Source organism: Spinacia oleracea, chromosome 3, assembly GCF_020520425.1.
Source record: "Spinacia oleracea cultivar Varoflay chromosome 3, BTI_SOV_V1, whole genome shotgun sequence".
Lineage (NCBI taxonomy): Eukaryota > Viridiplantae > Streptophyta > Magnoliopsida > Caryophyllales > Amaranthaceae > Spinacia > Spinacia oleracea.
Genome location: NC_079489.1, coordinates 127,450,497 through 127,522,585, shown reverse-complemented (window position 1 = coordinate 127,522,585; position 72,089 = coordinate 127,450,497). Strand labels below are relative to the sequence as shown.

The window sequence follows — 72,089 nt, the reverse complement described above, 5'->3', positions numbered from 1 at the left end:
GGTAAAAAAAAATTAGGGTAACAAACCTGAGGGGAAGAAACCGATCCGACATCAGGAAGATTCTTAGAAGAATCCGAAGCAGAAAGCTTAGTAGAAGCTTTGGTAGACTCAGAGAGAGCAGGCCAAGCTTCGGCAGGGCCCATCACAACTGGGCCAGGCTTGCCTTTCTCGACGGGTCCATTAGAAGGCTTCTTATTCCACACGGGCTTTTTACCACCCGCATTGCCCCCGTTCTCGGAGTTTTCAGCCGGAATATCCGGAACCGGAGAACAAATCATCTCTCCTGCAGCCGATGGCGGTGTCGGAGGTCCGGTTGGGTCGGATTCCAGACCTCGAACGATCTGATTCCATGGAGACGGCCCGGTACGAGGCGATGAGAGAGAATGAGGAGTCGCAGCGGCGGCAACGACGGCGGAGGCGGGGGAAAGAGGAGGAGAAGGATTGGTGTTAGCCGTAGCTGCCATCAAAATTTCCAAAATTAGGGTTTTTTTTTGTTTTTGTGTTATGCAAATCACTCCACTCAGGCGATCAAAAATTAGAATCCAGAAATAAAATTGGGATGGAGAAGAGTTAAAAACTAGGGTTTAAAATAAGTTTCCAAAGATTTCCGATTGAATTTAGGGTAAAGGATCCAATCGAAGGTAAGAGATGAGTTTCTCTCTCTAGACCGGGAACAAAGAGGGAGGGATCTTCTCCTTCTTCTTCTCTACTCCCTCTTTTTACTATTTTATTTTGGGAATTGGGTATTTGTGCGTTGATTTGTTTCCTTTTCACGAAAATTACCCCTCGTATTTTATTTTACTAGTTTTGAAGCCCGTGCGATGCACGGGTTTCGTTTTATTTTTTCTTTTTAGTAACGGTTTTGTATTTATCTTTTCCTCTACGTATAATTCCGCCACATTACAATGAAACACTTTCGCTAGCTAGGCTCTAAGATGGGAAATGCAAACACCCACAAAAATGGAAACAAAGTCAACCAAACCCACGTCAATTGCAAGAATAATTAATTAGCTTATTTAGTGTACCATATATATGAACTATACCTCCATATGTCTTTCAATTTACGAACCTCCGGAACATCTAGATTTATATATATCTTGGTTGACGGTGAAGTGGTTAGATTAATTTTTCCTGTATAAAATAAAATAAAAAATATAAATATATGGTTCATAAAACAATTTTTAAGAAATACATGAGACATAATATGTGATACCATTACCTAAAAATTGTTTTACCATGGTAGAGGTAACAACTATAGCAAAAGGCTTAGTGGAATCACCAAGTTGGGTTTTTTGTTGCGAATTAGTTAACTCTTTAGAATAAGAAAAAAAAAACTAAATTATAATAACACCATAAATAATATATTTAATTAACTCTTTAGAATAAGAAAAAAATGTGTACCACTGGTCTTCTATTTCGATAGAATCTTCAACTTCATTCACAACCATACCAACGACATCTAAAAAGAGAAAAAAAACAACCAAGGAAAAAAAAGACAAAGTATTTAGAAAAATTGTTACGCAATAACTCAAATAAACTTTACTACAGAATAAATAACAGAATTATACATATCAGGGAGTGAATAGTTTTTAACAAACTGATCCAAGTGTTGTAACTGTACACAATCAAATCGATGCATTGGTATCTTATCTATATTTCCAACGGCATTTTGAAAAAATTGTATCATATCGATGCATTGGTATCTTATCTATACGATATTGTTCCTTATTAGGTTGGACCGAAAAATATCTGTTTGTGTAGATTTTCCCCTCAATTAATTTTGGACGAAAGTGTTGGACAAAATTTGCTTTAATTGAGGCATGCGTATAATCATCCTGCAGTTAAATAATAGCATTATAAGTTAATTAAGAAGTTTATTTTAAAATCACAAAGTACATATTAGAAAAATTATATACCTCTTCGTCGATGAGGACCATGTCCAAACTAATTAAACTATTTTGTTTGCGAAAGTTCACCACATCAATCAAGCGCGAAACACGAATGAATTGAACAATACGATCAATTTATAGGACTTAATCAATTATAAATTTGAAGATGATTAGAACTTCCAATTCTTATAAATTTATCTAATAGGATTATCAATCTGACTATTGTGTTATAATAGGACTATAAGTAGGTAAGCAATAGTAATTAATTTGTTAATATCTAATAGGAGTTTACGTAGGAAAATTGTGTTATAATAGGAGTATACGTAGGAAGCAATACTAATTAGTAATTAATTTGTTAATGAATAGGAGTATACGGCCTAATTCATTAGATCTAAGTCTTTTTTTTAGTTTCATGTATCTAATAGGAGTACGACTTAATTCATTAGATCTAAGTTTTTTTTTAAAAAAAATCAAAACTTGTGTTATGATTTTAACACGTGAGTCTATAACTTTTTTGATTGCATTAAAATATATCCACGTGTCATCTAATTAATTATCTACGTGGCACTCAATTTTTTTAATTCAAAAATAAATTAGAAATCTTATTTTTAATTGGCCGAGACCATTAGTAATCTTACGTGGCGCTCTAATATTTCGGCAAAAATGACTCCTTTATATATATAATATTAGATTTGTTAAATACCCCTCGTATTGTTATTTTATTTTTATTTTTTTTCAGGTAAATACCCCTCGTATTGTTAGTGCCTGTTATAGTACTACGTATTTCTTGGGCATCGTTGTACGACGTCCACATATGTTATAATTGCCCGCGTTTTTTGCATGAAATACGATTTTTTCCTTATAAAATTTTATCCCATAATAATAATAATACGGAGTAATAATAATAATAGTAATAATAATTTGGCTTGTCTGACTTGTTCCGGGACGGGTTGTGACTGATGCGACTAATCGGAAGCGGGTTAAGTACGAAACAAGTTGTCGTGTAATTAGTTATGGTTTTCTTCCTTTCTCTTTTTCTTCTCTGGAGAACTGGATAGGGTTATTGTTGCGTTGCTGAAACGAGTTCAGAAGTTCTCTCAGACTCAAAACTTTGTTAGCATTTATAAAATAAAAAAATAAAAAAAATAAATAATAATAATAATAATAATAATAATAATAATAATAGATGCGATTAGGGGTGATTATGGGCGATTAGGGTTCGTGTTCGGGGGTTGTCCTGCGTTGGTGGTCGGTTGTGCATACGACAGCCTTGAGATAGAGGGTGGCGGTGAAGCGGAGTGTCGCTTGTCATGAGCGTCCGGTGTCTGGAGTGTGTCAGGTGATGCGGTATGTCGATGGTAGGGCGGTTCTGCGGTGTTATTCGGTGGTGGTGCAATGCGTGTTTCTAATTTCGGTAGCATGTTGCCGCCAGCAAATGGCGGCAGGGGGACATGGCGTGCCGCCCTGAAATGGCGGCAGCCACCATGGCTCGGCTGCCATTTGCGGGCGGCCACTGTTTATTAAAAAAATCCTTTTTAATTCCTAATTTTGCACCAATATACAAACCAAAAATGATTTTAATTATTTCGTTTACAATTTCGATATATAGAAAAAAATTCCAATTTTAAAATTTCAAATGATTTCTGAATTTCTTAATAAAAATGGGGGGAAAATCGTAAGATTTTTTTGTTTAAAAATACAAGTCAAAAAAATTGAAATTTATTTATTATTTTCGATTATAAAAAATGTGAATTTAGTTAACAATTTCCTTAGCTTTTAAAAAATAAATTTATTTAAATTTTTATTAATTTAGCTTTTAGTATAATTGTCCATTTACCATTAATATGCGGGTGTTTTTAGAAAAATAGGGCGTCAATTATAAACCCCCTATTTCTCCCGACTTTGGTTTTGGACCGTATACTCACTAATGTGATAAATGGTAATGTCCAATAAGTAGCCCAACAAAACTTAATTCACGGTTAGCGCCTTAGCGTTTCGAGGGAAACTTTTGTTTTAACTAAAGTTCTATCATATTCGATTTATTTTTACTTATTTCGTTCGAGGGAGTAGTTTTGATATATATGTATTTACAATGAATCACCACAAACAATATGCGAGAAAAATTATTCACAAAATTCATCTAAATAAAATTTAGACATTATCGATCTCAACATAAATCTAACATGTAAATAGTGAAACAATGTAATACGCATGTCCTTACCTGATGAAAAAAATCTAAATCGTAGTACCAATATAAAAAAGTAAACATATAATGTGTTTCATTTTTATTATTTTGCTCGCAATATAATGACTAACCATGTGTACTTCTCCGCCCAATCGTTTTGCAGCACATAACTAGCCATATAAGACTATGTTGGATTAAAATATTCTATAGGTGTAGGTAGCACCCATGAAAAAAATTGGTTCGGATATGCAGGTTGAGAATTCTTTTTCCATGAGCCGATTACATCTATTAGGCTACATAAACGCAAATCATTTTCCTTTTAATTTTAAGTTCAATATAACCTAATTAAAATTAGAAGAGTATGAAGTACTTATTTTATTTCAGTAGCTAAGCAGCCTGAAATATGTTGTGCAAGGTCGAAGTAATACCTATAACAACAAATCGGATACTTGTATTTAGTTTCCCTTAAAAAATTATACCACATATTAGTTTTGACCTTCGATCTTGCGTATCTTGATCTTCGTTTTCACCCAACATAGAACTCTAGAACTACTCATTATTTTACCAACATTATTAATCAACCTTATTACTATAGTTTTTTTGTTGGTCATACATCTTTAATTAGTGTTTAGTTATACGGAGTATGATTTTCTGATTTTTAGTACTTTGTATTGAACATTAATATTTGACCGAGTAAATCGTAGTTTTTTTCCTACATATCTTACGTATAATTAATATTCATATTGTTTTCTACTAATCCTGAAAACGGAATACCAAATTTAATTTTAGTGTATAATTTGATGCATTTTAGTACTTTGTATTTATTCTGTTTCTTGAAAAGTGAGTGATATATGTATTATTTTGCATATTTTGCCGAATAATTGTTGTCACTAAATAATCTTATTTTGGTTTTTTTTCCAATTATATAGTTTCCCTTAGGAAAATAGCATGGGTTGAAAATTTGCATTAAACTTTCCATAAATCTTAACATTAATTATATATTTAATACAATTTGACTAATTTAAATTGTGAATAAGGGTACTATGAACTGTCCTATAAAAGGACACCAATAAGTCATTTACTAAAATGACCTCAAGAGTTTCTTTATAGAATAGAGATAAAATAATTTCAAATAAGTTAAGTTAACATAAAATAAGTTTTTCATATATTTTCACACACAAATAACTTTATTTCAGATAAAATGAGTTCATATGAGATAAAATAAGTTATTTTCATAAGTTTTCACACGCAAATAAGTTTATTTCAAAAAAAATATTAAGTTTTTTTTAAAATAAAATAAGTTTAGATAAGTTCTGATACATTCAGATAAGTTCAAATTATATAAGTTCAGACAATAACTCAAATAGAACAGAGCCTAAGTTAAATTCGTAAATTGAAGAAATATGGAAATTTTTTGAAAAAAATTGATTTTAATTGTATAATCTTTTTCCTTCAAGAAAATATTTTTGATCTGATTAAAACGGGTTGATCTTTGGAATTTGGAATAACTAAGCATAATACTGCGTACGATTTGACACCCACTCTCTTTATTCGGTTGGGATAACCAGAAATCGACATTTTCCAAGTTGACCCTATGTCCCTTGGTTGACTCATTTTCCCTCCTTCCCCATCTTTCTCTCTCTTTCTCTTTCCTGATTTTTTGTCATTTTTTCAACCTCTAAATTAAAGCTTAAACCTTCTTTCTTCACCAAATCTCGTAAAAAAAAAAGGTTTTCTTATATACTCATAAATCTTTCTAATTTATAAGCAAAAAAAAATTTGAATTCAAAAAAAAAAAAGGATTTTATTTATAAGGAAAGAAAAATCAAGTTAGCCCCTTTGAAAGCTAATCTTCAACATCCTTACGAATGATAAGGGAGAGGGGAGGATCAAAAGAAGAGAACCAGAGCAACATAGTGTTGCCCCTTAGGTTTCGAACTTTCGATGATGACATGCAAACTTTACTAACAGTTTACCCAGTGAATGGTTTTTTTTTTTTTTCAAATGTAGGATTTAATGCCCGAAATAAAGCAAAAGTACAAGAAACTAAAAATACCAGGAAATCAAACTAACTATGGGGGAACAAGGCGAGGGAAGGCCACACCACTAATATCCTCCATTAAAATCCTATGTAAATTGCAAGGAACTAAGGTTAAAATTTGCGAAGAGACGTTCTGGTTAACGCCTTGGTTTGCCAACCAATCTGCAGCTCGATTTCCCTCACGATACACGTGAATAACTTGCACAACCCATGCTGGACTGTCTATCAACTCAAAGCATCTGTTGAGCATGTGTGTACATTCACCCCTTCCATTGTCTCGGCTTTTCATTACTTGTACAACAGCCATGTTGTCCAATTGAACCACCAGTTTAGGAATTTGCAGTTCCTTAGCTAACTCTAGACCACTAAGTAAAGCCTTCACCTCAGCCATGAAGGAGGAGCACTGACCAAAATTGGCAGATAGTGCAGAGATGAAGGTACCTTGTTGATCACAGATTATAGCCGCGCCCCTCCCCCAGCAGGTTCTGGTGACCCTTTTGCAGCCCCATCCACATTGAGTGCATACCATCCATTGCTAGATTGTTTCCATTGAATAAAAGTTTCTATTTTGTGTCCATTGACTGGCTTTTCTTCATCTCCTTCGATGCTTCTCCTTGCTTCAGTGTATCTCACCTTAAGAAATGCCCCAAATTCGGGTGGATTTTCTTGACTTCGACCAAAAACAACATTATTCCTCCATCTCCATATCCACCATAAGGCGAGACCAAAATAAGTTGCCCAGCAAGGCATATCCTCCTCATTCTGATGGTTGATGTTGTTCGTGATCCATTTCTTTAACGGTGCAGTGTAGAATGATTTGAGATCAGCAGGACCTCCCAATCGATTCCAAACAACTTTGGCCGATGGACAATCACGCATCATGTGTATAGTGGACTCCTCTTCTGCTCCACAAACATAGCATTTTGGATCATCTGTCATGTGCCTTTTGTAACGATTCAAATTGCCCATCAAACGATCATGGCATGTAATCCACAAAAAGGCTCGGTTTCTCTGTTGGACTGGTGCATTCCAAATCAATTTCCAGCATTCATCATCTGTGATGATAAGGCATGCAGAAGAATGTGAAAGGTGTTCATAGTGTCTGGAGTAAGGCATGCAGATGATCCTTCAAAGGAACTTGGAAAACTATTAAACAATCAAGAAGACCTGAATTTCCAGAGAAGGAGTTTGGAGAGTTCCCGAGAAGGAACACCAGATTGGAGGTGCTACACAGAAGCTTCAAGATGGAGAAACTAAATACTAAAATAAGTTTATTTTTAGGATAAATGTGTAAGTTTTTGGAAAGAATGAGTCGCAGGAACTTTGTAGTATCTAATCTGAACAAAGGAACATTAGAGTATTTCCAGTTAGAATATTAATAAATACAAAAATATCATTTTGGTCCGTTTATTTCTTAAAATGTTTTATTAAGAAAACGATGAGTTTTATGGCAAACAAATAAAATAAATGTTTTAATTAATTTCTGGTTTTGTGATAATTTAATGTGTTTTATTCCTTGTTTTTCTCCTTGTTGGTTGCGTACTAATCAGGCTGGAAACCATAGGAACTGAGTTGAAATAAAGCTAAAGGTGAAAAAAAATTTGGTTAGCGCTTTTTTTAAGCATAGAAAGTGGAGAAAATTTAGGAAAACTTGTTTTCCACGCCACCACACTCTCCATGATTTGTCATCCAAGTCGTGCCTTAAGCCTAGGAAAGTTATAGGATTGTGTTAGGTTAGCTTGAATAAAACTCATACCTTGACTATAAATAGTCTACTTTGATTTACCGAAAAACTTACCTGAGTTTATTTGGAAAAATAGTTTAAACTTTCCTAAGTTACTTTGCTCTCATAAGATCAGATCCTCTAAGTATTCCTACTGAGTTACTTTTTTAACATACACTAGAGTATTATTTATCTTGTAATTAATTTCATTCGTTTATAACGGTTGAGTGGGTCCTTAAGGTTTAGACTTGAGTCAAGTCTGAGAGAGGAGGGTATAAAATCTGAGTTGAAGTTGAGCGAGTTCAGTAGCTTGAGGGAGCTATTGTTGGGAACTTGAATTCATAGGGGAATTTGAGTTGTTTGTAGTGAGTTAAATTGTAACAGAGTTGTTGCCATTTTTAGTGAAAGAGTTTTAAGGAAATCCCTAGTGGGTCAAGGTTTTATTTTCAGGATTGGCACTGAAAAATTTCCTCCCTAAATTCTCTTGCACTTGTTTTTGAGTTACTGTGGCTCTTAGTTTCAAATTCCGCAAAAATTAGCTACAAGTTCCTACACTATAATGCATCCCCCCTCTTGTAGTGTTCATCTGAGTAGCACATAGTAATACAAGAGTATCTTATTGAAGCCATGAAATATGCCGCTTGATTAACCTCTAGATAGAAATGCTTAACGGAGAAACCCTCGAGTGTTGATAAGTCTGTCGTTGTATCATCGATGAACCCCGTGTATCACCCAAGGGACCAGTCAAACTTTGTCTATTGAGTTAATAACCAACATATTGTGTCCCTCAACGATCAAACCCCATTGCTAGAGGAAGTATATAATCTATACCTAGTATTTATAAAGGAAAATCACATTTGATTAGCTGACATGTGTCAACACATTTTATTAGATTACACGTGTCGCCTCTTTAGGTTTTTAATTTTATTTTTTCTTTGTTGTTTGATATGTTATACAACTCCAATCGCCTCTTTCACTTCATCTTCCTCATACAACATCAATACACTAATCTATCATTCACCATTTTTCACTCCATCTTCCCGATTAACACTCAATACTAAAATATTTTTTAATTTATGTATTCTTTCAACTTTCAAAATTTACCTCTATTTAAATCATATATTCTCTCTAATATCACAAGCTCAATAAAATTATAACATAAAAAAATAGACTAAATAATAACTATTATACAACCACCCGTTCTTTGAACGGGCTCAAAAGCTAGTAATGTCAAATATAAAAGGGAAAAGGGTTAAGTATTAGAATAACCCGTGCATCGCACGGACATCAAAGCTAGTATATCCTAACGGAAGGACCTAACTTTGACCAATAAAAGGGAAATGAGGTCTCAATTATTGACAAAAAATATGAGGTCCCATTTGATTTATTTGTAAAACTTAGACCCCAATCATGGGGTTAACTTTCCGAAAGCAGGCCTTACACGGTCCGGAGCATCAACTTGGCTAATCACTCGTCATCGAGTATATAGTATGTAAGGTAAACATCTCCGTGTTTTTTTTAATAAGTTGTACTCTCTCTATATTTTATTAAGCGATACATTTTACGTATTCGGCCGTATTTTAATAAGTGATACACTTTCTAATTTTGGCATGTCATCATTGTCCATACTCTCAATTATATTAAATTTTCTCTTCCTCCTATGATCTTCACACTTACTCACATCTACTTTTTACTATAATAAATAATTCACTCATTATCAATTTCATACAATAACTTATAACTCACTAGTCACTACCCCACTTTCATCTTATTTTAATAAAATTAACTAGCTTTTGTACACGGATGATGCATCGGGTTACTACATTAATAACATTTGCATTTACTTATTTTCTTTCGCAATGGTAACAAGAAAAATGTGATGTCTTAGTGGTTAAAGGTTTTATCCTTTTAACTCAAGGTTTAGCGGTCCAAACCTTATGCAAACCATATTTGACAAAAAAAATTATGTATGGAGTGAATGACTCGTGAACAGGACACTAAGTGTCACATAAACTTTCTTAAAAATGTCTTTTAATGGATATGGAGACATGTAGTATAGATTCACCCTGCTAAAATTCCGTATAGATTAAAACAACGGTTTTTTCATGAAATGCCCCTGAGGTTTCACGAAATTCATCAAATACCCCTGCGTGTTTCAAAATACATAATATACCCCTATTTATCAGTACTGTTCATTAAATGCACCTGTATTTAACGGACGTTAGCCTGCCGTTAGCTGTGTTTTACCATTTTACCCTTAATTCGTATTTGGGGCTTTTAAGGATGAAAAAAAAGACTCATCTGCTTCTCTTTCTCTCTCATCTCCCCTGTTCTTCTTCCTTGAATTCTACTCAAACACTACAAAATCAGAGTTTTCTTTGGGTGAATTCGGGACAAAAAGGGATATTTGAGGCGATTTCGATCTCACCCCAATTCATCAATGGCAGATTCACCTCAATTCAGCCTCCACGAGGGTTCGATCTCACCCCCAATTCATCAATAGACATTGATCTTCTTCCAGTGATTTGGTGGTGCAGGTGGTGGGAAGTCTTACGAATCGCCGTCGACGAAGGTTGAAGGCTGGCCAATTCCGCAAACTCCAAGAAGAGGAAGGAACCCGAGAAGTGGCAGAAGGTTGAAGAAGTGGGTCCTGCTGGTGGGTTGAAACCTCCGAGAACATCTCCCTCCATTTCAATTCGATCCAGATGGTCAATTCTCTACTAGTCTCTCTCTTTTCTCTTTCTCTTGGTTTCGCGTTTGTATTGTGGTTGCAAATTTGCAGGAATAAAAAATTTAGGGGTATTTGAGATGCAAATTGCTTTTATTATTTTGTATATTCGTTGAGATTAGTGGGATTATTGGCAATTTGAAGTTTCTAGTTTTTGAGAATGGAGAATTTTGGGTTTTGTTAATTTGAGATGAATTTTTGTGGAAAATTTAATTCAATTTCTGTAAAACATGTAATTTGATTTTGTCTATTTTGCCTTCATTTTAGTGATAGATTCTAGAAGTGAATTTGTTGTCTACAGGTCCCTTGATATTGATATTGTGGATTAAGCCTAATTAGTAATTTACTCGTGACTTATCAGGAGTTCGTTTTAATGATTATTCAGAGTAATAGAAACCTTGAAGCCGAAAAGAAGAAAGTTAATTGTTGCTCAAGAGAGAAAACGTGGTGACCTTGAGATTTCCGAAATTGAAGAACAGAAAAGGCTTGCAGAAGCCAGTACTCAGGGTGCCACAGAGGAGAAGTGTCGCGCTGACAAGTTATTTGAGGAGCAGAGAAATTATAAACATCAACTTTCAGATAGAAAGAAACTCCGTGATATTTTTGGTGCAGTTTTTTTTGTTTGCTAAGATTCTCCATCCCCACCCATCTCCTCAGAGAACGTTTTCTCATCTTAATTTGTCAAATAAGCCAAATAAATGAATGAAGTTGAGATGTAGTAATTGTGTTTCCGCTTCACAGCCACCATTATTATCATATTAAAGAGGAAAGATGCACTTGTAGGTTACAATTGACACACTTATAACTTGTAAGCTTATAATTGACTTTATTACCTCGGATTTGTTCATGTGGTTTAGATGGAAATTTTTGCTATCTCTTCGTTTCCTATATTGTGGAATTATATGTCATGTTGTGTAATGTGAGCAACAGGTATTCCTGTTTAAGGGAGGGGAACAACGAGGTAAAAGCCTTACATGCTCTTCACCTTCATGGATTGCTCAATGTAATTTTTATTAACTGTTTTTCTGTTCGTATATTTTCTTCTTCAACATGCGTCAGAATGTAGTGAATGACATGCTTGAGGCTGAGAGAAATGAGGTGTCCAGAGAGAAAACTCGTGCGGGTATGCAGCAGTTGAAATCAGAAGCACAAGAGAGAATTGCCACAGTAGTTATCCTAGCCGCAAAATTTTGTAGCTGATGATGGAGAAAACTGGAGTGTAGGGTAAAGAATAGTTGGCTTTTGTTTATGGATGAAGCAACTGCTTTTGTAGATTCACAAACTGATGCAGCTGTAAGAGTACAACGAGTCCTCTTTGGCAATAGATACATATCATAAGGGACTGAAGGAAGCTTATGTAATTTGTATTTCTTGTTAAACACTTTTGGTGGGCGAGTGGGAAAAGGCGAGTTCTAGATATATATGCGATGAGGGCTAGGAAAATTAGAAACGCAAAATAGCCGTTAGATTCAAATTCTGCAGTTTAAAAACAGTCTGGGTATTTGGTGCAAACAAGTTTACAAATAGGTGTATTTAGTGAATTATAAACATGACTTAACGGAGGACTAACGGAAAGTCAAAATAGGGGTATTTGGTGAACAATACGAAAAAAATAGGGGTACATTATGTACTTTGAAACACGCAGGGGTATTTGGTGAATTTCGTGAAACCTCAAGGGCATTTCATAAAAAAACCGCTAAAACAATTACTAAAATACAGAGGCAGTAAAAAAAAAATCCCCCCCCCCCATTAATGATGCCCTTGAATTCCCTTCCACTTATGAGAAGATAGAACCGATAGAGATTCTTCTTTTCTGTGATCAATTGGGTTCCTTGTCCCCTCATCTTTCCTATGTGCGGGAGTTGTGCAGATCCGCTTAACCTTTTTTTTTTTTCCCCCTTTTTTTTTCCATTTATGCGGATGCTTTATACAAGAGGCTAGTTATTCTTTTCGATTAGGGAATAAAAACTCCTTTCTTTAGAGATTTGTACTTTAGAGGTGGGGGCTGTGTGGCTGAGGGACTATGTGAAGGAAGAACATGGGTATCAATTATCATTTCTCGATCACAAACTTAACGTACAATAAAAATTGATGGCCGGATATAAAATTACCTTAAAATGTTTAAAAATTATCTATGACACTTATATGTTCATTACCTATGATACAAAAAGCTAGTTCTACGTGTATATGAATATAGCAAGGATGAAGGAAGTGAGATGTTGCACGTATTGAAGAATTGGAGGAGATACAAAACAATTCCAATTATTTTATGAATTTTTTTTTGTATGGAATGAGCGTATATAGGGTATAAATGAGTCGAGACTCTCATAAACTACACGGGCAGCTCGTTCATGTTCGTTTTAATGATGAGTGGTACTTGAACAATTTTTGAAACTTGTTTAATAAACGAGTTTGAACATGAACATACATATGCTCGTTCATTTAAGTTCAAGAACAACTCTTTTATTATGTTGATGAACAAGTTTGTCTATTTGTGTTCATAATCAACTTTGCCCTACATAATTATTTTGTTATAGATAATGGTACTTTGACTTTTTAACATCAAAAACATATATCATGGAATAAAAATATTTTGAATTTAAGTGGCTAAATTAGTGCATATTTAACATTATATTTTCAAATAGTTAAACTCTAAAGCGCAAAGCTCGTTTATGAACTTCGCTCGATTCATGAACCATTCACAAACACAAAATCTCTTAAATAAACCGAGCTTGAACAGATTTCTGAGCTCGATTGAAAGTTTGCTCGGACTCGCCGATGAGAATTCGATCTCACGATCACCTGAAACCGGGAGGGAAGCTCTAACCAACTGAGCTATCCACCACTCTCAGCGAGCTCGCCTTAGTCAAATGAAATAAACATAAACATAAACGTAAAAACTGATTAAGTAATGGAGGCAACGCTAATATACAAAGTGGAGAGTACACTCCACAATATACCTAGGGGTGTAAACGAGCCGAGCCGAGCCGAGCTTTACCCTGTTCATGTTCATGTTCATTTAACTTATGCGAGCTCGAGCCCGAGCCCGAGCTTTTAACCGAGCTCAAAAATCTGTTCAAGCTCGGTTCGTTTAAAAGATTTTGTGTTCGCGAACTGTTCGTGAACGACTCATTTATTAATCGAGCCGAGTTTATAAACGAGCTTTTTTCATGAACGAGCATTCTTAAACGAGCTTTAGTGTATAACCACTTGAAAATATAACAAATTATAATCATATCTAATAATAAAGATTAAAGTACATTACTTTATTTGATAAACAAACTAATAATTTAAAAAGAGTCAAAGAGCACTAATTTAGCAATCAAAATTTTATTTCAAAATATTTTTATTCTATTATAGATTTCAAAAGTCAAAAACATGATTTTTGTTTATATTTGAAAAACGTATATATGGTAAAATATGATACATAACATAACTAGACGAAATTGTTCACGAACATAAATGAACGAGTTGTTCATGAACATAAATGAACGAGTTGTTCATGAACTTAAATGAACGAGCATACCTATGTTCATGTTCAAGCTCGTTTATTAAGCGAGCTTCAAAAGTTATTCAAGCTCGGCTCGTTTAATAAATGAACGAACATGAACGAGCTTTAAACGAGCCCGAGTAGTTTATTGACCGGCTCGGCTCATTTACACCCCTAAATATACCGTACGTAGTCTCATATGAGAGTAAATGAACACCATGCACCGCGCTCTAGCTTTTTTCTTTATCCTTTTTACATACGCTACGAGTACACAAATCGCATATGGTAAAATGGTTAACAGGAGGGCTTAATGAGAAAACAGGGTAGACAGTGGCCCTGTTTGGCAATTGGCTGTTGGCTGTTGGCTGTCGGCTGTTTTACTTGGCTGGTTTGACTGGCTGTTCAAGTTGGCTGCTTTTGTTGGCTGTTTGACTATGGATTGGTTACAAATATGTTTGGTAAAATCAGTTGTTGGCTGTTGGCTGTAGCTATGTAAAATGACATTTAAAGACATTTAATGTCTTTTATTCATTTTTCAATACATACTGTGTATTGTGTACGGAGTAAAACGTAATTACAAATAAATAAAATATAAATTAAACATAAATTACTTTATGCAATATTATTAATAAATTATTATTTTAATTAATAATTACGGAGTAATAATTAATAACTAATAATAAATAATCAATGATTAATGATTAATAATTAATAATTAATAATTAATAATAATTAAATTAATAATAATTAATAATTATTAATTAATCATTAATAATAAATGATTAATTATTAATTAATTATTCACTGTTAGTTAATAGTCATTAATTAATACTCCGTAATTATTAACTTTTAATTATTAATTATTAATTATTAATTATTAATTATTAATTATTAATTATTAATTATTAATTATTAATTATTAATTATTAATTATTAATTATTAATTATTAATTATTAATTATTAATTATTAATTATTAATTACTACCTCCGTTCCTTAATGTTCTTTACGCTTTGGAATATGTGTCAAAAGTATGAAAACTTTGACCGTGGATTCTCACTGTTATATACATCAAAATGTTATCATGTAAGATCTTGTTAGTTTGGTCTCGTTGTGTATTTTTACAATATCAAATTTTTATATTTTTTTCACATATGGAAATGGATATATAAGTCGTTAAATATTGCATTGGAGTCCGTGCAAATAGTAACCGTAAAGAACATTAAGGAACGGAGGTAGTATTAATTATTAATTATTAATTACTAATTACTAATTATTAATTATAAATTATAAATTATTAATTATTAATTATAAATTATTAATTACTAATTACTAATTATTAATTATAAATTATAAATTATTATTAAATATTAATTATTAAATATTATTAATTATTAATTATTAATTATTAATTATTAATTATTAATTATTAATTATTAATTATTAATTATTAATTATTAATTATTAATTATTATTTATGAATTATTAATTATTAATTATTAATTAATTATTGATTATTAATTATTAATTATTGATTAATTAGTAAAAAAACAAGGACAAAAAAGTAATTTAGATAGTGAAAAGCCAAAAGCCAACTCCAAAAAGCTAGTGTTACTAGCTTTTCATTTTTGGCGGAAAAGCTGGCTTTTCTGCAAGCTAAAAAGCCAGTTACCAAACATATTTTTTGGCTGTTTGACCAGATTAAAAAGCCAACAGCCAAAAGCCAACCAAAAAGCCAGCAAAAAGCCATTTGCCAAACAAGGCCAGTAGTTGTGACTTGTGACGAGATAACCTCTCTGAAATTGATGCTACATTACAAGGGAATGTAAAAAATAAGCAGCTTATCCATTACGATTTACGGAGTACTCCGTACTACGAAAATGTACGGAAAATGAGACTGTTCTTTGATGTTCCACGAGAAAGTCGTGTGATAATTAGCTGTAAGCCTGTATACTAACTCATCGACTTTTACCTGGGACTCAAATGTACCTAACCAATTAATTAATGTTTCAAGAACGTTTCATGAAACATGAGCATTGAGTTCCTTCAATATTACCAACCAAAATTATGGGACTCACCTACATTGGCCGGGCCTGGGACCGAGATGTTTCTCTCTACATCAAGGAACCAATTTGAGTACATTTTTTTGTCTCGAACATGGAACACATTTTGCATTTTTATGACTTCACTCCAGTCACTAGCCCTGCCTTCGGCATCCCCCTCCTTGCGGTTAAGGTAACAACTTCGGGCATGGCCAGCTCCCATAGTGTGACGGCGGTGTGTACAAGGACCGGGAACGAATTCACCGCCGTATGCCTGACCGGCGATCTCCGCGGACCGAGGAGAAGGGAGGCTCGTCGGGAAGAGGATTGTACGATGAGAGAAGCAAGGAGGTCAACCTCTTTCAAATATACAACACAGATTCTGGCAATGCAATATAGTTGGACTCTCATGTCTATCCGAATGGAATGAATCATCCTTTCGCATAACGTCCACTAGAACGTCCATGAATTTAATCATCAACTTGATGAATTAATTTCAATATATAAGAATTTCCTATTATAATGGGTTGTTCAAAAGGATCTCCCGTGTTCAATGTAATAAGAGAGACAATTAAACGTAGACAAAAACAATAATCACTAGACTAATCAACTTGCAAAAACACTTGAGAAGAGCACAACTTTCTGTACAACAACAAACTCCCAACTCAATATTCTTAATTCGCCGGGATTCCATAAGAAAAGGCCAAACCAGAAGAAGAAGAAGAAAACAGCAGACTGATCAAACTGATTCAATAAGATCAACAGGCACTTCAAGAGGGGTCAGAGTCGTCAAATTCAGTCATTCTTACAAGGGCAAAAGTAACACGGGGCAGGGGATAAACTCTGCCAGGAGATTTGCATCAACATTCTTGGAATGTATTGCTTCCATGCTTAAAACAACCAAATCTAAACTCATATCATCAGCAACCTCACCAATTATGGCAGTAGGCTTACTTCCTTCCCCAAGTTTCTCTAGCAACCTAAATTCCTGAAACCCACCTGTCATTTGTGTGTTCAAAAGTCCAGTCAGTAACGACAATAAGACGGAAGTGTATATGACACAGATGCCTAACTCATCTCTTGTAAAATATGCACACAGAATCAGAGTGACAGACATCCCGTCTTTTGTAATCTTTGGTTTGAATAAAGATAAAAGAATAATACGAGTAAATAGTTTGTGTCTAGATAGAAATTATGCAAGACACTTGCTGGATCAAATACGCATATTAATTATAGAGTATACCGTAATCGAGCCACCACATAGGCTCAAATATTGAAACAAACTACAATACTTGGACTCTTTATTTCAACTTGAAAGTATTAAGCCATCATCTAGAAAGGAGACGACACTTTGACACCTCAAACAATACCCCCCAAAAACATGGAATGGCTTGAAAAAGAAAATCCAGCATACCAGATTCATATCCCCCTTGTCCTTATCCCCAAGTCCCAGTAACACTCGGATCAAGCATGAACAATATGAACAGTTTCATCCTGACTCTTCTTCAAGTAGAAGGTGTGAATAAAAACCAAAATCTCTATCAAACATTATAACTTTTGCATCCTACAAAGTCCATCACTTCATCTAAAAAACCTTAATTTCAGCAAGCTTGGTAAATAAGACAAACAAAATGGGCAAGGGGAGAGGGAGGGTAGAAATTTAAATACCTTCAGACAAATGCCAGCGAATGCTCGCCAGTTGTGTCTCATGCTCAGGATGCGACTCTTTTGGCTTGTCGTCAATAACTGCAATGAGAACAAAGTTCGGTAGCCTGAAATCTAGCACTGGAAACAGCCCTCGACACACAAAATTATCTCTCTACAGTTCAGTCGTCTATTATTAAGTGTTACATTTGCATTCAAGACTGCCACCACGATTCACTGTCGATTACCCCGCTACAAGTTGTTTCATGTTGCGCCATGATAGCGATATGTTTGGAAAAGCCGAGTCTCACATATTGATTCTGTTGTAAAAAAGACGTCAGGATACATACCTACAACTGTTATATCTGCTCCATACTTCTTTGCCAAAGCAGCAGTAGTCGCAGCAGCCTGACAGAAGAAACAAAGGGATTTAGAAAAATGACAAATTGAATCAAGATTGCCAAGTATGCCATCCAATCAACGGAATAAGCATTACTCTGAGTGTAATTAAACTATGTAAAAGGAATCAACATGGATATAGCTCATGCATCCATGTCATAAAGATGATCATTTTTACATATCAGAAGGGTTGCACCGTCAATAGGGAGGGAGGACTAAGGAGGAACGTTCTAAAATATGGACCATGAAACAAAACATAATAATATCAACAAAGCATTTATCATGAACGTTCATCAATAATACTGCATCAAAAGGCTAGACGAATGACATAGTGGATACACTTACACGTGGCCTAAATCTCTACAGGTCACTGACTTATTATGATACCTGTCTTGTTCCCTCTGAGAGATACGGATTTCGATCAGTAATAGGCAGAAGCAGATGTTTGAAATGAGTAAAGGCGTCCACAGCTACACTGTCAACACTGAATTCAGATCCTTGAGCCTTAATTTTAACTGAGAACATCCATCACAGAGATATTAATTCAAAATCCCTGCACATTCAATATTCATTCTACAACTAAAACTTGAATAGTTGAATGGATAATCAGCAAAGCTAGAAGCCAATAAAGATGCTAGCAGCGTAGCTGGGGAGTCTAGGACTCACAAATTCACAATGCATAAAATGGTCTAATGGTCATTAGACCAAAAGTACCCAAGCCTGAAAAATTAAAGAATACTCCCTCTATTCCACAATTAGTTAGCATCAACTTTTGGCACGGGATAAGAGATCAAAAAGTAAGCGGGCGGGTGAGGGGCCAGACTTCCGAAAAAATGAGAGACGAAAAATTTGTTAAAAAGATGGTAAACTTAATTTTGGGAAATCCCAAAATGAAAGATGTTAAACTCTAGCAGTGGGAAGGTAGGTTCGCCCTCTCCCCTGCACATTCAATATTCATTCTACAACTAAAACTTGAATAGTTGAATGGATAATCAGCAAAGCTAGAAGCCAATAAAGATGCTAGCAGCGTAGCTGGGGAGTCTAGGACTCACAAATTCACAATGCATAAAATGGTCTAATGGTCATTAGACCAAAAGTACCCAAGCCTGAAAAATTAAAGAATACTCCCTCTATTCCACAATTAGTTAGCATCAACTTTTGGCACGGGATAAGAGATCAAAAAGTAAGCGGGCGGGTGAGGGGCCAGACTTCCGAAAAAATGAGAGACGAAAAATTTGTTAAAAAGATGGTAAACTTAATTTTGGGAAATCCCAAAATGAAAGATGTTAAACTCTAGCAGTGGGAAGGTAGGTTCGCCCTCTCCCCCCCCCCCCCCCCCTCTTTCTCTCTCAGTAGCCAAGTCAGACACTTGGACACGTACCCATGACCAACACGAGCTGACTAGTCGAGTCCAAGTAACATTGGAAACAAAATTTAATAGATTAATCATTCTACAAAGTCACGTGATTGAAAATTCAATACAACAAAATGTTATTCTCTTTGTCCATACTCCATAAATAAGTACAACCATTCAACATTTTGAGTACATTTTATAGATATATGTTAAGAATAAGCAAGTTGTTCTCTCTTCTCATTAAGCATGTGATGAATATATAATACAATATTTAGAAAAGAATAGTTAACACTCATAAATAATAGCACGTAAAAGTTGCTACACCTATCGATGACTATTTTCTAAACATAAAGTTTACAAATTCTATTTTTAAATAATATGATAACACTAGATTAGGTCCCGTGCACGCACAAGTATTCTAAAATTATGAAGTATTTAACTGAAACAGTTTCCTTCCTAAATCTAATGCATAATTAATAAATCTTGAACATATTTATCTAATATGCGATTTCCATCTGACTACGCATTACATATTTTATATGCTTAATTTGCTATTTTGACCAAAATTCAATGTGCTTAATATGTTATTTGACCAACACATTGAGTTAATATATTTTTCATTATCGCCAATTTGACTAAAATATTTTTTCCATACATAAATAAACAGTTTATAAAAAAAATTAAAGCATATTTTTTCCAAATAGCTGCAATGCAGCGTTGCTTGTTCACCTTGGTTTATCCATTGCAAGTAGATACATGAGAATTTACATATTTGCCTCCACTTTAAGAAATAATTAACCAAAAAAAGACAAAAAGTGAGGGATATGAGTAGGTTAATGAAAACAAGTGAGGGTATTTTGGTAAAATCAATAGCAAAAGTTAACAAAAATTGAAAGGCTGCAAGAAACGGTCAAAATAGAAACGTTGCAATTAAAAGAGAACGAAAGAAGTATACTTTTTAGGAAAAGAGTTGTAGGCGGGAAATTTTTTTCACCAAAGTCGTGTCATTCATGGTGTCTGATTTATTATAAAGTTATACAAAATACAAATGTTAAAAGCCATCTAACTTTAACTTTTAAAAAAAATACTAATTGTAAGTTTACTTTTATTAGCTATATGTGAATGGCTTTCCAACCTCTACAGGTTAAGAAAATTAAAAGATATTAATGAGTAGCATCCTTGCATTGTAAATAAGAAAAATATAGAAACAAAATAGACAAATAAGGAGTGAAAAGAAAGAGGTATTTAAGGTAGATATGGTAGGCACTAGGCAATTCATGCACCATGTTCTTTGATTGAGAGTTTTAATCCATTGAAAAGCAAATGCCCAAAACATATATGCCGTTTCCATGACTCGTTTAGAACACCATAAAAACATTTATGTACCTCGGTGTGAAAGATGTGATTCTTTGCTAGGGGTGAGCAAAAAAAACGGGTACCCGGTACCGGACCCAGAACCGCTAGGAACCGCCGGGTCCGGATCCGGAACCGGACCCGCTGGGACCGGTTCTGGTTTCTAAATATTGGAACCGGTTGTTCTTAGTTTTTTGGACCCGGTACCCGGTGGGTACCCGTTGGGACCGGTTCCAATACCGGGTACCCATTGGAACCGGTTCCGGGACCGGGTACCCGGTACCAAATTATTTAATGACAGATCCAGTTCACATTTTTGGGCTAAATTCATAAGTCCAGCCCATACAATAAATCCTACCAAACTGACGTTACTTTTCAATATCACTTCTCACATTCTCTCTTACTGTTTATTTTGCCTCCTCTAAAACCCTAAAAACTCTTAGTCTCTCTCCCTCTCATTTTAGATCTAAAACTTACCTTCCAGTGGCTTCCATGGTTCCATCTCTCCTACTGTAAATCTTCAAATCTCAATTTAAGGTATGTTATTTATTATCTCTCCTAGCTTTTTCATTGTTTATATTTGTGCGTTTGTAATATTTCGTTTTAGTTATTTTGTAATTCGTTTTTTGTATTTGATTTTCTTAATTTAACAGAAGGAAATTCTTCAAATTCGTCTCGGGATACTAGGTATCTTTCTCTATTTATCTCTTCAATTTTGTTGTAATTTTTTTTGAATTAAAAATAAAATTCTGGACAAAATGTCGTACTTTGCAGATAATCAATGATATTATCCTAAAACTAATAAATATGATCTTCTAAGAGGTTTTGCATAAGTGTTAATCTTCAGGTACGAAGTTACGGAGTTACGACTAAAGGCATTAAGAAATCTAATTTCTAATTACAAATTAATTCGAAAAATTAAAGAACCCTTTACCGATTAAAGTTGCACATATGTTGGTCACTGATAAAATGAGAAAATTACTTTGTTTGATTATAGCCATATTATCTCCCATAAAGACAAGGCTTGCAATGACACGCCAATTTAATGAATCATGGTGAAATACAAACAATTTGAGAAAAAGGAACTACATTATTTAAATAGCTTTGGGGTTTTTTATATAGTTTCGTATACTTTGGGTTTATTAGTTTTGATAATCTTTTGTCAATTTAGTCAAGTTAGATTGTTAAGTGTTAATTATTTAATTAAAATTTGTTTAGTTAACAACTCATTTAGTAATGTAATATGATTATGTGCTATTGCAATTTGCAAGTTGCCTTGTTTTTAGTTTTTTTTTTCTCCTGAAGTTTTGATTTTATTTTTTTCCCACTTTGTTGTAAATTAGAGTTTAGATACTTATGTATATTGTGTTTAAATGACATACAATTGCTACAATGTCTGAAAATATACCGGATAGGGGTCCTGGAGATGGTGAAAGTGATGTTGATGGAGCAACAAATACAACTAAGAAGCCACCAAAAGTTGGTGACAAGAGGAAGTCGGAGTATTGGGGCCATTTCTGGGATGTTCTAGATCCTACAACTGGTAAACTTGTGAGTGCTAAATGCAAATATTGTCATAAATTAATAACTGCGAATACAAATAATGGCACATCATCTTTAAAAAAACATCTGAATTCATGTATGAAATACCCGGCAAATACTGATAAAAAACAGAAGCTTATCTCTGTTTTTAGACCTTCTCAGTTTTTAGACCTTCTCAAACAGATAGTGCAACAATCTCCAGTTGGGAATTTGACCAAGATTCGTGTAGGTATGCTCTTGCAAGAATGGTTATTGTTGATGAGCAACCATTCTCTATAGTTGAACGTGATGGGTTTAGATATTTTTGTAATGCTGTTGTTCCACAATTTCATATTCCTTCACGTTTTACAGTTGCAAGAGACGTAAAAAAGTTGTATATTTGTGAGAGGGAGAAATTACAAATAATGCTTAAAGGTTTGAAATCAAGAGTTTCTCTCACCACTGATTGTTGGACATCCATTCAAAATTTCAATTACCTTTGTTTGACTGCTCATTTCATTGATGATAGTTGGAAATTGCATAAGAGGATTTTGAATTTTCAGTTAATGGATAGTCATAAAGGTAAAGAAATTGGGAAAGTTGTAGAGGCATGTATTCTTCAATGGGGTATTGAAGATAAATTATCTAGCTTAACAGTCGATAATGCAAGTTCCAACGATGTTGCTGTGCTATACTTGAAAACCATTTTCATGAAAAACTTGTTTTAGGGGGTGATTATTTTCATATGAGATGTGCTGCCCATGTTTTGAATTTGATAGTAAAAGATGGTTTGGCTAAGGTGAAGAGCTCAATAATTAGAATTCGTGGTGCGGTTAGATATGTGAGGAGTTCTCCTTCTAGAGCTAAACTATTTGCTCGTTGTGCTGTGATTGTAAAAGTTTCTTGTAAGAGCTCGGTTTGTCTTGATGTGTCTACAAGATGGAACTCTACTTATCTCATGCTTGAGAGTGCTTTGAAATTTGAAAAGGTTTTTAATCGCTACAAGGAAGATGACAATGATTTTGCAACGGAACTTAAGGAAGGAGTTCCAATAAAATCAGATTGGGATAATGCTAGGGTGTTGGCTTTGTGTTTGAAACAATTTTATGAGGCCACTAAAAGAATGTCTGGTAGCTTGTATGTCACTGCTAACATGCATTTTCATGAGATTTTTAGTGTTCTTACTTCTTTGATGGAATGGGAAAAGTCTACAAATGTTGATCTTTATAATATGGGTAAGCAAATGAGGGAAAAATTTGACAAGTATTATGGAGATCTTAGTAAGACAAATGTCATGATGTTAGTTGCGGTTGTGCTTGATCCTCGTTATAAGTTTAGATTTGTCAAATTTTCACTTAAGAAGCTTTTTCCTCTTGATTATGTGAAGGTAGAGACTATGTGTGATCATTTGCATAATGTGTTGCAAAAGTTGTTTGATTTTTATAATGCTAGTGTGTCTTCCTCTTCAAAAAATAGTAATCATGATACTAGATATTCAAGTGTGAATGTGGATGGCAACATGAATGATAAGGCCATGGAAAGGGAGCAAATGAAAAAATTTATGATGAATTTGATGAGGAGGATGTTGTGGGAGTTATGGGAAAAAGTGAACTAGAGAGTTACCTTGATGAAGCTAGAGAAAAAAGGGAGGAAGGAGAATCATTTGATATATTGGAATGGTGGAAGATGAAAAGTGATAAATACAAGGTACTAGCAAAAATGGATAGAGACATCTTAGCTATACCGGTTTCCACAGTTTCTAGTGAATCCGCTTTTAGTACTTCGGGACGTGTTCTAGATCAATTTCGTAGTAGTTTGGGTCCAAAGACGGTAGAAGCTCTAATTTGTGCCCAAGATTGGTTAAGGGCATCTGATATATGCATTGATATTGAGAGGTTACTTGAAGATGTTGAGAAATACGAAGAAGGTAATTATTTTTATGATATGTTTTACATTTATCTATTTAATTAAAAATATGGCTTAATAAGTTTAACTTGCTTTGTAAATTTTCAGAATTGGACGATGGTGGTATTTCACAAGATGATGAGACTGTCGGAAACAATTGATGCTACTTTTCTTTCCTTTGTTTTCTTGGTAAGACAACTTGTATTTGATAAGCAATTAAGCATTATCTTTAAGTTTTTTCAATTCTATTTTTACGCAAATTTTGTTGATGTAAGAGATCAATTTTATAAGAGAACTCACTTTGTATTTTTTTTGGCATGTTTTGAATTAGAAAGGCAAGGACCTATGGAAGTATGGAGCTATGGAGCTACAAAACTATGGAGCTATGGAGTATCTTATTGCTGTAGTTTATTTGTGAATTTGTGTGGATTTTCTATGTAGACTTCTATGTATGGATCTTCAATTTGTGTAATTTGGTGAATTTGAAGACTCTACAGTCACTTTGTTGACCTTGTTAAGTTGTTCTTTATTGAACTTTCAAGCTTGTATTCAAGTTGAAGACTATGCCAGTAGGTGTTTGTTGTATTATGCTACTTCCTCCGTTACTAAATAGTTGCACCGTTTTGACTTTTGACACTATTCACTTGTCTTGCTTTGACCTCAATTTTCTACTAATAAATAAAATTAAAATTTGTTATACAAAGTATTACTAGATTTTTCTTAATATATATTTTAAATATATCAAATTTTTATAATTTTTGCTAATACATAATTATAAGTATTGATGGTCAAAGTTATGCGTTGGCAAACGTAAAAGTCAAAACGGTGCAACTATTTAGGAGCAGAGGAAGTATTATTTAAGCTTCCCCCATAATTTGGTATTAAAAACAGGTGAAAATGATGTAGAATATTATTGGCAAAAATGGTAAAAAGTATGCGGAAAATGAACCGGGTACCCGGTATTGGAACCGGTACCCACCGGTTCCGGGACCGGTTCCAAAAATACAGGATCCGGTTAGTACCGGTTCCAAGACCAGTTTTGATTTCTCGGACCCGGTTCTAACCGGTTCCGGTTCCGGTTCCGTGACTTTTGACCGAGTACCCGGTCTTGCTCACCCCTATTCTTCGCCATTTTCGATTGAGCAATAAGTCTTCCACCTTTGTCTTTAAGGTGTTTATTGCTCTCAATATGCACAATATATCCTTTTTCAAGAAGTTGTCTAATAGTGCAATACTAAGTATATTACTTCTCATATCAGGCACATATTAAACATTAAAGATGAATTCTTCACTCCCATTCTTTGAGAATAATTCGTATTTTCCCTTTACGTTAAACATTAGAGATGAACTCTTCACTCCCATTCTTGAGAATAATTCGTATTTTCCCTTTATCTTTAACTTGTAGTTTACATGAACCTCCCAAGCTAGCATTACCTTATATCTTCTCATCAAAGACCGATGATTTTTATTCTCCTACACGTGTTTACTAGCTATAGAATCGAAAATCACATATCTTGTTGATTACCAGTTTCTTCATGTGCTAGGAAAAATGTAGGTCTATCCTCAAACTTTGTGATGACTTAGAAAAATTCAATCGATTTCCGTGATCTTTTTATTTGCTCCAACAATCTGATGCATAATGCCCATATTTTTGGCAATTATAACATTGAACGTGTTTGGGTTTTCCGTGTTCATTGAAACTTTTTCCTTCTCTATTTGACCCTCTACCATGGCCAAATTTTTTCTCATTATTATGGTTACGAGGTTGACAATTACCACGAGTCCACGACCCCTACCACGTCCATGAAAACTGCCTCTTTGTTAGTTACCTCTTTGTTCACCTAGAACCAGCTTTGATTGGAGTGTTTGCTCTATTATAAGTCATAACAGGTCCGTCATTCTTTATAATTCTTTGTTCATATATAGCAAAAAATCTTGTTTTTTTTCATGAACGGATAGAGCATATTGAAGCAGTGTCATTCACATTCACATTCACACAACTGGATTAATATTACCTTTGTATGTTCCTACAAAGTATCTGGCGAACATTTTTTACAAAGGCTTTAGAAAAACAACAGTTTGAATTTTTATTGAGCAATTTTGGAGTTCAAGATCTTAATGCTCCAACTTGAATCGAGTATTACAATGTTATGTTATCATATTATTTAGAAATAGAATTTGTTAGAATTCTATGTTTAAAAAAGACCATTGTGTTGATAGGTGTAGCACCTTTTATTTTCTAAATATTGCATTATACATATTCCTTACATGATTAATGAGAAGAGAGAACAACTTGCTTAATCTTGACATATTACAATATTATAAAGTCATATTATTTAGAAGTAGAATTAGTTACCACCTATGTTACTCAGAAATTTGGATGCCATGTCCGATAAGTAATCGGAGGATCCAACACTCAGAATATAATAAATTTTATATAAGACCACTATATATTTGGGTGTTATGTCGTATCGAAGGATCATAGGACCCGACACCCTCCATCAACCGGAGTGTCGAAGTATAATAGATTACCACACTTGAATAATAACATGTAAAGGTTGTTACATCTATCAACACAACTGCATTTTCTAAACATAGAATACTAATTAATTCTGTTCTAAATGATATGATACCATAACGTTGTAATAATATACAATGAGGGGGAAATTTGATCAACAATGTGTTTAAAAAGCGCAAAGCGCACTAAAGCGATATAAGCCCTAGAGCTAAAGCTTAAAGCGCAAGCACAAGCTTTATCGAAGTGAAGCGCACTTTTTAAGAATTCAAGGTTTCTTTACCATTATGGATATATATCTTACTAAAATAACCACAAAAACACATAAACATCAGATTTTCTTCCCTATTGCTTCTTGTTTTAACAAAAACAAGCATATAACATAGTGTTTATCATGTAATATCCACTAGGAAAAAAAATATACTATGCTATTTTCAATAGGATATGTCATCTTCTTTTTTTCTTCTTTTTTCTTATCTATTGGACTCTTGGCCCACTTTCTATTGTTAAGAATTAATAGGATGTGGTCCAATAGACAATAACATGTAAAAAAAAAGCTTTTAACGTGATTTTTTTTTTAAAAGAAGAATCTCAATGAAGCTCATAAAAGCGCGCTTCAGTGCGCTTTTTCATAAACGCTTCGCTCAGACCTAATTAAGCCCTTTGCCCTAGAGCTTTGGGCTTTAGCGCTTAAGCGAGCTTTAAGTGCGCTTTTTTAAACACTGGGGAGACGCAGGGTGAGCCGTGAGCAACGGACATGGCCCAACTTTTAATTTCAAATATAGTTTAAATAACTTCCCAAGTATGCATAAAAACTAAACTAGAGCATGGGTTAAGGTAGTGTGCTACTATACCAAGGGTTTGGGTTCGAATCCCCTTACCATTAAAAATCACATTTTGCTTGATTTTCGGAGTATGACAATTGTGCTTTGCTTTGACTGAGTAATATTTTTATTTTTTTTGGGACGGAGCTTACTATGCGCCTTTACGCTTGGGACTACGAGAAACTGTGAAAGACTGGGAAACACAAATTCATCCATTCTTACTTATTTCTCATCTAACTTTCAAAAAAACCTTTCATCTCCAATTTAATTTCACCCTTTAATTCCTTGTCAAATCTCGTTTTCAACGGATAAATCTTCAATGTCACAATGATAATTAAACTGTCACCCTAATTTTCCTATATATGCAACTTACAGGTTCTTTTCACTTTCACAAATAAAAATACAAGCTTGATTGTTAGAAATTCAATATGTTTTTTTGGTACAATAATTGGGAAAACATACAAGATTCAGTGCTACGAAGTACGTAATAAACATCATCCTTTAATTGTTGGTATGTTTGATAGTCTCATTATTTTCATATCTAATGGAGCCAAAGATTCCTTTGTTCTTTTGGCTTTGGGATGTAATGGACTAAATCAAAATGGCTCTTAAGAGCCTCCTTTCCACGAAGTAGAAGATAGTTGTCCCGTTGTCCCGTTATCGTTTTCGGGCCAATTGCAAACAACTTCTCTGCAATTGCAAGGATAAGGTTCCGTACGTCCAATCCCCCTTACCCCGCTTGTTGCGATAGCCTGTTTGAGGCAATGGAGTAATTATAATGATGATTTGACAGTCTTATTGTACTTTTAATTTAATTTTGCCAATATTTTTCTTAATTAAATTATGGATTTTGATTTTGAAAATAATAATTTTAAATTTTCCTTGAGTATTGTATACATGCGTAATTGCTTTTGATTACACATGTTTGATTGAATGATTGAGTATAAATACATGCGTTGCACAAATATAGTGGAGAAAATTAACGGGTTAGGAAATAGTGATTTTGAAATTTAATTAATTGTTTGAAAAAAATTGTTATGTTTATCATTTCGGTAAATTTATGTAAGGGAACGTTTTCATAGGGCTCATTATCGTGGCGTAATTATAGCCCGGCACGGCGGCAAGGTTAGTCAAGTATGCAACATAGACAATATGATTAGTATCCTCTTAATTCAGAGCTCGAAGTCACGAAATATGATAAAAGAGAAGAGAGTTAAACACTTACTAAAGCCAAGGGGCTACTCCCCTTATTGCCATATGGTTTTAAGGTGGAACCTCCTTTGATCTTGTTAAGTGGGCTCTCTCATAATATCATATTGTAGGTATTTTCAATTTAATTTGTCTTAATTAAATTATGTGAAGGAATATGTTCTTTAATCAAGATGGCAATTACTAAATATAGATTAGGATTAATAATGGAGATTAATAATCCGGTTATTTAGGTGGTCATAATGTTTTGCTAGAAACCAATTATGATCTGTGGGCTAATTATCATTGGGCTACTACTAATATAACCAGGTCCTATAAGGTCGCACACAATAGAGTATTGGATATGATCAATATGACCCAAGGCCCATGATGGTCTTTGGTGTTGGATAGGATTTTGGAGTAGTTAAGGTTTACTAGGATACTAGGTTCCCTAGTTCCAGTAGGATTGGTTATCAAGTTATTATATATAGACGTGATGACCATATGATTAAACACAAGTTGAATAAATCATTAATCTTATTCAATACTCCAAATCCGTCCCTTCCTTGTGAAAGTGAGAGAGAGATTTCCATCTTCTCCATCCGTTCTAACAAACGACGCAAGGAGATCTTGATCCGTGCTCGTGTGGACTAAGTAGAGGAATCACGCTTGGGGTTCTGTCTCCGAATTGGTCCTTGTTCGTATACTCGAGAATCACGCATCAAAGGTATATTTAACTCCTATATTATGATTCATATTAATGTATGCTTGCGATCCTGTTAGATGGAAGAAAAGTGTTTTCTGCAATTCCGCTATTAGCATCTAATCCTACAGTGGTATCAGTTAGCTCTTTGCATACGTTAATTTTAATCATGATTAAAGTTTTAATTTTTGATGCATATTCTTGATTATTTTGATTCAATTACGACAGAATTTGATGTATAGATTAATATGCAAAGTTAAAATATTGATTTTAATTGATTTTGGTTTTATAAAATAATGATTTTATACCCGTATGCTCGTATGAATCAACTGCCGTACCCGAAACTTGAGCTTTACAACAAAATTTTGATTTATACTTAAATTTATGCAACTAATTATGATTAATTGTACAAATTTACAATACATTGAAAATATTTGATTTTATGTAAATATAAATCCGAAAATTTTCCTACATGAATTCGTAATTTATGGCTAAATAATTTGATTATTTAGCTTATTGTTTAGGTTTCGTACCTAATTATGCCCAAAACATTGATTAATTGTGCACAAAATCGTTTTATGCCTAATTTCTTCTATAAACCATAATTTTATGAAAATTACACACCCCAAATTCACACATTGTTGCACGAATCGAGTGGGAGAAATGGGGATTGTGCAAGGCAGGGGTTGTGGGTTGTCGGGGACTGGCGAGTTGTCGAGGCAAGCAGCACCGCCCGAAATCGTTGTGTGGTGGTGGCTGCTGGAGACTGCGACGCGAACAGGGCTGCTCCGGTGCTTGCGCAACTGTTGCGTGGAGCCTTCGCGGGCTGCTTCGGTGGCTGCGACGACCAGCCTTGTGTTTGGTTGTTGCGGTTGCCGGCTAAGCTAGTTTGATGGTTAGTGTAGGTCTTAACTCTTACGTTCCTGATCCTTGCCCCCTCAAATAAACAAATAAGTTCTTGATCCTTGCAGCCTATGAGTATGTTTGTAGACTAGCTTCTATCTTCTGGATTTTCTTGTAAGGTAGAAAATACTTTTTGCACAGATTCATACTTAGGATTTTTTTTCAGAGTATGTTTTAGTGATTGCTTCTATGTTTTTTCTCAGATTACACTGCCTAAAAAAGTTAGTATTGGTTCTTGTGCTTTCACGCTAGCCCAGTAAAGTTCTATTGTTTATGTTCAAAGATACTAGAAATTCAAATATATTCAAACCATCCAAATTCATCTAGGTGACGTATGCATCTCAAAGTGTTCTGGGTATTGCTACTTTGTCAGAATTCCTTAGTATGTGAATTACACGGAAAACAAGAGTCTATGTTTGTTGCAGATTCAGATTTTAGACCATTATTGGTATAGTTATCAAATTTCCATTTCCCCACCCTCTCTTTCAAAATAGTTAAATAAAACAATTAGAGAATGGGAAAGAAACACCTTGAATGATGGACTAGAGATGCTGGGCAGTGGGCACTATTGGATATTTTCCAACGACACACTTGGACTCTTAGTAGAGAATAGGGCAGTAACAATAATAATGTAAGGTAACAACTCTGAGCCTGTGCTTATTGTTTAAGTGCTTTGACTTTATTGGATATTGAATTGGTAATTTTGTATGTGTTGTTTTGTTGGTCCATTGACCCTCACGCTCTCTCCTCTCCCGTTGTTTACAAAGAGATTCAATCATCTTGGTACATTGATTAGTAGTTTTTTGAAGCTGCTGCCTTAGACATGGAATTAAACTATTTGGCCATTTTCTAACCTGAGATGTCGTCTTGGCATTTATTGTTTCATGGTCGTTTAGATTTCTATGACGGTTGATTTTGATTTCTTACTCATACTAAGAACCTTTCCGTTATATTAAGAACATAAGATAGAATATCCTAAAAGTAGCAGCATATTTTAGGTAGTTAAATGCATGATTTTGATTTTAACTACTTAACTAGTTAAGAACCTTTCCGTCATATTAAGAAAATAAGATAGAATATCCTAAAAGTAGCAGCATATTTTAGGTAGTTAAATGCATGTTTAAGAAGAGTTTAGTGGCAGCTTCAAGTCATCCTGGGTACCTCCACTCTCAGTCAGCAGGCTGATCTAAAATTTTATTTGGTATCGTTTCTCTCTTTCATGTCTTTATACTAGGTAATTTGCTTCTTGTATTTTTGGTGATAACTCTGTGATAATATAGTTTTTAATTATATAGCTTGACCATGATACTTGGGGAGATTAACATTTATATATGTCAAATGCATCTGCTTGTTGCATTATTTTTTGCAGAAACATGTAGTGATGTTCCCTTGGAATGAATGCATTGAAATTTCGAGTAGCATAAATGAATAACCAAGTCAAGACCTCTGTTTGCATTTGGATCTTGCACAGTTTATTTTTATCTATTTTTATCTATCGCAGCGGGTCTGTTGCATTATAAGTTTTATGTCCTGTCTCTTTAATTTTATATTCCACTACTTTTCAATGTGATTGTACTCTGGTTTCCACTTTGCGTTCTATCATGTGCAATGCTGTTTTAGTTTTATTATGGTACTATGCTTTATTAGAATTTTGTTTGAGTTGTAGTTTGTACAACATATTTAATGAAATCATACACTGCTAGCTTAAAAGTCTATCTTCCTCTTTTTTAACCTCTTGTTTGTTTTTATCCGTACTAATTACCTTCCTATTTCTATTGAAGGTAATGGAGCTCACAGGAGAACAAAAGGCATTTGAACTTCAAATTAGTGACTATCATCATCTAAGTAGATTGTAATATTTAATTGCCTCAACTGTTAAGAAGTTGTATTAGCTTTTTAGAAATATAATGTATATGGTTGATATGGAGAAAGTCTACACTTAATAGTTTTTCTTTTATGACTTACTCTACTGTACAATTAATATTAATTGAAGTAATACAATATGGATTTTGTTTAGTAACAGGTAGGTACTAGATTTCAAGTACTTGAGTTAATTTTAATGTTGATTGAAGACCAGTTATTCAAAAGGTTTCATTGATATTGTTGCTTTAATTTTAGTTTTATAATCATGATGAATAGTGTAGGTTTATGCATATTTGTGCATGTAAATATAGGTGGGAGAAAAGCTTATACAAACAAATTTGGATTGCTTTTTGATGTTATATTGTGCTCATTAGATTGAAATTTCCCGCCAAGTTCTTTAAGTCGACTTCCAAAAGCGTCGAGAAAATAAAGTAGAATAAATTTGAGCATGGCGGCGTACTGAGTATATTCCACACGGTAGGAAAATATCGACGCCCAGAAGCGTCGAGAATCTCGACGCTAGGTAAAAACTCGCGTCGGGTAAAAGCGTCGAAAGTTAAGACGCCAAAGAGCGTCGAGGAAATCTCGACTCACTTTTTGACGACGCTTTTTAAAAGCGTCGAGGACGATTTTCTCGACGCTTTTAGGCGTCGAAAAAAGGCTGAAAAAGCGTCTCCAAACCACGCGTTTTGTAGTAGTGTATGATGAGTTTTGCTGAACTTCCGATATCTTTCTGGGGACATGCTCTAACAACTGCCGCATTTACACTAAACAGGACTCCGTCTAAGGCTGTTGAAAAGACTCCATACGAGTTATGGACCGGAAAAGTTCCAAAACTTTCTTTTCTAAAAATATGGGGTTGTGAGGCTTATGTAAAACGTTTACTCTCAGACAAGCTCGCACCCAAATCAGATAAATGCTTTTTCGTAGGGTATCCTAAGGAAACAAAAGGATACTATTTCTACAATCCAAATGAGCACAAAGTGTTTGTTGCTCGGGATAGTGTCTTTCTGGAAAAAGATTTTATTTCCAAAATGACAAGTGGGAGAAATATTCATCTCGAAGAAGTTCGAGAAGAGCAACGAATGGACATAGATCAACCTATGTTAGAGACGACGGTTTGGGGCGACGCAACCCTTTATAGGGAAGCTACCCCTACGCCGGAGGAAGAACCATTCAATGATCCTCCTCCTAACGTCCCACTCGAATCTAATTCGTGCGGAGTACCACAACAGTTGTGGAAACTCCTCCTGTTGTTCAACCCACACGTAGATCTGAAAGGCCCAGAATCCCATCAAAGAAATATACTGATTTCATATTGACTGGAAATTTGGACATCTTGCTTCTGGAAAGCAAAGAGCCTATCACTTACAAGCAAGCTGTGACGAGTCCAGACTCCGAAAAATGGCATGAAGCCATGACATCTGAAATGGATTCCATGTCCGAAAATCAAGTATGGGACTTGATAGACTTGCCAGATGGGGTAATACCCATAGGGTGCAAGTGGGTTTTCAAATTGAAAAAGGACAAGGATGGAAACATAACAGTTCTCAAAGCTAGATTAGTTGCAAAAGGATTCAAACAAGTTCATGGTATTGACTATGACGAAACCTTTCACCAGTGGCTATGCTTAAATCCATTCGGATAATCCTAGCGATTGCAGCTCATTATGACTATGAGATTTGGCAAATGGATGTCAAAACCGCCTTTCTTAATGGTTATTTGAAAGAGGATGTGTACATGACACAACCAGAAGGTTTTGAGGATCCAGAAAATCCTAGGAAAGTATGCAAGCTTAAGAAGTCCATTTATGGGCTAAAGCAAGCATCAAGGAGTTGGAATCTTCGATTTGATGAAGCTATCAAAAGGTTTGAATTCATCAGATGTCAAGAAGAGGCTTGTATGTACAAGAAGTTTAGTGGGAGTAAGGTAGTCTTCTTAGTCTTGTATGTGGATGACATACTACTCATAGGAAACGACATCCCTGTGCTAGAGTCCGTCAAGGAATGGCTGGGGAAATGCTTTTCAATGAAAGACTTAGGAGAGGCAGAGTACATTTTGGGTATAGAGATAGATCTAAAAAGCTTATTGGACTAAGTCAAGGAACTTATGTGGATAGGATTCTTAACAGGTTCAATATGAAGGAATCAAAGAAAGGATTCCTACCCATGCAACATGGCGTACATCTTAGCAAGACACAGTGTCCTGTTACACAAGTTGAGCTAGATAAAATGAGTAGGATTCCGATCCCAGTCGGGATATGTCTTCAGCCTAAATGGAGGTACAGTGAGCTGGAAGAGTTCAAAGCAAAGCACGGTGGCAGATTCTATAACAGAAGCTGAGTACATTGCCGCAGTAGAGGCTGCAAAGGAGGCAATATGGATTAAGAAATTTATTACTGAACTTGGCGTTGTTCCTAATTGTGCTAAAGTAATTGACATCTATTGTGACAACAATGGTGCAATAGCTCAATCAAAGGAACCAAGTTCAAAACCTAGATCCAAACATGTACTTGGCAAATTCCATGTCATTCGAGATTATGTCGAAAGAGGAGATGTGAAGCTTTGCAAAGTTCATACGGATGACAACATAGCAGATCCGTTGACTAAACCCTTACCTAGGCCCAAGCATGACAGTCACACTAGGGCCAAGGGAATCAAACACATTGGAGAATGGCTTTGAGATGGTTTTGTTTTAGATTATGAACATTGTTTTTCATAAGTGTATAACTCTTTGTCATGTTTTGTTGATTTGAAATGAAATTTCATTATTATTTAATTATGGTTAGAATTAAATAAAATGTCCAAATAATTTATAATTATCAAATAGGATCATCATAAGAGTTTTGATGAATGAAACCCTATTAAATGAATTGAGATTATAAATTATGAATTGTCCCTAGTCTAAGTCGTTAAATTGGACATAAACGACTAACTAAAAGACTGGTTTGTAAGTTGATTGATAACGCCTGGTTTCATGGGTTATAGGGACATAATGATGTCTAATCATTTACATGGATATATGTTATGAATATATGTTGGACTGACCTACCTAAAAGTTCTTTAAACATGTTATAGAACTTTGTGGTTAAACTATTTTAGTGGGTTCCTCAGACATGAGTATGGTATTTTCACACTCAGTGAGTAGTATGTCTTTGACATTGTCAAACGCCTTGCCGTAAAAGGAGGTTATAAAGGCAGTGCTCGGGATTGCTAAAAATGAGTGGGAGTTATAGCTATACAAGAATGAAGAAGTCCTCCTATGTCGATAGGAATGGTGTGGGCCTCTTGAAGAGTAAGAACTGAAAATGCATGGCCGTGCTCAATTGGATTAAAGTTAATCATTTGTTTTGACAGTTCGAGCTCGAAGTTCAAGAAATAATTTGAATATTAATATGGATTACATAAGATGTCATCATATTATCAAATTGGACATTAAGTGACAAAGGAATTTAATATTGCACACTTGTTTAAGGACAAGTGGAAGATTGAAGGAATATGTCCTTTAATCAAGATGACAATCACTAAATACAGATTAGGATTAATAATGGAGATTAATAATCCGGTTATTTAGGAGGTCATAATGTTTTGCTAGAAACCAATTATGATCTGTGGGCTAATTATCATTGGGCTACTACTAATATAACCGGGTCCTATAAGGTCACACACAATAGGTATTGGATATGATCAATATGACCCAAGGCCCATGATGGTCTTTGGTGTTGGATAGGATTTTGGAGTAGTTAAGGTTTACTAGGATACTAGGTTCCCTAGTTCCAGTAGGATTGGTTATCAAGTTATTATATATAGACGTGATGACCATATGATTAAACACAAGTTGAATAAATCATTAATCTTATTCAATACTCCAAATCCGTCCCTTCCTTGTGAAAGTGAGAGAGAGATTTCCATCTTCTCCATCCGTTCTAGCAAACGACGCAAGGAGATCTTGATCCGTGCTCGTGTGGACTAAGTAGAGGAATCACGCTTGGGGTTCTGTCTCCGAATTGGTCCTTGTTCGTATACTCGGGAATCACGCATCAAAGGTATATTTAACTCCTATATTATGATTCATATTAATGTATGCTTGCGATCCTGTTAGATGTGAGAAAAGTATTTTCTGCAATTCCGCTATTAGCATCTAATCCTACGTTATGGATTTTGATTTTGTAAATAATAATGTATGTTTAGGTTGCTTACACATAGCCATTACAAATATCAGCCATCAACTACAAGAACAGCCTACATGCAATACTTATACTGCCATGAAATGTACACGCCAAAATGCGACATAAACCAGGTATAAAATTATTAAATGAAATTGTGAATACAGGCAGGAAAAATCGATCCCTTTTTTTATGAAAAAATGTAACAATTTGTGATATTAATCACATAAATTTCGCATACAGTAGAATAAATTTCAAAAACACAACAAATTACAAGGCAAAAAAACAAAATTAATCGTATGAACTAGTTTTCAGAACGCAGAAATTTCCGACAGAACAGATAATTAAGCTGAATTCGTTAATTAGATTACAGGTGGGAGAGAGAAGAAATTTACCGGAATGAGCGATTCCTCTGGAACTGGAGAAGAGAGAGATATTGGGAGCTTTGAAATTGATGGACGAGATGAAAGTTGGAGAAAGTATGGAAGATGAAATTTTGAATGGATCTTTGGGAGTGGTGTAGGGTTCTAATGGAGGAGCTACAACCATGGAGTGAAGAGACACCATTGGAGAAGTCGAGAAGAACGGGGGTTTGAGGAAGAGAGAGAAAATGGATGATCGTGAAATGTTAGGAGTTTCTCTGGGTGCTGGTTCTAGAAAGCCCGGTTATTTTTATTTTCTATTCGTAGAAGTTTCAAGCCAATAGTTAGAGCAAGATTAGCGCTGGTATAAGATAATACTTCCACATAATTTTTTTATTAACTTTTTATTTATTTTTAATTTCTCATATTTTTGTTGAAACTCTTTCCGACTTACTTAATTTTTCCACTTTACCCCTCCTACCCATTCAAAACTCCTCAAACTTAAGAAAACAATAAAAGAAAAAAGAAAAAATAATCATAATTAAGATTGAATTTACGGTTTAAAAGTCTTAAGTAGAGTCTTGGAATTCCAAGACTCTTGCTCAGACTTTTGTCATACTCTTCCACTTAAATGGGAGGTCTTAGGTTAATACTCAATAAGACTATTGCTCAGACTATTGAGTCTGAGCGCTAGTCTGAGCAATAGTCTTATTGAGTATTAACCTAAGACCTCCCATTTAAGTGGAAGAGTATGACAAAAGTCTGAGCAAGAGTCTTGGAATTCCAATACTCTACTTAAGACGTTTAAATTGTAAATTGAATCTTATTATTTTTTTTTTTTCTTTTCTTTTTTTTTTTATTTTAGGAGTCTTGAATGAGTACGAGGGGTGAAGTGGAGAAATTAGGTAAATTTGAAAGGGTCTCGACAAGAATCTGATTAATAAAAAGATGATGTGGAAGTCTTAGCTTATACTAGCGCTAATCTTGCTCTTAGGCTATTGAAATGAAAATAATAAACTAGTTTGGCTAAGTAAATTAGCTTGTTAATTAGTTTAAATAAGTTAATTTGCTTAACAATTACTCCATAGCATTTAAAAGTTACCAAATAATTAATTGATAAGAACATTTTCAACAGTAAGTTAATTTCTAAATTAGCTTCTCATGCCACATAATATTTCAACTTACTTTCCTTTCTAGCTAACTGGTACTCAAATGATTAGCTACTAACTTGATATTTAATGTATTCATATTTGTCAATCAATATTTTAAATTTAATTTAATTTAATATTATTCCATCGGTCATGTTTTTTCAAGCAAATTAGACTCTAAGCTAATTTGCTTGGCCAAACTAATTTATCAATTTTTAGTTTTTGGTGTATCCTAATCTAATATGAGTTGTTCTCTCTCTCCCTCTTCCCCCTCTCCCTCTTCTCCCTCTCACAAACCCTAGCCTCCATTAGTGAATTTCGAAGGGGCCTCCATCGATTTTATCGGTGGAAAGCCCCGATCTTTTTCCTTTGTTGTTCTTTTTCTAATTTTGTTTGATTTTTAGGGTTTTAATAATACTTCCTCCTTGTGCGAGGAATTGTTCTCCCTCGAAAGACAAGGTTTTTCTTCTCCTTTTAGGGATAATTTTTCTTAGGTAGAGGATCCTAAATTTTTGGTGTACGAGGGAGAAAATTATTTAATTTCGCAGGAGAAATTGATTCAGCGATGAAGATTTGTGCGGTGTCGCAGCATATGTCAATCCTACATCTACAATCAATTGAATCTGATTTAATTCAATATCAAAATTACAACAGATCAAAATACCCCCTCGTTGAAGGTTGTATCAAACAAAGATGTGTTACCTCATACAAGATGTTCGATGCGCGATGATCGTAGTTTTGCAGAAAATGAGTTTTATTTGATTCGATTTGTTACGTATTTGATAGATTCAGATTTCTTTTGTAGATGTTGTATGACTTTTTATTAATGAATTAATTTTAATTAAAAAAAAGAGCTAATTTATCAATTCAATCCCAATGGTCAAGCACTCAAGCTAGTAGCTTGAAATTTCTAAAATTGTAAGCAAGTTCCTAGCTACAACAATCGTATAGTTGCTCTAAGTTATCCAATTTAAATAACAAGTAGTTGTTAGCTATTGAAGCACAAATTAGCTAGAAAATAAAATATCTTGAAATCTTATACGGCTAATTTTCAAATTTATTTGTCACTGGAGTTGCTTTAAGAGCCCTTTTTGTCAAATAATTAAGAGTGTCTACCGGCACAAACAAGAAACGGGTCGGATCTGATACCCGAATCTTGATAGTTCAAGATTTAGATACCGGAGAAGATTGTGGTTGGATCGGTCCATACTAGAAAGGGAAAATCGCTCCATAATCTGGACATGTCTAGTTTGGACTAAGGCTCTTTACCTGGCATGGTCTATTTTTTCTAGTTTCTGGTTTGGTCTGGTCAGGTCTAATAAGCAATCAAAATAAGGTAAAGAGAAATGAGACTAAATAAAAATTTCATTTAATTCTTATTAGCTATTAAGATATACTTCCTCCATTTTTAATAATTGCACCATCTTGGTTTTAGCACTATTCACATATTTTTATATATTTATTTTTTGTGATTTATATGTAAAAAAAATATATTCATGTGAGATCTTATTAGATTCGTCTCGAAATATACTTTCAAATTATCAATTTTTATAATTTTTTAAAATGTATAATGAGAGATATTAGTGGTTAAATTAGTGCATTGGCAAACGTGAAATCCCAGATGGTGCAATTAAAAAAAATGGAGGAAGTATATTTTATAAAATCATTAATAATTTTTTATTAACTATTTAACCATTTAAAATGTTTATTCATCATTTTTTTCCATAATACAAAATTCAAAAAAAAAATATTAAAAGTTATAAAAAAAGAAGGTAAAAGTTATAAAAAAAAACAGGATAAAATTTATCACAGTGTGCAATAAATTTATGTATACCTTGTGCGTGTAACACATTTCCGTAATATTGGTTCCTAAACAATATAATATTTGTTCATTTTACCTTATATCTTATTGCTTAATAGAACAGAAAAAAAAACCCCAAAGCATACTAGAAAAAAAAAATCAGAACAGACAAGATTTGATAAAGTAAAAGACCCTCACAGAATTTCAGACCAAGAAGAATCAGACCAATTAAAATAGAAATCGGAAAATTAGGCTAAATTAGGAAGAAAGGACAAAGCTTAAGGCCTCGTTTGGTTGGGAGGAATTGGAAGGAAAAGATCGAAAAGAAAGGAAAGGGAAAATAATATTTTTTGTATTTGGTTCCAAAAATTATATGGAAAGTGGAAAGAAAGGAAGGGAATTGGAATGAAAGCTCATTTTATAAAAGATTCACTTTCCTTTCCTCCGAAAATTGGAGGAATTTGGAAGGAAAGAGAAAATTAAAATCTGTCAAAAAAAATATTAAATTTTATACTCACGTTTTCCCTTCCATTCTCTTTCCTTCCTTTACTATTGTTGTTTGGATTCCTATCACTTTCTCTCATCATACTAGACATGGGAAAATATATTTTATTTCCTTTCTTATCCCTTCCCTTAGGCCCTATTTAGTTCATTATTAGTAAAGGAAAGGAAGAGAAAAGAAAGGAAGGGAAAAGAAAGGAAAAGAAGAAAAGGGACATAGATTTTATTTTGCAGTATTTGGTTTAGGGGAAAGAGATAAATGAAAGAAAAGGGAAAAATATTCTCTTTCCTCTCAAATTCCTCCAATTTTGGAAAGAAAGAAAACTGAAATTTTTATAAAGAATCTTTCCTCTCATTTCCTTTCCTTTCCCATCAAATCCTATGTAATTTATCTACGGATTTTTCATGAAATGACCCCGAGGTTTGTCTTAATGCACCAAATACCCTTAATCTTTTCAGAATGCACCAAATACCCCTGACGTATACAATAATATCTCAAAATGCCCTTAATGGTCATTTTCCGTCAACACCGTTAACTTTTCCGTTAACCTAACTAGCTTTAATTTTAATTTTTTTTAAAAAAAATTCTTTTTCCTTTTGATTTCTTATCTCTCCCTCCTTTGCAGTTTCAAATCTCTTTCTTCTTCTCTTTTCTCAATCACCTGCAAATGAACATCAGTCATTGAGCAAAGCTATTCACAATATTAAACCAAAACTGCAATCAACTACAATTACCCGAAGGCTAATATTACTAACCTCTATCAGCCATATCAAACTGTCTCTGGTTATGGGTATTAATCACTCTAAGCATATAGTAGTGAAAGGTGTATCACCCATCCAAATTTTCCAGAGGAGAGATGACCATTTCGATCTTAATCACTCTTTCTCTCTCCTATAACTTCAATTATTAAGCCCAATTATTTCAATCAAACTTTCTGCTTTGCAATTTGTACTTAAGGACTTTAGAGTTTGGTTTTATGGGTTTTTTCAATCAAATCAAATTGGGGGAAAAATTAGGGCAAAGTTGCTCAATTTGCCCAATTTTCAGAATTCCCAGATAGAGGATTGAAGGTGTGGAGTTGAGGGAGGGGCAAGTGAGGGACTGGTGTGAATCTTTGAACTTGGAGAAGAAATGGGTTTTGGAGCAGTGCAAGGTGGTGGAGTTGAGGGACGTACGAGATGTTGCGGAGGAGAGTGTTGAGGCGAGGTGGTGGAAGAGAGAAAATAGAAAGTGGAGGAGCGGTGGAGGACGGTGGAGGAGCATGAAGCCAATTGGATGCCATGGTGGTGAGTGATAGAAAGAAGATGATGGTGATGGTGAGCAGAAGCAGTAGGGAGCAGAAGGGCGGCAACAAGGTGGGGAGGGGAGAGAGAAAATAGCTAAAATTAGGCTAATTTAATTAATTTATTTAGGGGCTTTAATTTAGGGGTTTAACTAGTAAATTAATTTAATTAGGAGTTAAATTTAGGGTAAATCGAGAAGAAGATTAATTAAGGGTAAAAAGGTAAATATATTATAACGGAGACTTAACGTCCGACATATAAAAGGGCATTTTGAGATATTATTGTATACGTCAGGGGTATTTGGTGCATTCTGGAAAGATTAGGGGTATTTGGTGCGTTAATACAAACCTCGAGGTTATTTCATGAAAAATCCGATTTATCTAACCAAACATGGGAACATAATAAAACCATTTCCTTTCCTTTCTTTTCCTCCACAATGCCCTTCAACCAAACAAAACTTTAAGGCTTTGTTCTTTTAAGCTGAACCGAAATGAACTGATAAATAAGGAGCTTTTCCGAGTTAATCTCGTTGATTGAGAAAGTTGTCCCAATCAAATGGCATTTTCGTAAATAAATGAACATTTTATTACGAAAATGCCATTAAAGGTGGGCCTAACTACAGTCACGTGCTATTTGATGTGGGCCCATATACAGTCAACATTATATTTTTGGAATACATCAACAACCTTCTAATACTAGGATCCGGAACGCGCGCTATCGCGCGCGAATGTTCACCGGAAAAAATTATGAATTTTAGTCTCCTAAATAAAACAAGATAAAAACGAAGAAAAGAAGATTTTTTTTTGCTTCGTTGATGTTATATTCAATAAGCTGATCTCATTGTATTACAGGTGATGAAGACTCATAGCTATTGTTTGAAAATTGAGGAGTTGGATAATTAGGCAAATAAGATGGGGACAACGTTTCTACCTTATAGATATGGAGGAAAATGCTTGAATGGTTTAGAAATTCTGTAAAATAATCTCATAGTCAACACACATTGTATATGCCGGGGGGGTTAAATCCCTATATGTAAGTATAACAGAAACATATGAGGTTGTAAATGTCATTATGTATCCAATATAGTGTGGTTCCTTTTCTCTTTCACATACTCTTCGTTCCTCCGTTCTCCGTAATATTTTTTTGTATTCATCTACAAACTCATAATAGTAGAGATGAATATCACGAACAAACCCATTTTCACGAACAAGATAAAACAAGTAATATCATATGTATGGATATTTGATACCGATCAAGTCCATTCAACTGACTTTATAACAATCAATAACAATACATGGAAAATCAGAAAAGACGATTCAATAGCAAAGAAAAGAATAACTTAACATATACGGATACACCGATCATTATAATTCACAGGCAACATCATAAACTCATCGGGTATAACAATAATCTTTCAATAAAGAAGACAGTAGATGATGGACTCTTACTTGAGTAGTAATTCAATTAGTAATTCTTTCAATTGGTAAATTCTTGAAATAGTATATTCAAAAGTATCATTAAAATGCAGTATGTGTCATGTTGCTCCGTATATTCGAGTCCTTGTTGACTGGAAAACAGACCACATCAAATTTAACCTTATGTTTTACTCAGCTTATTTTATTTGAACTTATTACTTAAACTTGATTTGAATACATTCAGAGGTCGCACTACCCCCCACTAGCCTACATGTTTCCAAGGAGGCAAGGAGCAATATGGCTGATTTGTCAAGTTCAGGGATATTAAGGAGCTCCTTAAAGGTCAAAAACTACAACATCTAAGTAACAAGATTTCAATTTCCATAAAACTCATACGAATATTTTGTTACGCCATACGAATAAAACTCATACGAATATTTTGTTACGCCATATACGAACATCTTAAACCGGCATAATAAGCCATAACAGTAAAGCATAATGAAACAGCATGAAAATGAATACTCGCGGTTGGTGTACAAAGTTAGTATTGACCCCAGGCAATTGAGAATATTTCGGCCAAATCTTGTCAGTTGGTGAGCCTAGTGTTCTGAATATTTACAAAGGGCCATTGAACACATTAAAAATAACGAGCACCAAAAGATAAGGTAAAAGACATGACTTTGGATTAGAAATATGGCAACCAGAAATAACAAAAGTCTTCCATGTCGAGCTGCTCAACCTCACTTTTTCCATCAAACAATGGTTTATTGGTTAGCAGTTCAGCCATTATGCAACCCACTGACCACGTATCCACCGTTGTTGAGTACTCTTTAGCTCCAAGAAGAAGCTCATGAGCCCTGCAAACATAACAAAACACCATCAATTACACTTAGCAAGCTATTGCAAACAACCACCATACATAATATGATGACCATGATATTAAAGAGCCAGATATATAAATTGAAATAGAAGGATAAAATTAGCAGTTCTACCTGTACCAAAGAGTTAATCAGACAATTCCGCATTCAAGAACTACAACTGTGTTAATTTGATTTGCGCTCTTCAAGAAATGAAATTGCGTTAATTTGATCTGCACTCTATATATCCTAGTCTCAAACTTTCAATCTACCACCAATTAGCTAAGAGTAACATTAATAAGTGGTATCTAAACACATCTAGGAAGAGAAGATCCTTTCACCAACAAAAGGAAGAGAATATCCTGATTGATCCGTTAAGAAACAAGGAAAAACATATATAGTAGAGGGACAACCTGTATTTTCAAGCCTTACGCGGCCGCTTAGTTTCCTTAAGAAACATGTTGTTGTTGACCTAATTCTTGGTAATCATTTTAATACCTCTTTAGTGCCTCTCCCCCCCCCCCCCTCCCTATATATCTCTCCCATTTAACCGTCGGCTTTTGTCTCTGTACTTTCCGGCTCTCACTTCTCTCTCACTCGTTTTTTTATGGCTTTGTAAATATTAGAAAATATTTCTGCGGTTGATGACCTCCTAAAAGAGATCTGTATCTTTTCATCCCTCTGGCCTCTACTTTCTAGTCCCTACCCCCATCAACAACTCCCGAGATATAAGTTACCAAAAGAAGTGATGAGGAATGTATTGTTAGGTTATGATACATATGACAATACATAAATCATGCGGAAAAAACCATAAAGCCAGGAAAGCATATTATTTACACATAATCATTTAGCATAGTATAGATGCATACACTTTGTAGCGTGCCTTCCCTAGCTGCGCCAGAACCGAACAAGAACAAGTCTTTAGGACTCCAAGTGTCGTCCCTCCGTAGATAGTCCACAGTACGTCCGAATCCGCCTCAAGATTGACCAACTAGAATCGCCCTTAAGGTGCTTAGGAATTTTCGGCTATTAGTGCAAGAGAGTGGCTGATTTTTCTTTCAAAAACTTACCCTTTGAATACTTCAATCGTGCGTATAAATTATGACCCTAGGCCCTTATTTATAGAGGTTTGGAAAGGGAATTGGAATCCTAGCAGGATACGATTTAATTAAACTTAGAATCCTACAAGGACTCTAATTAATTAAATAATCCTAATAGAAATAGGAGTTTAATCATACACCAAATCCTAATAGATTTAGGAATTGTGCATGGACTCAAACACACACGCACGGAGCCACGAAGGCACCCGCACGCATGCGCTCGGCCCACGCAGCCCACGCTGGGCAGCATTGCCTTGGCGCGCTGGGCCTGCCTTGCGGTGGGCCTGGCGCTGCCTTGGGCTGGGCGTGCGCGCGTCCTTGGTTACTGGGCGATGGCCTGGCTTCGTGTTGGGCCTTCGTCCGGCAGGCCTCGTCCGATGCTTATTCGTACGATACGCTTCCGATTAAATTCCTGGTTCCGGAATTCATTTCCGATACGAACAATATTTAATATTTCCGATTCCGGAATTAATTTCCGTTTCGAACAAATATTTAATATTTCCGTTTCCGGAATTATTTTCCGATTCCGATAATATTTCCGTTTCCGGCAATATTTCCGATTCCGGCAATATTTCCATTTCCGATAATATTTTCCGATACGTACCATGTTTCCGTTTCCGGCAACATCTACGACTTGGATAATATTTATATTTCCGATACGATCCATATTTCCGTTTCCGGTAATATCATCGTTTCCGGAGTATTCATTTCTTGCTTGTGACGATCTCAGCTCCCACTGAAACCAAGATCCGTCGATTCCGAATATCCATAGATAGAGTATTTAATGCCATTAAATACTTGATCCGTTTACTTACTATTTGTGTGACCCTACGGGTTCAGTCAAGAGTAAGCTATGGATTAATATCATTAATTCCACTTGAACTGAAGCGGCCTCTAGCTAGGCATTCAGCTCACTTGATCTCACTGAATTATTAACTTGTTAATTAATACTGAACCGCATTTATTAGACTTAACATTGAATGCATACTTGGACCAAGGGCATTATTTCCTTCAGTCTCCCACTTGTCCTTAGGGACAAGTGTGCATTTCCTAATTCCTTTGTTGCTTGATGCTTGCTGTTGAACATAAGGTAAGAGTTGTCATCCTTATTATGTCCAGAGGTGTTCCTCGGTTTCAGAGTTCAATTGATCAAATAAACAGATAATCATAGCCTATGATTCATCCGAGCACGGCCATGCATTTCACAGTTTCTAGCTCTCCGAGTGGCCTTGTACAACTTTTAAGCATCTCATCCCGATTTATGGGAGGATAATCCCAATCTTGCGATCTTGAGATTAGACTTCGTTTGATAGGTGATTACCTGAGCGTTGCCTTTATAGCCTCCTTTTACGGTGCGATGGTTGGTCAACGTCAAAGCAACCAGTTCTCAAACAAGTAATCTCAAATCACTCAGGTATTGAGGATTTAGTGTCTAATAATTTTAATGAAATTTACTTATGACAGATTTTCATCTCTTACAGTAAAGTTTCATAGGTCTGTCCGATACTAGTCTTCCCAAAGTAAGTATCTATGAAAATGATTATGACATTGCCATGTCCACATAGTTCAAGAAACAGAACTACTAGTCATCTTGCATTCTAGTCGTCTAACGTTTTCTATGCGTCCAATTTTATAGAAAACTCCGACCAGGGACCATTTTCAACTTTTGACATTCAAGTTCACTTGATAGACATTTCTTAGTCACAGGACTGGTCCTGACAGTCTATCTTGAATATATCGTCAAATTGAAGGGACTCATCATTTAATAAACCACAAATTAAATGGAAAAATGAATTCTATTCATTTATTGTGAATGATTAACCAATAATGTTTTACAAAGATTTAAACTCTAAAACTTTAAAACATTAAATAAGGACATCAAAGCCATTCTCGACTTCTTTTCTTTCAACGAACTCTCGTAGAAGGTGAAATCTACGAAGTACATGCTTGACTCTTTGGTGGTGTCTAGGCTCCTTTGCCTGTGCAATAGCTCCGTTGTTATCACAATACAGGGCTATTGGACCTTTAATGGAGGGGACTACACCTAGTTCACATATGAACTTCCTTAGCCATATAGCTTCCTTTGCTGCTTCATGTGCAGCAATGTACTCCGCTTCAGTTGTAGACTCCGCAATGGTGCTTTGCTTAGCACTTTTCCAGCTTATTGCACCTCCGTTGAGGCAGAAGACAAACCCAGACTGTGATCTGAAATCATCTTTGTCGGTTTGGAAACTTGCGTCCGTATAGCCTTTAACAATTAATTCATCATCTCCGCCATAGACCAGGAAGTCATCTTTGTGCCTTTTCAGGTACTTCAGAATATTCTTGGCAGCAGTCCAATGTGCCTCTCCTGGGTCTGACTGGTATCTGCTCGTAGCACTGAGTGCGTACGCAACATCCGGGCGTGTACATATCATAGCATACATTATAGAACCAATCAATGATGCATATGGAATCCCATTCATTCGTCTACGCTCATCAAGTGTTTTTGGGCACTGAGTCTTGCTTAGAGTTATTCCATGAGACATGGGTAGCTAGCCTCGCTTGGAGTCTGCCATCTTGAACATATAAAGCACCTTATTGATATAAGTGCTTTGACTAAGTCCAATCATCCTTTTAGATCTATCTCTGTAAATCTTAATACCCAATATGTACTGTGCTTCTCCTAGATCCTTCATCAAAAAACATTTCCCAAGCCAAATCTTGACAGAGTTCAACATAGGGGTTTCCGATAAGTAATATGTCGTCGACATATAATACTAGGAAAGCAATTTTGCTCCCACTGACTTTCTTGTATACACAAGATTCGTCTGTGTTCTTGATGAAACCAAAGTCACTGAGTGCTTCATCAAAACATATATTCCAGCTCCTGGATGCCTGCTTCAATCCGTAGATTGATTTCTTTAGCTTGCATACCTTTTTAGCATTCTTTGGATCCTCAAAACCTTCAGGCTGTGTCATGAACACAGTTTCTGTTAAAACGCCGTTTAGGAAAGCGGTTTTGACATCCATCTGCCATATTTCGTAATCGTAATATGCAGCGATGGCTAACATTATTCGAATAGACTTTAGCATTGCAACTGGTGAAAAGGTTTCATCGTAATCCACACCATGGACTTGCCTGTAACCTTTTGCAACCAATCTAGCTTTGAAAACTTCAAGTTTCCCATCCTTGTCCTTTTTCAGTTTGAAAACCCATTTGCTTCCAATGGCTTGGTAGCCATCTGGCAAATCGACCAAATCCCATACTTGGTTTTCTGACATGGAGTGTAATTCAGATTGCATGGCTTCTTGCCATTGCTTGAAGCTAGGGCTCGTCATAGCTTGTTTGTAAGTCGCAGTTTCATCACTTTCAAGTAATAGAACGTCATAGCTCTCGTTCGTCAAAATACCTAAGTACCTTTCCGGTTGAGATCTATATCTTTGCGATCTACGCGGGGTAATATTTCTAGATTGACCATGATTCTCACCAGATTCTTCTAAAGATCTCTGAGTTTCATCCTGAATGTCATCTTGAGCATTTATCTAGAGTTTGTTGTTCGACTCGAATTTCTTCGAGGTCTACTTTTCTCCCACTTGTCATTTTGGAAATGTGATCTTTCTCCAAAAAGACACAATCTCGAGCAACAAACACCTTGTTCTCAGATGTATTGTAGAAGTAATACCCCTTTGTTTCCTTTGCATAGCCCACAAGGATACATTTGTCAGATTTCGGATGAAGTTTGTCTGAAATTAATCGTTTGACGTATACTTCACATCCCCAAATCTTAAGAAAGGACACATTTGGAGGCTTTCCAAACCATAACTCATATGGAGTCTTTTCGACAGCTTTAGACGGAGCTCTATTTATAGTGAGTGCAGCTGTATTTAGCGCATGTCCCCAAAATTCTATTAGAAGTTCGGCCTGACCCATCATTGACCTGACCATGTCTAGCAAGGTTCTGTTCCTCCTTTCCGACACACCATTCCATTGTGGTGTTCCAGGAGGAGTCAATTCTGACAGAATTCCACATTCTTTTAGATGGTCATCAAATTCATAGCTCAGATATTCACCGCCTCTATCAGACCGCAGTGCCTTAATCTTCTTGCCTAATTGATTCTCTACTTCACTCTGGAATTCCTTGAATTTGTCAAAGGATTCAGACTTATGCTTCATTAGGTAGACATAACCATATCTACTGAAGTCATCAGTGAAAGTGATAAAGTAGCTGAAACCACCTCTAACATTTGTACTCATTGGTCCACATACATCTGTATGGATTAAACCCAATAGTTCAGTTGCTCTTTCTCCAACTTTAGAGAAAGGTTGCTTTGTCATTTTGCCAAGTAAACATGATTCGCATTTACCATAATCCTCTAAGTCAAATGGTTCTAGAATTCCTTCCTTTTGAAATCTTTCTAAGCGTTTCAAGTTTATATGGCCTAATCGACAATGCCACAGATAGGTGAGATCTGAATAATCTTTTTGGCCTTTTTGGTATTTATGTTATAAACTTGTTTGTCGTGATCTAATAAATAAAGTCCATTGACTAATCTAGCAGATCCATAAAACATCTCTTTAAAATAAAACGAACAACTATTGTCTTTTATTAAAAAGGAAAATCCCTTAGCATCTAAGCAAGAAACTGAAATGATGTTTTTAGTAAGACTTGGAACATGGAAACATTCTTCCAGTTCCAAAACTAGCCCAGAGGGCAAAGACAAATAATAAGTTCCTACTGCTAATGCAGCAATCCGTGCTCCATTTCCCACTCGTAGGTCGACTTCTCCCTTGCTTAACTTTCTACTTCTTCTTAGTCCCTGTGGATTGGAACATAAGTGTGAGCCACAACCTGTATCTAATACCCAAGAAGTTGAATTAGCAAGTATACAATGTTAGGTTATGATACATATGACAATTCATAAATCATGCGGAAAAACCATAAAGCCAGGAAAGCATATTATTTACACATAATCATTTAGCATAGTTTAGATGCATACACTTTGTTGCGTGCCTTCCCTAGCTGCGCCCGAACCGAACAAGAACAAGTCTTTAGGACTCCAAGTGTCGTCCCTCCGTAGATAGTCCACAGCACGTCCGGATCCGCCTTAAGCTTGACCAACTAGGATCGCCCTTAAGGTACTTAGAATTTTCGGCTATTGTAGGCAATTGTATGACTGAATTTTTGCTCTCAAAAAACAATTTGAATACTTGAATTGTGTATATAAATTATGACCCTAGGCACCTATTTATAGAGGTATGGAAAAGGAACTGGAATCCTATTAGGATACAAATTAATTAAACTAGAATCCTAATAGAATTCTTATTTAATTAATTCATCCTTTTAGGTTTAGGAATTTAATCATATGTCGAAACCTGATAGCTTTAGGATTCGTATAGCACACAAACACACACACGCACGCACAGCAGCCCACGAGGGGCGCCATGCGCACGCGCGCAGTCCGCGAGCTCGCAGCCCATTGCCACGAGGCCCACACGCTGCCGCAGCCTTGGCGCGCGCTGGGCCTGCCTTGCGGTGGGCCTGGCGCAGCCTTGGCTGGTGCGTTGTGGCGCGCTGGCTTGCTGGGCGATGGCCCGGCTTCGTGCTGGGCCTTCGTCTGGCAGGCCTCGTCCGATGCTAATTCGTACGATACGCTTCCGATTAAATTCCCGGTTCCGGAATTCATTTCCGATACGAACAATATTTAATATTTCCGATTCCGGAATTATTTTCCGTTTCGAACAAATATTTAATATTTCCGTTTCCGGAATTATTTTCTGATTCCGATAATATTTCCGATTCTGACAATATTTCCGTTTCCGGCAATATTTCCGATTCCGGCAATATTTCCATTTCCGATAATATTTTCCGATACGTACCATGTTTCCGTTTCCGGCAACATCTACGACTTGGATAATATTTATATTTCCGATACGATCCATATTTCCGTTTCCGGCAATATCATCGTTTCCGGAGTATTCATTTCTTGCCTGTGACGATCTCAGCTCCCACTGAAACCAAGATCCGTCGATTCCGAATATCCATAGATGGAGTATTTAATGCCATTAAATACTTGATCCGTTTACGTACTATTTGTGTGACCCTACGGGTTCAGTCAAGAGTAAGCTGTGGATTAATATCATTAATTCCACTTGAACTGAAGCGGGCTCTAGCTAGGCATTCAGCTCACTTGATCTCACCGAATTATTAACTTGTTAATTAATACTGAACCGCATTTATTAGACTTAACATTGAATGCATACTTGGACCAAGGGCATTATTTCCTTCAGTCTCCCACTTATCCTTAGGGACAAGTGTGCATTTTCCTAATTCCTTTGTCGCTCGATGCTTGCTCTTGAACATAAGGTAAGATTTGTCATCCTTATTATGTCCAGAGGTGTTCCTCGGTTTCAGAGTTCAACTGATCAAATAAACAGATAATCATAGCCTATGATTCATCCGAGCACGGCCATGCATTTCATAGTTTCTAGCTCTCCGAGTGGCCTTGTACAACTTTTAAGCATCTCATCCCGATTTATGGGAGGACAATCCCAATCTTGCGATCTTGAGATTAGACTTCGTTTGATAGGTGATTACCTGAGCGTTGCCTTTATAGCCTCCTTTTACGGTGCGACGGTTGGTCAACGTCAAAGCAACCAGTTCTCAAACAAGTAATCTCAAATCACTCAGGTATTGAGGATTTAGTGTCTAATAACTTTAATGAAATTTACTTATGACAGATTTTCATCTCTTACAGTAAAGTTTCATAGGTCTTGTCCGATACTAGTCTTCCCAAAGTAAGTATCTGTGCAAATGATTATGACATTGCCATGTCCACATAGTTCAAGAAACAGAACTACTAGTCATCTTGCATTCTTACCGTCTAACGTTTTCTATGCGTCTAATTTTATAGAAAACTCCGACTAGGGACCATTTTCAACCTTTGACATTCAAGTTCACTTGATAGACATTTCTTAGTCACAGGACTGGTCCTGACAGTCTATCTTGAATATATCGTCAAATTGAAGGGACTCATCATTTAATAAACCACAAATTAAATGGTAAAATGAATTCTTTTCATTTATTGTGAATGATTAACCAATAATGTTTTTACAAAGATTTAAACTCTAAAACTTTAAAACATTAAACAGGGATATCAAAGCCATTCTCCAATATGCTTGATTCCCATAGCTGCAGTGTGCGAGTTGTGCTTCGCCTGCGGCAGAGGTTTAGTCAATGGATCTGATATGTTGTCATCAGTTCCAATCTTGTTTATCTCGACTTCTTTTCTTTCAACGAACTCTCGTAGAAGGTGAAATCTACGAAGTACATGCTTGACTCTCTGGTGGTGTCTAGGCTCCTTTGCCTGTGTAATAGCTCCGTTATTATCACAATACAGGGCTATTGGTCCTTTAATGGAGGGGACTACACCAAGTTCACCTATGAACTTCCTTAGCCATATAGCTTCCTTTGCTGCTTCATGTGCAGCAATGTACTCCGCTTCAGTTGTAGAATCCGCAATGGTGCTTTGCTTAGCACTTTTCCAGCTTACTGCACCTCCGTTGAGGCAGAAGACAAACCCAGACTGTGATCTGAAATCATCTTTGTCGGTTTGGAAACTTGCGTCCGTATAGCCTTTAACAATTAATTCATCATCTCCACCATAGACTAGGAAGTCATCTTTGTGCCTTTTCAGGTACTTCATAATATTCTTGGCAGCAGTCCAATGCGCCTCTCCTGGGTCTGACTGGTATCTGCTCGTAGCACTGAGTGCGTACGCAACATGCGGGCGTGTACATATCATAGCATACATTATTGAACCAATCAATGATGCATATGGAATCCCATTCATTCGTCTACGCTCATCAAGTGTTTTTGGGCACTGAGTCTTGCTTAGAGTTATTCCATGAGACATTGGTAGGTAGCCTCGCTTGGAGTCTGCCATCTTGAACCTATCAAGCACCTTATTGATATAAGTGCTTTGACTGAGTCCAATCATCCTTTTAGATCTATCTCTATAAATCTTGATGCCCAATATGTACTGTGCTTCTCCTAGATCTTTCATCGAAAAACATTTAGCCAAATCTTGACAGATTTCAACATAGGAATGTCATTTCCGATAAGTAATATGTCGTCGACACATAACACTAGGAAAGCAAATTTGCTCCCACTGACCTTCTTGTATACACAAGATTCGTCTGCGTTCTTGATGAAACCAAAGTCACTGACTGCTTCATCAAAACGTATATACCAGCTCCTGGATGCCTGCTTCAATCTATAGATTGATTTCTTTAGCTTGCATACCTTTTTAGCATTCTTTGGATCCTCAAAGCCTTCAGGCTGTGTCATAAACACAGTTTCTGTTAAAACGTCGTTTAAGAAAGCAGTTTTGACATCCATCTGCCATATTTCGTAATCGTAATATGCAGCGATTGCTAACATTATCCAAATAGATTTTAGCATTGCAACTGGTGAAAAGGTTTCATCGTAATCCACGCCGTGGACTTGCCTGTAACCTTTTGCAACCAATCTAGCTTTGAAAACTTCAAGTTTCCCATCCTTGTCCCTTTTCAGTTTGAAAACCCATTTGCTTCCAATGGCTTGGTAGCCATCTGGCAAATCGACCAAATCCCATACTTGGTTTTCAGACATGGAGTCTAATTCAGATTGCATGGCTTCTTGCCATTGCTTGGAGCTAGGGCTCGTCATAGCTTGTTTGTAAGTCGCAGGTTCATCACTTTCAAGTAATAGAACGTCATAGCTCTCGTTCGTCAAAATACCTAAGTACCTTTCCGGTTGAGATCTATATCTTTGCGATCTACGCGGGGTAACATTTCTAGATTGACCATGATTCTCACCAGATTTTTCTAAAGATCTCTGAGTTTCATCCTGAATGTCATTTTGAGCATTCTCTAGAGTTTGTTGTTCGACTTGAATTTCTTCGAGGTCTACTTTTCTCCCACTTGTCATTTTGGAAATGTGATCTTTCTCCAAAAAGACACCATCTCGAGCAACAAACACCTTGTTCTCAGATGTATTGTAGAAGTAATACCCCTTTGTTTCCTTTGGATAGCCCACAAGGATACATTTGTCAGATTTTGGATGAAGTTTGTCTGAAATTAATCGTTTGACGTATACTTCACATCCCCAAATCTTAAGAAAAGACACATTTGGAGGCTTTCCAAACCATAACTCATATGGAGTCTTTTCGACAGCTTTAGACGGAGCTCTATTTATAGTGAGTGCAGCTGTATTTAGTGCATGTCCCCAAAATTCTAATGGAAGTTTGGCCTGACCCATCATTGACCTGACCATGTCTAGCAAGGTTCTGTTCCTCCGTTCCGACACACCGTTCCATTGTGGTGTTCTAGGAGGAGTCAATTCTGATAGAATTCCACATTCTTTCAGATGGTCATCAAATTCATAGCTCAGATATTCACCGCCTCTGTCAGACCGCAGTGCCTTAATCTTCTTGCCTAATTGATTCTCTACTTCACTATGAAATTCCTTGAATTTGTTAAAGGATTCAGACTTATGCTTCATTAGGTAGACATAACCATATCTACTGAAGTCATCAGTGAAAGTGATAAAGTAGCTGAAACCACCTCTAGCATTTGTACTCATTGGTCCACATACATCTGTATGGATTAAACCCAATAGTTCATTTGCTCTTTCTCCAACTTTAGAGAAAGGTTGCTTTGTCATTTTGCCAAGTAAACATGATTCGCATTTACCATAATCCTCTAAGTCAAATGGTTCTAGGATTCCTTCCTTTTGAAGTCTTTCTAAGCGTTTCAAGTTTATATGGCCTAATCGACAATGCCACAGATAGGTGAGATCTGAATAATCTTTTTGGCCTTTTTGGTATTTATGTTATATACTTGTTTGTCGTGATCTAATAAATAAAGTCCATTGACTAATCTAGCAGATCCATAAAACATCTCTTTAAAATAAAACGAACAACTATTGTCTTTTATTAAAAAGGAAAATCCCTTAGCATCTAAGCAAGAAACCGAAATGATGTTTTTAGTAAGACTTGGAACATGGAAACATTCTTCCAGTTCCAAAACTAGCCCGGAGGGCAACGACAAATAATAAGTTCCTACAGCTAATGCAGCAATTTGTGCTCCATTTCCCACTCGTAGGTTGACTTCACCCTTGCTTAACTTTCTACTTCTTCTTAGTCCCTGTGGATTGGAACATAAGTGTGAGCCACAACCTGTATCTAATACCCAAGAAGTTGAATTAGCAAGTATACAGTCTATAACGAAAATACATGAAGATGGAACGACTGTTCCGTTCTTCTGATCTTCCTTAAGCTTCAAGCAATCTCTCTTCCAATGCCCCTTCTTCTTGCAGTAGAAGCATTCGGATTCAGAAGTGGGTTGACTGGCCTTCCTCTTTACAGGTTTGGCGCCAGTTTGCTTAGTTGGGCTGGCCTTGTTGCCACCTTTCTTAGCATTCCTCTTCTTTCCATATTTCTTGAACTTGCCCCCACGCACCATAAGCACATCCTGCTTATCACTTTTGAGCGTCTTTTCAGCGGTCTTCAGCATACCGTGAAGCTCAGTGAGCGTTTTTTCCAGACTATTCATACTGTAGTTCAGTTTGAACTGATCATACCCGCTATGAAGAGAATGGAGGATGGTGTCTATAGCCATTTCCTGAGAAAATTGCTGATCCAGCCGACTCATATTCTCAATGAGTCCAATCATTTTGAGAACATGTGGACTTACGGGCTCGCCTTTCTTAAGCTTGGTCTCAAGAATTTGCCTATGAGTCTCGAATTTTTCGACTCGAGCAAGATCTTGGAACATGTTCTTCAACTCACTGATGATTGTGAAAGCATCTGAGTTGATGAACGTTTTCTGCAGATCTGCACTCATGGTGGCGAGCATTAGACATTTCACATCCTTGTTGGCATCAATCCAACGATTGAGGGCTGCCTGAGTGACCCCGTCTCCTGCGGCTTCGGGCATCGCCTCTTCTAGGACATACTCCTTTTATTCCTGCATAAGAACTATTTGCAAGTTCCTTTGCCAGTCAAGGAAGTTTTTCCCGCTCAACTTCTCCTTTTCGAGAATTGATCGAATGTTGAATGAATTGTTGTTTGCCATAGTTAAAACTACAATTGAAAAGAATAAACAAATAAATAACCATTCACAGTTTCTCTTAATAAACTTAAATTCTAGCATATATGCATAATTCAATGTTCATTAAGCATTTTATTCAAGTTATGTGTTCCGGCAGGTGTGAATAAAATGATTCCAAGATCCTAAAATCATTGAAGAACTAAACACAGTTTGTCGACTTAATCCTAAAACATCTTAGGTAAGCAAAAGCCTTTTGCTAATAGTCTAGAAACTATTCTTGGTTGATAGGTACGTCTAAGAACTTATTAGGTAAACCTATCGATTTTGCCACGACATAAAAGGACTCCTTACTTATATCGTTGAGTTTCACCAAAACTAACATGTACTCACAATTATTTGTGTACCTTGCCCCTTTAGGACCAATAAGTAACACCTCGCTGAGCGAAAAACTATTACTAGATTGATGTAAAGGATATCCAAGCAAGTGTATATTTTGGCATGGCACCTTTTAACTCAATTTTTAAGTTTGGAACTTAAGGCTCTTACTATGTTGGTTAGATTTTAAGTGAACTAAAATCCTTAATCATGCAACATAATCAAGCTTTGATCTCATGCATTTTAAGACATATTTAAAAGCAATAAATAACTTAAAACATGCATAAGATAAATGTGATCTAGTATGGCCCAACTTCATCTTGAAGCTTTAACTTCAAAGTCCGTCTTGAAAATCTCCGTGGGAGGCACCATTTTCTTCAAATAGGATAAGCTATAATTAAAACTAATTACAACTATTTGATGGTACGCAGACCATATTTGAATTGAAAAACAACTTTGGTACTTTAGACCAATTACATTCAAATTAATGGTACACAGACCATATTTTCTATCCTATTTGGGCCATACTAGTCACTTCATAACCTGCAAAACAGTACATATACAATATATACCATTCACCCATTCATTATCATGAATGGCCCACATAGCTGGTTAGTAAAACACATTATGCATCACATAAACATTTGCAGCAATTAATCAAGGGCACCAATAATCTACCAATTATTCAGTCCTTATTAATTCTAATCAAGTTGTTTTAACCTTAAGGATTTGTAGACCTAATCAAGAGTTTATGACTAAAAAGGGCTCCCACTTAAACCAATAAATTCGTATGCTTTACTAATTTTAAACATAAAAATGTATTTCTAGTCTAACCGGAAACATACAAATTTAATTAAAATTAAAAGCTCATATAAATTTATAATTGAATCCAAAAAGTTTAATTTAATATCAGTCGTATTTAAATTAATTCATGATTTTAATTTTAGTAAAATAATTAGAATAAATAAAATTTATTATAATTACAATATTCAAAATTAAAATCCAAGAAAATAATTTAAATTATTAATTATAAAATTAATTAAAATTACGTAAATTGAAAATATAAAATTAAAATTTCAAAACGATCTAATCGCAACGCAACAATCCCACGCAACGCACGCCCATGGGCCACACGCACACATCCATCGCTGGCCATGTGCGCGCAGCCCATGCGCTGCGTCGCATCGCTGCTGCTCGCCATCGCAAGGCATCACGCGAGCTGGTGCTCGCTGCGCGCGCCAGCACGCGAGCCATCGCTCGCTTGCCAGCGCTCGATCCATGCGAGCCATCGCTCGCTGCGCGCCTGCCTCTCCCGCACGCGAGCTTGCGCTCATCGCACGAGGCAGCAGTATGCGAGCTGGCGCTCGCTGCGCGCGAGGCATCGACGCTGTGCGTAGCGCTCGTGGCACGCGAGCTTGCGCTCGCTGCGCGCGAGGCTCCGCATGCTTGCGCGAGGCAGTGCGCGCTGTGGCGCATCACGCTTGCTGCCCACACGCGACTGCTCGTGCCTTGCTCTCGCCCCTGCCCACACGCCCATTGCTCACAGCCCACAACACAAGGCAGGGCTGCTGCCTTGTGCTCGTGCACCATGCCCTTGCTCGCTGCATTCATACCGCATGGGCGACGAGCTCCCTTGCTCGTCGTCGCATGCCCGCACTATACAACACCCCTTAAGGGTAACACGTAGCGTCCATTGCTTTGTGCGTGCAAGTTATATGAGCGAGTCGCATAAAATTAAAAATTTATATTCAAAATTAATGACAAATTAATAAATAATATTAATTTCATAATTTTAGGGCAAAAAATCGAAAATTTATTATTTGATTGATTTCCGATTAACATGGATTCAAGTCTAGGTCATAAAAATTTAAAATTTAACATAAATTTACAATTTTTATGGTGGTTTTTAATCATAGGTTTCTAATTAAATTATAACTAATTATGAAAATCAAATTAATTCTAAATTATTCCAATTTTCAACAAATTAATCATAATTACAAATTAGATTGCATAATTAACAAGGCTAGGCATTCAAACTTGTTAAACATATATAGTAGGTCAATCAAAAATTCAAGATTTATCAACAAGAATCGCAAATATTTAATTTAACATCTTAAATTTACGAAATTTTGCATTCGAAAAACTAAAACCTCCGAAAAGTCATAGTTAGGCTTCGAATTTGAGAATTCTGGGTTCGGCCGAAAAATACCAATTTTGTCAAAATTTCCTTCATACAGTCTATAACGAAAATACCTGAAGATGGAGCGACTGTTCCGTTCTTCTGATCTTCCTTTAGCTTCAAGCAATCTCTCTTCCAATGCCCCTTCTTCTTGCAGTAGAAGCATTCGGATTCAGAAGTGGGTTGACTGACCTTCCTCTTTTCAGACTTGGCGCCAGTTTTCTTAGTTGGGCTGGCCTTGTTGCCACCTTTCTTAGCATTCCTCTTCTTTCCAGATTTCTTGAACTTGCCCCCACGCACCATAAGCACATCTTGCTTATCACTTTTGAGCGTCTTTTCAGCGGTCTTCAGCATACCGTGAAGCTCAGTGAGCGTTTTGTCCAGACTATTCATACTGTAGTTCAGTTTGAACTGATCATACCCGTTATGAAGAGAATGGAGGATGGTGTCTACAACCTTTCCTGAGAGAATTGTTGATCCAGCCGACTCATATTCTCAATGAGTCCAATCGTTTTGAGAACATGTGGACTTACGGGCTCGCCTTTCTTAAGCTTGGTCTCAAGAATTTGCCTATGAGTCTCGAATCTTTCGACTCGAGCCAGATCTTGGAACATGTTCTTTAACTCACTGATGATCGTGAAAGCATCTGAGTTGATGAACGTTTTCTGCAGATCTGCACTCATGGTGGCGAGCATTAGACATTTCACATCCTTGTTGGCATCAATCCAACGATTGAGGGCTGCCTGAGTGACCCCGTCGCCTGCGGCTTCGGGCATCGCCTCTTCCAGGACATACTCCTTTTCTTCCTGCATAAGAACTATTTGCAAGTTCCTTTGCCAGCCAAGGAAGTTTTTCCCGCTCAACTTCTCCTTTTCGAGAATTGATCGAATGTTGAATGAATAGTTGTTTGCCATAAATAAAACTACAATTGAAAAGAATAAACAAATAAATAACCATTCACAGTTTCTCTTAATAAACTTAAATTCTAGCATACATGCATAATTCAATGTTCATTAAGCATTTTATTCAAGTTATGTGTTCCGGCAGGTGTGAATAAAATGATTCCAAGATCCTAAAATCATTGAAGAATTAAGCACAGTTTGTCGACTTAATCCTAAAACATCTTAGGTAAGCAAAAAACCTTTTGCTAATAGTCTAGAAACTATTCTTGGTTGATAGGCACGTCTAAGAACTTATTAGGTAAACCTATCGATTTTGCCACGACATAAAAGGACTCCTTACTTATATCGTTGAGTTTCACCAAAACTAACATGTACTCACAATTATTTGTGTACCTTGCCCCTTTAGGACCAATAAGTAACACCTCGCTGAGCGAAAACTATTACTAGATTGATGTAAAGGATATCCAAGCAAGTGTATATTTTGGCATGGCACCTTATAACTCAATTTTTTAAGTTTGGAACTTAAGGCTCTTACTATGTTGGTTAGATTTTAAGTGAACTAAAATCCTTAATCATGCAACATAATCAAGCCGCAATCTCATGCATAATTAAGACATATTTAAACCAATAAATAACTTAAAGCATGCATAAGATAAATGTGATCTAGTATGGCCCGACTTCATCTTGAAGCTTCAACTTCAAAGTCCGTCTCGAAAATCTCTGTGGGAGGCACCATTTTCTTCAAATAGAATAAGCTATAATTAAACTAATTACAACTATTTGATGGTACGCAGACCATATTTGAATTGAAAAACAATTTTGGTACTTTAGACCAATTACATTCAAATTAATGGTACGCAGACCATATTTTCTATCCTATTTGGGCCATACTAGTCACTCCATAACCTGCAAAACAGTACATATACAATATATACCATTCACCCATTCATTTTAATGAATGGCCCACATAGCTGGTTAGTAAAACACATTATGCATCACATAAACATTTGCAGCAATTAGTCAAGGGCACCAATAATCTACAAATTATTCAGTCCTTATTAATTCTAATCAAGTTGTTTTAACCTTAAGGATTTGTAGACCTAATCAAGAGTTTATGACTAAAAGGGCTCCCACTTAAACCAATAAATTCATAAGCTTTACTAATTTTAAACATAAAAATGTATTTCTAGTCTAACCAGAAACATACAAATTTAATTAAAATTTAAAGCTCATATAAATTTATAATTGAATCCGCTTATTTAATTTATTTTTCAGTCGTATTTAAATTAATTCATGATTTTAATTTTAGTAAAATAATTAAAATAAATGAAATTTATTATAATTATAATATTCAAAATTAAAATCCAAGAAAATAATTTAAATTATTAATTTTAAAATTAATTAAAATTACGTAAACTGAAAATTTCAAATTAAAATTTTAAAACTCGATAATCGTGACATGGCGAGCAATTGGGCTTGCGCCCAAGCCCCGTCGAGTGCACGACCCATCGATGTCCATGGCACAACGTCGCAGCAGCCACACGCAAGGCAGCAAGGCAAGCCACGCTTGCGCGTAGCCTGCCTGCCCATAGCATCGCAGCAGCTACGATGCTCCTCGCATCGCTCGCTCGCTCGAGGCCACGCACTGTGGTGCGCAGAGCAGCGATCGCTGGGCGACCAGCTCTCGCTCGCTCGCGCGCCCACAGCGTGCCATGGCTTCGCCCAATCGCCCATCGCGTACAGCATTCGACACAAGGCATGGCTGCTGCCTTGTGCTCGCGTGCCATCGCCTTGCTCGCTGCATTCGTACCGCGTGGGCAACGAGCTCCCTTGCTCGTCGTCGCACGCCCGCACTATACAACACCCCTTAAGGGTAACACGTAGCGTCCATTGCTTTGTGCGTGCAAGTTTTATGAGTGATTGCATAAAAATTAAAAAATTTTAATTCAAAATTAATGACGAATTAATAAAACATATTAATTTCATAATTTTAGGGTGAAAAATCGAAAATTTATTAATTAATTGATTTCCGATTAACATGGATTCAAGTCTAGGTCATAAAAATTTAAAATTTAACACAAATTTACAATTTTTATGGTGGTTTTTAATCATAGGTATCTAATTAAATTATTAATTAATTATGAAAATCAAATTAATTCTAAATTATTCCAATTTTCAACAAATTAATCATAATTACAAATTAGATTGCATAATTAACAAGGCTAGGCATTCAAACTTGTTAAACATATACAGTAGGTCAATCAAAAATTCAAGATTTAACAACAAGAATCGCAAATATTTAATTTAACATCTTAAATTTACGAAATTTTGCGTTCGAAAAACTAAAACCTCCGAAAAGTCATAGTTAGGCTTCGAATTTGAGAATTCTGGGTTCGGCCGAAAAATAGTAATTTTGTCAAAAATTTAGAATGCCTTTTACATGCGGAATTGACACAAAAATCACTCGATTTGGATGAGTAACGAAGAAACTGCCGAAAAACTGCGTGCGTATAATTAAATAAACGCAATTTGCAATTAATTAACAATTACGAAAATTAATCACCCCTTTTAATTCTTGCAAATTTGTAATATTTAACCATGTTTATGCAATTTAGATTATGAAAATAATAAGAGGCTCGTGATACCACTGTTAGGTTATGATACATATGACAATATATAAATCATGCGGAAAAAACCATAAAGCAAGGAAAGCATATTATTTACACATAATCATTTAGCATAGTATAGATGCATACACTTTGTAGCGTGCCTTCCCTAGCTGCGCCCGAACCGAACAAGAACAAGTCTTTAGGACTCCAAGTGTCGTCCCTCCGTAGATAGTCCACAGTACGTCCGGATCCGCCTCAAGATTGACCAACTAGAATCGCCCTTAAGGTGCTTAGGAATTTTCGGCTATTAGTGCAAGAGAGTGGCTGAATTTTCTTTCAAAAACTTACCCTTTGAATATTTCAATCGTGCGTATAAATTATGACCCTAGGCCCTTATTTATAGAGGTTTGGAAAGGGAATTGGAATCCTAGTAGGATACGATTTAATTAAACTTAGAATCCTACAAGGACTCTAATTAATTAAATAATCCTAATAGAAATAGGAGTTTAATCATACACCAAATCCTAATAGATTTAGGAATTGTGCATGGACTCAAACACACACGCACGGAGCCATTTCCGATTCCGGCAATATTTCCATTTCCGATAATATATTCCGATACGTACCATGTTTCCGTTTCCGGCAACATCTACGACTTGGATAATATTTATATTTCCGATACGATCCATATTTCCGTTTCCGGTAATATCATCGTTTCCGGAGTATTCATTTCTTTCTTGTGACGATCTCAGCTCCCACTGAAACCAAGATCCGTCGATTCCGAATATCCATAGATATAGTATTTAATGCCATTAAATACTTGATCCGTTTACGTACTATTTGTGTGACCCTACGGGTTCAGTCAAGAGTAAACTGTGGATTAATATCATTAATTCCACTTGAACTGAAGCGGCCTCTAGCTAGGCATTCAGCTCACTTGATCTCACTGAATTATTAACTTGTTAATTAATACTGAACCGCATTTATTAGACTTAACATTGAATGCATACTTGGACCAAGGGCATTATTTCCTTCATGTATGCCCTTTAAACCCAAGAAGACCAGTAAAACAACTATTGCAACTCCAGCAACTATAAATGACAGATTTTGTGATAGTGTCCAGACTTGAAGAACCTGTAAGAACAAGAGCGAGATATACATTTCATTTCTGCTACTGCTAATGAAGAAGCAAAGAGGAGGGAGCCTACAATGTGACATCAAGAAAAGAAACTATCAGGTCCTTAGATAAGGGCTAATACAAAGTACAGATTAATACAAAGTAACACATAGATAGCAAACAAAAATCCATGGGGTACTCTAAAACCATTGACAAAAAAATAAACTCCATGTAGTGTAGACTGACTTCCATGAATTACATAATCTAAAACCGACAAAAAAACTCACATTAAAATAAAGACAAAAAAGACTCCATGAAATACATACTCTAAAACCGACAAAATAAGAAAGTTAAAGACTTAAAGTATAGCCTTTCCTTAGTTGACAAAGTAATCATGTTAAAAAGTTTAGCAGGTTTAGGAATCTAGTATTGTTTCCTAAATCAATTGTTATGCGTAGGTTGGTTTCTAAGAAATAGAAATAAAGCAAATACAAATCCCGTGAAAGATTTTGTATGGCCCAATTCATTAAATTCTAGGTTAACCTTACAATGCATTGAGACTTCATACACCATCTAATTTGTAACGTCATAGATCAAAAGAATAAAATCACAAAAATTCAACATTGAATCCACATACCAAAGTACTAACTAAAACAAATAAAATTCACACACACCCGTAAAATTACGTTGCAGAAACCTTTTTTTACAGTGGCACCAAAACTTTGGTATTGTTTATCAACTGAGTCCACTTCTCCAATCACATACTCCAAACACACACTCTATGTATCCCATCTCTCCCACACTCAGCTCCCTTAAAAAGAATACAATTTTTATAATGCCAACCTAAAAGAACAATCTGTCAACAACATGGCCACATTATGTAGTTCTGCAATAAATGAAAGACTCTTAAAGGTTCATACTTTCAGCATCAAACTACTTTAATTAACTCATAAACTAACTTATAAATCAAAATAAACTACCCAACTAATTACCACAAAAGAAACGCAATTTAGGCTTTAAATTGAGAGGGAAAGAGTAAAAATTATAGTGTAACTGCTTCGTATTCTTCGTTCTCTTTCTAAACTACGATCACTTATCACCTTTTTGCCTTCGTCATTAGGCACATCGCATAGCAATTGTTATTCAAAATAAAATCCAATCCAATTAAAAGCAACAAAATAAGGGAGTCAAATAAACCCATTTGAGAAAATCATTAAAAACCTGGAAATATTCTTTGTTCACTTCAATTCCGATTAACATAAACGCCACATCCCTCCTCAATAAACATTTATTTAACAAAAAAGACAATTAATCAATCTATACAAGAAAGTCCCTAAAAAAATAGGTTGAAATCAACATAATCTATGGAAATCCTAGACTGTGTTTAGTTAGAAACCCCAGAATGTAGTTTATTATGAATTGTGAAAAACACAACGAAGATTGGAGAGAGATCAGTGGCGTACCTTCGTCAACGACAAGAACGACGGGTTGTGGAGTGGCCAGCAGTCCACAGAGGGAGGGATAGAGAGAGCAGTCGGCCATCTAGCAACAATTGAAGGAGAGAAAAAAGTGTTAGGTTATGATTCATATGACAAAACATAAATCATGCGGAAAAACCATAAAGCCAGGAAAGCATATTATTTACACATAATCATTTAGCATAGTTTAGATGCATACACTTTGTTGCGTGCCCTCCCTAACTGCGCCCGAACCGAACAAGAACAAGTCTTTAGGACTCCAAGTGTCGTCCCTCCGTAGATAGTCTACAGTATGTCCGGATCCGCCTCAAGATTGACCAACTAGAATCGCCCTTAAGGTACTAGGATTTTCGGCTAGGTTAGTGCAAGTGTATGGCTGAATTTTCTTTCAAAAACTTACCTTTTGAATACTTCAATTGTCTGTCCATAAATTATGACCCTAGGCCTTTATTTATAGAGGTTTGGAAAGGGAATTGGAATCCTAGTAGGATACGATTTAATTAAACATAGAATCCTACAAGGACTCTAATTAATTAAATAATCCTTTTAGGAATAGGAATTTAATCATACACAAAAACCTAATAGATTTAGGAATTGTGCATGGACACAAACGCACACACGCACGGAGCCACGAGGGCGCCCCGCACGCGTGCGTGCGCTCGGCCCACGCAGCCCACGCTTTGGCAGCCACGCCTTGGCGCGCTGGGCCTGCCTTGCGGTGGGCCTGGCGCTGCCTTGGGCTGGGCATTGGCGTGCGTATTGCTTGCTGGGCGATGGCCCGGCTTCGTGCTAGGCCTTCGTCCGGCAGGCCTCGTCCGATGCTAATTCGTACGATATGCTTCCGATTAAATTCCCGGTTTCGGAATTCATTTCCGATACGAACAATATTTAATATTTCCGATTCCGGAATTCATTTCCGTTTCGAACAAATATTTAATATTTCCGTTTCCGGAATTATTTTCCGATTCCGATAATATTTCCGATTCTGACAATATGTCCATTTCCGGCAACATTTCCGATTCCGTCAATATTTCCATTTCCGATAATATTTTTTCCGATACGTACCATGTTTCCGTTTCTGGCAACATCTACGACTTAGATAATATTTATTAATTCCGATACGATCCATATTTCCGGTTCCGGCAATAACATCGTTTCCGGAGTATTCACTTGCTTGTGACGATCTCAGCTCCCACTGAAACCAAGATCCGTCGATTCCGAATATCCATAGATAGAGTATTTAATGCCATTAAATACTTGATCCGTTTACGTACTATTTGTGTGACCCTACGGGTTCAGTCAAGAGTAAGTTGTGGATTAATATCATTAATTCCACTTGAATTGAAGCGGCCTCTAGCTAGGCATTCAGCTCACTTGATCTCACTTAATTATTAACTTGTTAATTAATACTGAACCGCATTTATTAGACTTATCATTGAATGCATACTTGGACCAAGGGCATTATTTCCTTCAGTCTCCCACTTGTCCTTAGGGACAAGTGTGCATTTCCTAATTCCTTTGTCGCTCGATGCTTGCTCTTGAACATAAGGTAAGAGTTGTCATCCTTATTATGTCCAGAGGTGTTTCTCGGTTTCGGAGTTCAACTGATCAAATAAACAGATAATCATAACCTATGATTTATCCGAGCACGGCCATGCATTTCACAGTTTCTAGCTCTCCGAGTGGCCTTGTACAACTTTTAAGCATCTCATCCCGATTTATGGGAGGACAATCCCAATCTTGCGATCTTGAGATTAGACTTCGTTTGATAGGTGATTACCTGAGTGTTGCCTTTATAGTCTCCTTTTACGGTGCGACGGTTGGTCAACGTCAAAGCAACCAGTTCTCAAACAAGTAATCTCAAATCACTCAGGTATTGAGGATTTAGTGTCTAATAATTTTAATGAAAATTACTTATGACAGATTTTCATCTCTTACAGTAAAGTTTCATAGGTCTGACCGATACTAGTCTTCCCAAAGTAAGTATCTATGCAAATGATTATGACATTGCCATGTCCACATAGTTCAAGAAACATAACTACTAGTCATCTTGCATTCTAGTCGTCTAACGTTTTCTATGCGTCCAATTTTATAGAAAACTCCGACCAGGGACCATTTTCAACCTTTTGACATTCAAGTTCACTTGATAGACATTTCTTAGTCACAGGACTGGTCCTGACAGTCTATCTTGAATATATCGTCAAATTGAAGGGACTCATCATTTAATACTAAACCAAGATTAAATGGAATATGAAAATACATTTCATATATGATAAATATTCAACCCCAACGTTTTACAACCATGGGCCTCTAACCCATCTTTAAAACAGTTCATGGAATTCAAAGCTATGCTTGATTTCCAGTGCTCCAATGTGAGTGTTGCTTCTCACTTGTTGCATAGGTTTAGTTATCATGCTTTGCCAATCTTAATACCCTTTTCATCGAATGTCTTTTCGAGATAGGATGATAAGATCTTTTGAGTGTGTTTAGTTCGTGATCTATTCTTTCTAGCTACAAGGGTGGTTCTACGCATTTTGCAATGAAGAACCATCAAGTCAGCAGACGTGTGATCTACCCAAGTTCAGTGAAGAACTCTTTAACTTAAACAACCCTGTTTCATTGCTTCTTAGGCAATAATTACTTTTACTTCAACTGTATAGGTTGCTAGTGATGCTTTGTTTGGATTTGCTTATCCAAGTAGTTCACAGATATGTGGAAGACTTTCCAGCTGTATCTTAGAACATAGAAATTAATATTTAATTTTCCACGCAACAACTCATGGTCTCCAATCCATGTTGCCATTTCAAAACACAATGCTATATAGCTCGTCCTTGTCAATGGTTAACTTCAAAGGGATCTTTCTTGATCCTTTGCCAGTGTTTATGCGTGTAGCATCAATATTTAGCATATCTTTATTTCCTTGAATCAAGAACTATTCCTATGTACCTTTTCAAGTACCATAAGTTTTTCTTGATCTCAATCTAGTTAATCTTTACTTAGATCAACAGAGATTGGTATATGTTCGTCATGCCGGCCTAAAGTCATACGATACGTTTTTGGCGATCCTCATATTATATTATACATGATAAATTCTTTTGCAGAATAATTCCCAATTGAATTCTATTTATGTAACTTTAGCTCATTGTAGTTTCAGTAGATACTAAATCCAGCTAAATTCTTTGACATATAATATAGGTTAAGAATCTCACTTGGATCCTTTGATGTTTAACTTAGTAAATGCTTATACAGAGTTCAAACATTCTTTACTTAGATTTATTTACATGGGTCGAATATCTCCAATGGAGTCTTTTGTGTTTGATCTAGTAAATGCCATTACTTAATTCAAAATAATATCATAAGATCTTTGTAAATAGATCTTAATACCCAGTATGTACTAAGTTTCGCCTTGGTCCATCATTGATGAATAATTTTCAAACCTAAGTTATTAGCATTTGAATGTTATTTCACAATAGAGAGATATGTGTGTGATACACATAGGACCAATTAAGTTTTTATTTACTCCCACTAAACTTCTTATATATCTATAAGAGTCATGTACATTTTATGAAACTAAAATACTTATTAGCTTCATCAAAATACATCTCTAATTCTCAATTGCTTGCTTAAATCTGTACTTAGATTTCATAAGCTAGCTTTCCTTTTCAAGCATTTATTTGGATCCACAAATCCTATGACATGCCATGTACATAGTTTCTTCCAACATTTGGCTGAGGAAGATGCTTTGTCATCCAATTGCCATATGTACCAATATGCGATCATTGCTTGAATTATAGACTTGAGCATTACGATTATGCATGAGGTTTCAACACAATCCATGCCATGAATTTGCTTGTAACCTTTAGCAACTAATCTAGCTTTGTGTGTGAACATAATTTTATGTTTGATGGTTTTTATCCTTAAAACAAACTTGCAGCCAATAGGTGTGAAACTATTCTTGCAAATCAACAAAATTTCAATTTTGTCATCAAAACATTGGTTATGTTTTATGGCCTTTAACCGTCTAAACATTGAGTCTATAATATTTTCCGATTCCGATAATATTTCCGATTCTGACAATATTTCCGTTTCCGGCAACATTTCCGATTCCGACAATATTTCCATTTCCGATAATATTTTCCGATACGTACCATGTTTCCGTTTCTGGCAGCATCTACGACTTGGATAATATTGATTATTTCCGATACGATCCATATTTCCGTTTCCGGCAATATCATCGTTTCCGGAGTATTCACTTGCTTGTGACGATCTCAGCTCCCACTGAAACCAAGATCCGTCGATTCCGAATATCCATAGATAGAGTATTTAATGCCATTAAATACTTGATCCGTTTACGTGTTAGGTTATGATACATATGACAATTCATAAATCATGCGGAAAAACCATAAACCCAGGAAAACATATTATTTACACATAATCATTTAGCATAGATTAGATGCATACTCTTTGTTGCGTGCCTTCCCTAGCTGCGCCCGAACCGAACAAGAACAAGTCTTTAGGACTCCAAGTGTCGTCCCTCCGTAGATAGTCCACAGCACGTCCGGATCCGCCTTAAGATTGACCAACTAGAATCGCCCTTAAGGTACTATTATTTTCGGCACTTTATAGGCAAATGTGTGACTGAATTTTTCTCTCAAAAACTCACTTTGAATACTTTGAAACTTGTGTTATAAATTGTGAGCCCTAGCCTCATATTTATAGCGGTATGGAAAGGGAATCGAAATCCTATTCAGATACAAATTAATTAAACCTAGAATCCTATAAGAACTCTAATTTAATTAATTTATCAAATAGAATTAGGAATTTAATCATTAACCGAACTCTGCATGTTTTAGGAAACGTGCACGAACACAAACACTTGCACACACACGCACGGCAGCCACGATGGGCCCCATGCGTGCGCGCGAGCAGCAGCCCACTCAGCGCCCGCGCGCGCTGCGCGCCGCGCGTGCTGTGCGCGCTGTGCGCTGCGCGTGCTGTGCGCGCTGTGCGCTGCGCGTGCTGTGCGCGCTGTGCGCGCTGTGCGCGCTGCGCGCTGCGCGCAGCCTGCTGGGCCTGGCCTTGCGCTGGGCCTGGCGTGGCTGTTTGTGCGGCGCGCTTGGCTTGCTGGGCGATGGCCTGGCTTCGTGCTGGGCCTCGTCCGGCAGGCCTCGTCCGATGCTTATTCGTACGATGCGCTTCCGATTAAATTTTCCGATTCCGGAATTCATTTCCGATACGAACAATATTTAATATTTCCGATTCCGGAATTAATTTCCGTTTCGAACAAATATTTAATATTTCCGTTTCCGGAATTATTTTCCGATTCCGGTAATATTTCCGATTCTGACAATATTTCCGTTTCCGGCAATATTTCCGATTCTGGAAATATTTCCATTTCCGATAATATTTTCCGACACGTACCATGTTTCCGTTTCCGGCAACATCTACGACTTGGATAATATTTATATTTCCGATACGATCCATATTTCCGTTTCCGGCAATATCATCGTTTCCGGAGTATTCATTCCTTGCCTGTGACGATCTTAGCTCCCACTGAAACCAAGATCCGTCGGTTCCGAATATTCATAGATGGAGTATTTAATGCTATTAAATACTTGATCCGTTTACGTACTATTTGTGTGACCCTACGGGTTCAGTCAAGAGTAAGCTGTGGATTAATATCATTAATTCCACTTGAACTGAAGCGGCCTCTAGCTAGGCATTCAGCTCACTTGATCTCACTGAATTATTAACTTGTTAATTAATACTGAACCGCATTTATTAGACTTAACATAGAATGCATACTTGGACCAAGGGCATTATTTCCTTCAGTCTCCCACTTGTCCTTAGGGACAAGTGTGCATTTCCTAATTCCTTTGTCGCTCGATGCTTGCTCTTGAACATAAGGTAAGAGTTGTCATCCTTATTATGTCCAGAGGTGTTCCTCGGTTTCAGAGTTCAACTGATCAAATAAACAGATAATCATAGCCTATGATTCATCCGAGCACGACCATGCATTTCACAGTTTCTAGCTCTCCGAGTGGCCTTGTACAACTTTTAAGCATCTCATTCCGATTTATGGGAGGACAATCCCAATCTTGCGATCTTGAGATTAGACTTCGTTTGATAGGTGATTACCTGAGCGTTGCCTTTATAGCCTCCTTTTACGGTGCGACGGTTGGTCAACGTCAAAGCAACCAGTTCTCAAACAAGTAATCTCAAATCACTCAGGTATTGAGGATTTAGTGTCTAATAATTTTAATGAAATTTACTTATGACAGATTTTCATCTCTTACAGTAAAGTTTCATAGGTCTTGTCCGATACTAGTCTTCCCAAAGTAAGTATCTATGCAAATGATTATGACATTGCCATGTCCACATAGTTCAAGAAACAGAACTACTAGTCATCTTGCATTCTAGTCGTCTAACGTTTTCTATGCGTCCAATTTTATAGAAAACTCCGACTAGGGACCATTTCCAACCTTTGACATTCAAGTTCACTTGATAGACATTTCTTAGTCACAGGACTGGTCCTGACAGCCTATCTTGAATATTTCGTCAAATTTGAAGGGACTCATCATTTAATACTAAACCAAGATTAAATGGAATATGAAAATACATTTCATATATGATAAATGTTCAACCCCAATGTTTTACAACCATGGGCCTCAAACCCATTTTCTAAAATAATTCATGGAATTCAAAGCTATGCTTGATTTCCAGTGCGACAATGTGAGTGTTGCTTCTCACTTGTTGCATAGGTTTAGTTATCATGCTTTGCCAATCTTAACATCCTTTTCATCGAATGTTCTTTGAGATATGATGATAAGATCTTTTCGAGTTTGTTTATTATGTGATCTAGTCTTTCTTACTACATTAGTGGTTCTACGCATTTTGCAATGAAGAACCATTAAGTTAGCAGACGTTTTTCTTGCTTCAAGAGTGGTTCCACGCATTTTTCAATGAAGAACCATCAAGCCAGCAGATAGGTGATCTACCCAAGTTCAGTGAAGAACTTTAAACAACCCTGTTTTATTGCTTCTTAGGCAATAATTACTTTTACTTCAACTGCATAGGTTGCTAGTGATGCTTTGTTTGGATTTACCTATCCAAGCAGTTCATAGATATGTGGAAGACTCTCCAACTATATCTTAGAACATAGAAATTAATATTTTAATTTCCCACGCAACAACTCATGGTCTCCAATCCATGTTGCCATTTCAAAACACGATGCTCTATAGCTCGTCCTTATCAATGGTTAACTCCAAAGGGTCTTGCTTGATCCTTTGCCAGTGTTTATGCGTGTAGCATCAATATTTAGCGTATCTTTATTTCCTTGAATCAAGAACTATTCCTATGTACCTTTTCAAGTACCATAAGTATTCTTGGTCTCAATCTAGTTGATCTTCAGTTAGATCAATAGAGATTGGTATATGTTCGTCATGCCTAAAGT

At 36.0% G+C, this 72,089-nt stretch overlaps 2 protein-coding genes and 1 long non-coding RNA gene across 3 annotated transcripts in view; all 3 read right to left on the bottom strand.

Annotated features, from left to right (window-relative positions):
• Window positions 1–733, bottom strand: part of LOC110803587 (la-related protein 1C) — a 4,809-nt gene extending 4,076 nt beyond the window's left edge. The window contains exon 1 of the mRNA XM_022009115.2: window positions 27–733. Coding sequence (XP_021864807.1) covers window positions 27–464 — 438 coding nt within the window. The 5' untranslated portion in view covers window positions 465–733. The remainder of the gene's footprint in view (window positions 1–26) is intronic.
• A 15,854-nt stretch (window positions 734–16,587) lies between these two features.
• LOC110803584 (uncharacterized) lies at window positions 16,588–37,094 on the bottom strand. Its single transcript, XM_022009113.1, has 5 exons — window positions 36,830–37,094; window positions 18,528–18,655; window positions 18,092–18,149; window positions 17,766–17,843; window positions 16,588–17,096 (listed from the first exon to the last, which is right to left on the bottom strand). The coding sequence occupies exons 1-5, from the start codon at window positions 36,999–37,001 to the stop codon at window positions 16,903–16,905; spliced, it is 630 nt and encodes a 209-aa protein (XP_021864805.1). The 5' UTR covers window positions 37,002–37,094; the 3' UTR covers window positions 16,588–16,902.
• Window positions 37,095–43,346: 6,252 nt separating this feature from the next.
• On the bottom strand, window positions 43,347–44,306 carry LOC130469388 (uncharacterized). The gene is made up of 2 exons (XR_008929895.1): window positions 43,938–44,306; window positions 43,347–43,802 (listed from the first exon to the last, which is right to left on the bottom strand). It is a non-coding gene; the product is annotated as an uncharacterized lncRNA (long non-coding RNA).
• Window positions 44,307–72,089: the final 27,783 nt, after the last annotated feature.

Excerpts from the sequence above, each read along its gene's own strand:
- LOC110803584 (XM_022009113.1), bottom strand. The coding sequence starts at position 37,001 with ATGGTGTCTCTTCACTCCATGGTTGTAGCTCCTCCATTAGAACCCTAC. Across the intron at positions 18,150-18,527 it reads TCTCAGAGGGAACAAGACAG|GCTGCTGCGACTACTGCTGC; the intron begins GTATCATAATAA and ends TTCTTCTGTCAG. Across the intron at positions 17,097-17,765 it reads TCGCTGGCATTTGTCTGAAG|GTGGGTTTCAGGAATTTAGG; the intron begins GTATTTAAATTT and ends CACAAATGACAG.